The sequence below is a fragment of the Lactuca serriola genome, chromosome 8 (assembly GCF_051521515.1).
Source record: "Lactuca serriola cultivar US96UC23 chromosome 8, Lser_US96UC23_V15, whole genome shotgun sequence".
Lineage (NCBI taxonomy): Eukaryota > Viridiplantae > Streptophyta > Magnoliopsida > Asterales > Asteraceae > Lactuca > Lactuca serriola.
Genome location: NC_136415.1, coordinates 182,296,029 through 182,368,117, shown reverse-complemented (window position 1 = coordinate 182,368,117; position 72,089 = coordinate 182,296,029). Strand labels below are relative to the sequence as shown.

The 72,089-nt window shown below is 33.4% G+C and overlaps 1 protein-coding gene and 2 long non-coding RNA genes across 7 annotated transcripts; 2 read left to right on the top strand and 1 right to left on the bottom strand.

The window, feature by feature from the left end:
• The first annotated feature begins 22,919 nt into the window (after positions 1-22,919).
• Positions 22,920-25,536, top strand: LOC145070545 (uncharacterized). Of its 4 annotated transcripts, none has more exons than XR_013689985.1 (4): positions 22,920-23,458; positions 23,705-23,811; positions 23,886-25,149; positions 25,326-25,536. It is a non-coding gene; the product is annotated as an uncharacterized LOC145070545 (long non-coding RNA). The 4 variants fall into 4 exon arrangements; XR_013689984.1 differs by having other exon boundaries at positions 25,317-25,536; XR_013689986.1 differs by having other exon boundaries at positions 22,923-23,458; positions 23,719-23,811; positions 23,886-25,536.
• Positions 25,537-33,263: 7,727 nt separating this feature from the next.
• On the top strand, positions 33,264-68,084 carry LOC145070154 (glutamate receptor 3.6-like). Of its 2 annotated transcripts, XM_079017097.1 has the most exons (8): positions 33,264-33,447; positions 33,825-33,924; positions 34,013-34,241; positions 63,403-64,727; positions 64,816-65,093; positions 65,782-65,813; positions 66,344-66,750; positions 67,413-68,084. In XM_079017097.1, exons 2-8 carry the CDS (start codon positions 33,862-33,864, stop codon positions 67,872-67,874), a joined length of 2,796 nt encoding a protein of 931 aa, XP_078873223.1. In that variant the 5' UTR covers positions 33,264-33,447; positions 33,825-33,861; the 3' UTR covers positions 67,875-68,084. The 2 variants fall into 2 exon arrangements, with proteins under 2 accessions (XP_078873223.1, XP_078873222.1); XM_079017096.1 differs by having other exon boundaries at positions 33,264-33,924.
• Positions 55,746-57,573, bottom strand: LOC145069820 (uncharacterized). The gene is made up of 2 exons (XR_013689688.1): positions 56,968-57,573; positions 55,746-55,943 (listed from the first exon to the last, which is right to left on the bottom strand). It is a non-coding gene; the product is annotated as an uncharacterized LOC145069820 (long non-coding RNA).
• Positions 68,085-72,089: the final 4,005 nt, after the last annotated feature.

Sequence of the window (72,089 nt, the reverse complement as noted above, 5' to 3'; positions counted from 1 at the left end):
ATGTGGTATGATAGATTATAAAGAGACGGAATGAGAAGTATGAGGCTAGTGCAACTGAACATGGAACCCCACATCTCCAAGCAACTTGATGTGGTAGTTGTCCAAGAATAGGAGGTTGCAAAGATGTAGGAGAAAATGATACATTCTTTGGCACTTTAGAGAAAACCACATGATAAGAACCAAAAGAAGATATCACCAATTTAAAATGTATCAATAATGGCACATCTTGATGACACAAGTTTATTTCATTTGAGAACCAATAACAAAAGCATCAAAAGAACACATGTAATAGTTCTAATGGTCCACTCTTTGTAATAAAATCACAAGTTTTTTTTTATAAATTCGCATTACATCCAACCGGATAAGAATATTGACATTTCATTCAAATGTAAAAGGCGAGTTATGTGATTCTACAATCTTCTTATAATAATAATATAAAAGAAAAAAATTAAAATGATAAATTGTATAAATGATAGAACAAGTTATTTTTAATTATGAAACTAACTAGCAAACCTCCATTGCAGTAAAAGTAATCTAACTTTCATCGAAATCAGAAACAAGACCTCCATTTTCTATATGAGCATCTGAGTTGGCAGTTGTGATTCCTCACAATCAAGAATATATCATAAGAAGGAAAGACACAAGTTGAAAGAGGATTGGATAGTGGTCCTTGTGTAGAGTGACTACAACATAAAGCCCGAGTTTTGCACCAAAAGCATGTTGCCCTAGCTCACGGTATCTATTAAATCTTTTTCCTGGAACCATTTCGTGCATTTCCACTATTTGCCATAGTGTGTAGAGTGTAATCACCCAGGATAGGACTAGTACTGTGATTCCAAAGTCCCTGAATCAACCAAATTGTATATTATGAAAGTGGATGTTGTGTGGGGATTTTCATCGAACATGTTATGTGCATCGTTTAAACAAATTTTTTTTTTACAGAGAAGACTTGAATTGAAGGAAAAGTGATACCATCCAAGTTGAGATAGGGCATAAGGAAGACTGGGGACAACGACACCAACCATGGCGGTGACATTGTGAAAGGCTGAGTACCACCACTTTGCGTTTCTAGAGGACGTCACTGGAAAGAAAAAACCATTTGAGTCTTTTGCACTACCAGGCCCTAATTCCATGATTTTAGCAAACTAATTCTCAGGTTTGACTATCAGGAAATCATTTGAAGCTTAATGATGATCTCTTACCTGTTGTAGCAAAGGAGATGCAGGCAGAGTCTCGTTGACGGGCGGCTCATAGGTCTGCGATGGTGGCGGAGGAGAGATGGGTCCGAGGAGTAGGTGTTGAGCAAAAGATCGTAGAGGAGGGTGGAGGAGCATAGTTTGTTTCCTAAATGTAGAGAGAGAGAGAGAGAGCGTGTGAGAGATAAGTGGGAGATGATGGTGGAGTAGAGGTAACTGGCGAGGGATGGTTCAGATTCGGCGTCACGACGAGCTTCGGCTTTGATTTCGTTCCAGACCCAGTCGCATTCGTTTTCTCCGCCATTGACAGCAGTTTGTGGGGACGATGATGACATCGTGTACTGCGATGTGGTGTTCCGATCTTGAACTGACATCTTGAGATGGCGGAGGTGTTTGCTTAGGCACTTCGAACTCTTAAAGCTTATGAGGTTTCATGCTGGTGATGGCGGCTTAAGGCTTGCAAATAGAAGGGAGAGAGAGAGAGAGAGAGAGAGAGAGAGAGAGAGAGAGAGAGCGGAGGTAGTGGAAGACAAGCTGCTTAAAGGATTATTAGGCTTTTTTGGTAGAGGATTTTAGAATGAGAAGAAGGAGATGCATCAGGCGGGTTAATTTTTTGGGATTTCATTCCCCCAAGAGAACGCGCACACCTTCCTTAAAAAAATATAAAGCGACACATTTACACGACACACTTTTTTATGATAGGTTCCCTCCGTCTTTTTAATTTTTTTGTTGGACACTAATTTTAAGGCATGCACAAATGCGTATCTTCTATCCTTCAAATTTTGCAAAGCTGACATTATTTTTTAGGGCACGCACAAATGCTCGTCCTCTATCAGTGAGTGTCATTGTTTGCACGTCATTAAAGGGGTTTTTTTTTAGTAGTGCACTTAGTCTAAGGATTAACAACATCGGGGTGGAACCTGAGAGGTCGCAAAGAAAGAAAAACGCCAACCGCTCTCCGAGAGGAGGTCTCGGAAAGACGCTTTGACGGTCAAGTTAGTGAGAGGAATTGGGAGTATGAAGGTGTATGTTCATGGAAAATATGGCTTACCCCTTAAGGCAAGGTGCTGATCCCTTTATACTGGAGATCTTCCTCGGTTCTTACAAGGGACAGGGATTGCGGTTCCGATGGGATCCATCGCTGTTATTAAAGGGTCAGGCTCCATGTTCGTGTCTGGTGTAGCGATTGGTCCAGGCGATATGCTCTGACTGGGGTCATTGTCGCCTGGAGTCGTTATCCTTGGACTATAGTTGAAGGACGATGCTTGGTGAGCGCGAGAGTCCTACGCGATCGCCCCGTAGGGATCCGAGATCACCGAGATGACCGAGTCGCTAAGCCGGCTCTTTGCTAAGAGCGCCTTGTTGGGGGCTCGCTTTTCTCTAGCCTGGTCTGAGGGGCACATCATCAATTATTTTCTGGTCAAGAAAAGAATTATGTGGGGGTTACCTATACAAGAACCGATAACAATGACATAGAAGATTCAGAAATGTATGGTTGATTTGATAGCTTGGATGTTGGGTTAGCAGAATAGGTTAAGGGAAAAGATAAAAGAACCTTCAAAACCTGCAAAATAAGTCCAAGGGTAAAAATTTCATATCCATCTTTAATTCATAAGATAACCTGAGTACTACATCCCAACAATTTAAATATATGTTGCATCTTGAACTTGTCCAAATGTCATAGTTTTTACAACTTTAAACACAAATTTCCTACAAAAAAATATAATTTAGGTATTCTTACATTTAATTATCCACAATGATGTAAGTAAATCGCGAATTTCACTATTCAGAAACCTGCTAACAGAAAAAAGTAAGCTTTGGCATATCTGTAATGAAGATCAACCAAAGATACATGCATCCTATTATTATGAAAAAAGAGTTTTATACAGTAGGAATAAAACAACCTTTTTGATTTTCTTTGATTTTTGGTATCTTCAAACTTTGAATTTCTTTAGTATTTTTGATCTTTTGATCTTCAAACTTTGACTGCTCCAAAATTTTTACAAATTTCATGTAATTTTCTCTCTTTTTTTAACATGTAACTCACTTTTTTTTCACTCAGTACCTACACGCTTAAGCAAGGGCGCTCCACTTGAACTCTTATTGGTTAAGGCATTAGTCTTATGTGCAATGACTACATAAGCTTTCCTAGATACATTTCATGTTTAAGCTGCTAAACATATTGCATCCCTCAAACTAAGTGAGGTTGTGTTTTGTCCTATTATTTCACAAGAATAAAGGGGGCCACAAATGCATTATAACATATATCGGCTCAACTAAACATTTGGGTCCTCATAAAATCATCAAATACAATACTAGCATGGAATCCTAATTGCTTTACCAAAATTTTCTAAAGAGTAAATTACACGAATGGTCCCTAAGGTTTAGGTAATTTGCGCGTTTGGTCCCTAACTTATTTTTTTAACTCGGAAGGTCCCTACTGTTTGTTTTTGTCACGCGCTTGGTCCCTACTATTTGTTTTTATTATGCGTTTGGTCCCTGTCTTACCAAAAAAGACTATTATTTAAATAGGGAAAAATAATGGGGTAGGTAAGGTAAGGTGAGGGAGATGAGGTTGAGGGTGTGTTTATTTAAATAAATTAAAAAATCAATGGCAAAATAGTCTTTTTAGGTAATACAGGGACCAAACGCGTGACAAAAATAAATAGCAGTGACCTTCCGAGTTAAAAAAATAAGTTAGGGACCAAACGTGCAAATTACCCCAAACCATGGGGACCATTCGTGTAATTTACTCTTTTCTAAATTAATTCCTAGCAATTTCTTATGCAAATTTTTTTAAAATTAAGATTCTAATTTAACTAGTATAACCAACCCCCTACCCCACACTTAATTCATGTAATGTCCCCATTGCATGTTATGCATGAAAAAGAAAAACACAAAAAGTAAAGAGGGAATTGGATCAAACTCCCATGGGATAGTAGTCGCGAGGTTGATCTTCTTCATCAAAAGCTCCATCTTCAATTGACTTTAGACATGGGAACAACTCATCGATGTCTAGGGCGTCAAATCTCGTGTGGCTGACAACTCTAAAAATGTAGGAAAGACTCTCGGAAATGCTTGGAAAATTATCTTCAAAGTGCAGCCAATTATCGTGTATAATAGCATCAAATTATCACCTTGAGGTGCCAAATAAATAGCAACTCGTAGAGTAGGTAATCTGACTCGGCGAGTTGAGTTGCGAAAAGGTAGCAATCGTGAATTTATACTGCGACTTGTCGAGTCGATAGATGTACACGGTGAGTCAGTCGCTGGGTGAAAAAAAATTATTTTCTGCTCTAGGTCTGTTTGATGTAATCTAACCACTTCAAAATTATATTAATTCTAATATTCTTCTCCAGTAATTAGAATCTTTGAATACTCCTCACGACTGGACTCGATACTCAGACTTCATTTCCTCTCGCCTGGACTCAGATTGCTTACTAAATCACTCACGAGACCCTTTTCGCATGCTTCCCCTTTCATCCAAATTTCTGAAAAGACACTAAAGCAAACCATGATAAAATAAACTACTAAAATCCTAAATTACTAAAAGTTCCAACAAACAACCAAAACAAATAAAAACAAATTGTTCAACACAAATAAAAATAAAACTTCAATCTTCATCCTCGTCCTCATCATCTTCATCATCTCCTTGAGCTCTGTTTCCTCCCACTCCACTTCTCCCAACATTCATCCTCTCTTCCCAGGTCATAATGTAAGGATAAGGACCCTCGTCTATGTGGTTGATATGGAAGTGGTTAAAAAGGCGGATGTTGGACTCGTTGAAATTCACACCCCGGGCTATATCATCTTGGAATCTTCTTAACTCTAAATTTTACCAATCCATTGGCACATCTTCATCAACCGGAATCACTGGTGGTTCTTCTTGGGATCCTCTTTCATGTCTCCTTACCCGTCGACCCGGCTCCTCGGGTCCTACAACCACATCATCATGAGGGATAGCATAGGTCCCGTTTCCAAAATCTTCAATTATCCTAGCCCTCCTATAAAGCATAATGCTAAAAGGAAGAGTCGGGACCAATGTCATGAAATTCCATGCACCCCTTTCCATTAACCCGTAAGAATGAGCTAGGCGGGTTAAAAACATCCTGTCATTTATTTTTGAAGTCTTCCTATCTTTGACCGCCTCCTCGCTCAAATATGCAGTCATGCAAAATGGAATGTTGCAAAAGGTGTTGGGTTTAATGATCCTCCATAAATAAAAAAACATCAAGGTTAGGAACCTTATCATCATCTTTTCTCATGTTTATGGTGCTTAAAATAAGGCGATGAGTGGATGATCGGATGCTCCCCTCTTGAGCCGACTTGGGGATATAAACTTTGTTGGCAATGGTGTTCCACCAACTTGAGCCCGTAACACCTTCCGGGAATGTTTTATGACAATGCTCCAAGAAGGTACCAAATGTAGCTGTGTGGACCAATTGTTAGTCATAAATTCACAACCCCCAAGCTAATTCCACCATAGAACAATGGCGGACCTCTCCCCCAAGACAAAAAGTAATATTCCCAGGGTTATAGTAGTCATTCCCACCCCAGAAAGTAATTATGGAGAAAAATTCCCAACACAATTCTTGATAAACTGGCTCCTGCATTCTAAACACTCGACTCCATCCATCACATGAGATGGACACCCCATTATGCATAAAAGTCTTGATTAAATATGGGGCCAACTCTTCTTCATAGTGCATCTCCCCCAGCCATTCCCAATTTATTGCATTGGGCACATAAATATCTTTTTTTCTGATTTCCGCAAGCTTCTTCTTCCACTTCGTCATAGTGGATTTGGACTCGATTCGTGGAAAATTCAACCAAGGATGATCCCCTTGGCTTCCTTGTGAGCTTTGACCCTGGAAAAACATGTTCCTGCACACATAATACAACAACCAAACTAGAAAAACACAGAAACCATTAAGCAAGTAAAAATTCTGGGTTCCAGCAGGTGTGACTTGGCGAGTTCATGCAAAGACTCGCCGAGTCCGATGAAATGTGCGAGTCGCATAATGGGTCTGGTCGAATGGTTCGTAAAAATTGAAAATTTCTGCAAGATGTCTAATAATCAGTTTCTCATCAAAAACAGGTGAAAAACATGTTTCTCGCCGAGTCCCTAGAATTTCAAATCTTTTCAAAAACAGGTTTCTACCTAATTAACACCTCTAATTTTCTAAAAATTGAAGCTTTAACACAAATAGAGAATAAAAATCATACCTTGTTTGGAGACTTTTAAGAAAATTGAAGAAAATTGGTGAAATGTGATGAGAACTTGAGAGAAAGAGAAGGCACGTCGAGAATTTGCGGCTGGTTGAATGAGAGTTGTGTTTACCATTTAGGGTTAAAACCCTAATTTACAGAAGGGTAAAAATATATAATATTTTTCAGTAAAGTAAATGGACTCGTTGAGTCATGGTCCGACTCGGCGAGTCTGGTCGCGTTTTTTGAGAATCTCCGAATTTCTTGTAGACTCGTCGAGTAAGTCACCCAACTCCCCGAGTCACTCGTTATTTTTGAAAAATTTCATCATTTTTTCATTCCTTCTTAAAAATATATTCAACACACCCCACACTCATACCATGCTTGCCCTAAACCAATCATTTTGTACAATTAAGAGGACGAAGATAGATAAATCCTAAAAACAAAAAATAAAACTAAAGAGAAAGGTAAAAGAAAGCAAACTCTAGTGACGAGTTACCTCCCGTTAAGCGCTTCTTTTTGAGGAGTCGTTAGCTGGACTACTTCCCGCTCTACGTTTCTTTGTTGTCCTTCATCGGGAATTCATGCTTAGTCTTTTGTTGTTTATACTTTATTTTGTAAGCGTGTATCTTTCTCTTATATGCTCGTCACAATTCTTCTTTCCTTTTCGTTATGGCATCTTCTTCAATTTCACACTTGATCTTTTTCCGAACCTTCTTCTTCTTTACCCCATGCTTATGACCCATCGTTCCCATTCCTCTGGTTCCTTTTTCGCTTCCTTTATCAATCATTATTTCATCATCACTTGAGGTCACAGATTTTATCCCATCTTGATCACATACTAAAGAATCTGGTGGTTCAAAAGCGGACACTTCATTCATTTGATTGTAGTTGTCTTTGTCTCTTGATTAGCCATGTTTGACTCAATGGGTGAGTTATTCATGTCATTAATCCAAGCCTTTGCATTCTCCTTTTCTCCCAAGCTTGCCTTCTTGTCAACTTGAATTGCTTCATCTTTTTTCATTATCGTGTCAAGGTAAGCCAATTGTGCATTTTGGAAGTCACAAAAATTTTCAACAATTTCACTCTCTTCTATTGGACTTTCCAAAGGATCAAGACTAGTGTGCATGTCAAGGCCAAAAAGGGAACTTGTAAGTAGTAGGACAAGAATTTCATTAGAATTGAAATTTTCGATTGGACTCGTCGAGTCAGTCGATGTTACTCGGCGAGTCGATGAGTTTTCCATAATTTTTATTATTTATTTTGAATCAGCTTCCTCTAGCATTTTATCTATCTTCTATAAATCTCTTTCAGCATCAAAATTTTCTTTAGAAGACAATAGAAATTGATTTCGATTTTCTTCTTGTAAAAGCGCAAGCTCTCTTTCTAGCACTTCATCATCCAAATCTATTAAGAAAACTTTATCTTCTTTTGTCTCTTCATGCTTTTTCTCTTGTTTAGCTTTAAACACCACCGAATCATTCCCCACCCTTAGTGTTAATGTAGATTCGCACACATCGACTAATGCACAAGCAGTATTCAAAAATGGTCTCCCCAGAATGATTGGAACTTTAGGGTCTTCTTCCATGTCAAGCACTACAAAATCAACAGGGAACAAAAATTTATCGACTTTGATGAGAAGATCTTCACACATTCCTTTTGCATGTATTATTGTCTTATCGGCTAGATGGATTGTCATTTGAATTGGCTTTGGCTCTGTCAAGTTTAGCTTTTTGAAGAAGGAATATGGCATAAGATTTATGCTTGCTCCCGAATCGGTCAACACATGTGTGACAATTATGTTCCCAAATTGACAAGGAATCGAGATGCTTCCCGGATCACCCATCTTTTCTGGTAGCTCATTCAATACTAGTTCAACTACTTTTGCCATATATTTTCTAGATGCAAATAGACTCTCAACAAGCTTGCATATTGTTTGAAGTATCGTTTCAGTAAACGGTAGATTCACTTGAAGGGCCTTTATATGCTCCATAAACTTCCTATACTCTTCAACCTGATCATCAGGTTTGGCTGGACTCGGAAATCGCAATGGTGGCCGGTAAGGCTTTAAAGAACAAGTAATTTTGTCATAAGGACTTGGACTCATCGAGTCCTTACTGGGACTCGACGAGTCGAGTCGGGTTTTGCTGAGTTCGAGTCTTCTGTCTCTTTTGTTTGTATCTTTACGGAGGTCTTCTGTTCAGGGGTCATAGGAGTGAAAAATCTCTCAGAATAAGTTGTTATAGAATTCAAATGATCCATTCTTCGATTCTTTTCTGTATTACTTGGAAGTTCACCCGGTTGTCTTTGATTGATTTGTTGGGCCAGCTGCCCTAGCTGCTTTTCAATGTTATGAATGAATGCTTTCTGATTCCTTATTATTTTTCTTTGCTCTTGTATTGCAGCATCGGTATCATTATGTATCTTCTCGAATGCAAATACAAATTTAGTGAGCATTTCTTTCAAATTTGGTTTCCTTTCTTGCACCGGCTCCTCCTTTTGGTAAAAACCCTTTGCTTTTTTATTATACTTTTCTTCCTTGGCCTTTTTGTACTCATCATATGGTAGCCATTCTTTCTTCGGTTTTCTCCAATCATTATCAAATCTATCACCGCTTGAATAGTATACTTGAGCTTTCTAGTTCCCATTCTCATCAAAATCACAATCTTTAGTAAGATGGGGTCCGTTACAATTTTCACATCCCACCCGTATAGCATGGATTGTTTGATCCATCTTAGTCATTCTCCTATCCATGTTTTGCAACATCGCCATCATTGCCGACATATATTCTGAAACTGATGGGTTTTGGTCATAAGAACATCCTATGTGCTCACACAAACCCTAATGCTTGGATCTAGGTTTCTCTATTGTACATGCAAGTTATCCAAGACTATAAACCCTAATTTTTAGCATTCAAGTAATCATATTAACATGAGAATAGGTTTAAGATCATACCTTGATTGTTATGTAGCAATAACAATCCGAAATCACCTTGTATGACTTTAGAAAGCTTAGAGTCACAAATGTCACTCCTCTAATGGTTCACAAACACCATAAGCAAGAGGATGAAGAGGAGAGAGGATGGAGGCTGCCCAAAACGTGTTCTAACCCTAAAAGAAGTCTTCCCCATGTTTTTGGGTCATAAGGGGTCTTTATATAATGAGGCTATTAGGGTTATCTAACAAGGAAACCCTAATTTGGATGCTTAAGCCCTAACCAACCCATAGACTCCTTTAATTAAGGCCTTGGACGATTTCCTTATGGGCTTCCCCATAGAATTCGTCCACTTCTTAATTTAAGACAATCCATAGCCCAAATTGCAATTATCTTATAATTACAATTCCAGTCCCTTAAGTTTAATTAATCTCTTTTAGTCACAAAACTAATTACTAATTAATTCTTGACTAATATTAATTAAACAATATGATTTCTCCTTTAATATATTATTCTCATAATATATTAATAAATCATATTTAATCCTTTCTCTCCATAATTCATCCTATCAAGTTGCTTTGGTGAAGGCAACCCAAAAGGACCATGCACCATCGGGTCAAGTACATACCAAAATAGTTATGGACTTAGACACTAATCCAACAGTCTCCCACTTGGATAAGTCTAATAACTATTCTGCGTATAACTTCAGATCCTGATCTGCAATCGTAGCTTTCCAAAGCTGTTGTCAACTCTGATCCTATCAGATACAGGTGTCCTTTAGATAAGGGATCATATATTCCTCCATTCTAGATATCGTATGAGATATGATTTCAAATCATTCTCTTTGTACTATTTCTCGACTTTCGATTTATGACGACTGACTAATTGAACAAATCAAATTAGCCCTAGCCCAGCCGAGCATTTACGTTTGTCATCACAAAGTCATCGAGGGGCCCAAAGATATCGCTTTTATCCTTCTTTGGATAAAAGGAACGGATAAACTTTGATACAATGCTTGCTTGCACTTACTCACCGAATCACACACAACAATATGTTTTATAACACCAAGTTACTAGTGCGTTTACATATTATCAATGTGCAACCAATTAGCAAGATACAACTCACACATCTCGGTTTCAAGAATATAAGATGTTATCATCTGACCAATCACTCGTGATACAATTCATGGAGTGATCCAAGTGAGTGTGGGTTTAATCCAATGCTCAAATTCATATTTATAAGCACTCATGAACGTTGCAGCAAACATTTGCTTATGTCTAATACTCTTTTAGACAATCCACACACCAATTCACGATAGTCTTCATTCATACCTACTTCCAAGATATGAGCGACTGTGGCCCGTTCGAATAATTTGACTGTTCTTAACCAATTAAATTATTCAGGAAGTCAAAACATGCAAAGTGAAATACAAGAATAATACTAATCCCATATGGCCTCAAACCTTTGAGTATAAATAAAACTCCTTTTATTTATCACCATATCGATTACTCATTATTTGTCGTTTCGGGTAATCAACTTCTTACTTGAATTATTACACTTGTCCCATGCTCCTAGTATGCACACAATGTTTACCTATGGTTCTTACTTTGTGAAATAGATCAAATTGAACACATTTCCAATCATTCTCATTTCACAACTCCAAATCCTTTTTCATAAGTGAAAGAATATCAAATTCTTTCTACTTATATAATATGCTAGATTCTAACATTCTATGCAATGATTCTTTCGTAATGTCACTGCACCAAAGTCACAAAGACTATTGCCAATGATATTACAAAATCTTCTATCGGAGATTGTTACAAGACAATTCCTTAGATATGATGTCTCTCACTCAAAGTACATTCCTTTAAACATCCTTTTGCATAAAAGTTTCTAATCTAAACATAGATTTTCAATTCCCAATATGGACACGCTTCCATATTTTCCATATGACAACTCATTCTTAATAGAATCTTATCTTTTCGTAATGATGTCGATATGGTCCATCCAATATGGAAACATTTCCATAATTTCCATATAACAACTCATTCTTAATAGAATCTTTTCTATTCGTAATAATGTCGATATGGTCCATTCAATACCATGCTTCCAACTACTCATAAGCAACCAATCCTCGTCGAACTTTGGATTGTCCTTTGATAGTTGTTTAATTATTTTAGTCAAAACCGATTCTAGTCCCTTTTCCCTCTAAATGCACTAGACATTTTGAAAATTTTAGAATGGTCAAACATTAAAGCATTTGCAATCGATCCTATACCCGAAGCGTATGGGACACGATGCATAATGTTTTATTTGCTATGTTCTCAAAATTCGAATTGTGAAAAGGAATGCCATAATCATAATCGAAATTTTAAGAACACACTATGTTTCTTTGACTAAGTTATTTCCACAACCTAAGCCTTTAGATTTGAAATGAAGCATAATATTCTCTCCCTTAATTATAGCAAAACAACTATTCCATCCTTACGACTTTTGCAAAGAATGACTCTTGTTTTCTATAATGAATATTGCCAACTTGCAATACCTGCCTTAATAATCATACAATCATAACATTTATGCTCCCACTATCATGATGATTATTATAAACATAACACTTATGCTCCCACTATCTTTGACATGTATTCATAAACATCTTAACTTTCACAAAAACAATACCTATTGAATTTCTTAAGTCCATGTTTCTAATACTTAATGCTTTGATAATCTTTTATCAAGGCTTCTCGAACTTATACACCTTTGCCTTAGATAGTTCATATGTGTGTCTAAACACTTAAGACTAATTGCCAAACCTCACAATTCAAATTATGGAAAGGGATACCGTAACCATAATCGAATTCGAGAATGCAATTTTACAATCACTATCTTCTTAAAATCTTTCTTAGTGAAAGCATTTCCTCACAATCATTTTCATGAAGGAGGAAATCTTATGACACTTAGATTTAAACGGTGTATTTGTTCCTATCCATATGAATTTGTCAAAACCAAAGTTTACGACAAATTCAAACTCGTATGGATCGAACTTTCTTAATCTTGATTTCTTGCCTTATGGTAGCACAGCTGCCCACCACGTCTTCCAAGTAGTTAAGCAGCTCACCTTTTCCTATGAATGTACCTTTCATTGATCAAGGTGCCTTGCCCTTTATGCGTTCAAAATGAGAACTCGTAGAACTCACATGCATAATTAACTCAATTGGAAACATCACAGAAACAAAATAATGTCTACACAATAGGTTGTAAGCCTCAACTCGTGTGCTAGTGATGATCGATAAGGTTTATTTGATTTGTTCTTGAAACCTTTCAAGACCATTAAGACTCCCACGGACTCCTTGACATATAGGATTCTCTTGTCAATAAACATTTCTTGACAAACAAATATTCAAGATTTAGTGTAGTTTTTATCAAAACACTTCATAAATTGGTCCTAGTTGGTCTTTGTATTATCCAAGACATCACAAATTTCCATATTTAATGAATGTCATAAACCTTGTTAATACTTGTCACTTATTGCCACAATCTTAACTTTAAGACTTGTTATTGGAACGAAGTATGATTGACCTTTTGATTTAACCATTTCTTCAATTCTTGATTCCTCTTCTTAAACATACAATTGTACCAAGACTCACTTAGAGGGTTAATTGAGATATGGTTCTTAATCATTAAGACCTATCACAAAGCATAAACGGTACTCTCCCTTCTTCTTATAATGGAGAACCTTTTATCTTTCTGCCTACTTGATTCTTTTTATTCGTTCTGCCATTGATTTAAACCTTTTCAATCAATTCAGAGTTACACTTAATCTTATAAGTATAATCATATTTACTAAACTTTTAGTAAATCATGATGAATGTCATGTTACTATTATGGTGGACTTTGACCATCACACAACTTTGTGTACTCGATCTCCTAGTCCTTCACTTGACACTTTGTCAACGAATTAGTCTAATTTCCAAATATGGAATTTCTCATTCATCATGCAACCATGTTGCGTGATTCCAAATTTCTGTCCGATTGAAACTTGGGCGATGAGAAACTCTCCCTATTTGGTAAATTCTCGACTTTTTCCATAAACACCATAAATAAGAATCATATCCATTTTTTGTAGAAATATTCAAACATCAATTTTCATAACGATTTCATTGCAAGGAAGTAAACAAATAAATAAATAAGTCAAACCAAAATTTATTTTATTTATAAAAGCAGCGAAAAACATTTGTCCTTACAACGCAAAATCCATTGAAAACTATGTATTTCAAAAAGAAAATTTCTAACAACTCTATCATAACTATCTAAGCTCAAAATCTAATCTTCAAGTCCATGCGATCAAGATCCATTTCTTGTGATTAGATTCATCTTGCTCTTTCACCAAGCTTCCTTTCTTTTCACCGATCCTGCAAAAACATTCAAATGCAATCTTATCACATCATGTATTTTGAATCAATGAATAGGAACTTAACGAAGTTAGATAGTGGATTTTACCTGAAGCGCAGTCATACTCTTTGACTCTCCCATCTTTGGAATTCTCAGGCTCTTGGGGCAGACTTCTATCCAACGCCCTTTCTCTTGGCAGCAAACGCAGGTCACTTCTCTTAGAACGTCCACGGAAGCATGGTCGGTTGACTTTCCCAACAAATACGCTCCATTGCTTCGCCAAATCATTTCTGATTCAGCAGCAATGAGCATGTAAGTTAGGTCAATGAGGTTCTCGTCATGATCCATCATATAATACTTTCTTTTGAACTTATTATATGATTCAGGAAGTGACTGCAAAACCCAATTCACAGCCAACTCATCCGGGAATGACACACCCAACATTATCAACCTATCAATGTGTGATTTCATTCCTAGAACGTGGGCACACACGGGTTTACCATCTTCATGTTTCATTTCCAATAGGGCCTTAGTGATATTGAACCTTTCAATTCTTCGATCTTGTGGGTTAGGGAGAACAATTGGAGGAGGTGGAGGAAGTGAAGCATGATATCTTGGTCCTCGATCGAATCATGGAATACCATCTTCATGTGGAATGCTTGTTCCACGAGATTTAGGAAGACCATAGTTGTCGAACTTTGACATCTACAAAACGGGAGAAACAAATTCAAGTTAGTTGATTGATTGAGTCCTTGCTAAATCACCCAAATGAAATTCCAAGGCTAGGACCCAACACAATACGCTACAACCTAGAAAAGGGATGTTGTAATCTAGTTCCAGAATATTTGAAGGTAAGTGAATGACGATTCACTAATTTCCACCATCAAAAACGAAAAAGAAACTTAAGTTTTAAATCTATGAAAACTCCTAGATCCTTTGAGATTCATTTAACATTTCAATGGCATGTTTAAATCTCGATATGCCCCTCTAGTTTGTGACTGGGATGCCGAGGATCACAAAGCGGGTGTGAATAACCATGCAAACTTACATGGTGCCCTCACATGTTACAATCACCTATTCGACGTGCCGGTAAACCACACACGCTCCACCGAACTATGACAAACATTGAGTCACCCTTTGCTACCTTTGCTTAGAACCATTTAGTGTGCCGGTAAACCACAGATGCTCCACTAACGTCATCGCAAGGGCACAAAGTGTAATTTCATGGAATTGCATCAATTCACTTTTGCCTAAGTAACTAAGATTGGGAATTTGAAAAACATTTAGTTACTTTGTATTTCATTATACTTATAATGGAAGGTTTCGTCCTATCCTACCCGTTCGGCTAACGACCGTCCACTAGTCAAGAGTGTGGTGGGTAAGAGTGGATACCCATTCAATCGCCATTTTATAGGCAATTTCCTTAAACACCCCTTATAGACCAGCTTCGTGAATGAGGCCTACTAACGGTAAGACTAACTTTTACTCATACATATATATAATGTTAGACTTTTAATGTTATATATATAGTATAGGGTGCATTTTATACTTTTAAAATACTATGTGGTTAACTTTAACAATCACACTTTTAATTCAATTAAATGGTTAACCTAAACTTTTATGGATTTATTAAATCTCTTTTAATTATACTCATTAATTAATTAATAAAACCATAAGGGTGTATTTGAACTTTTCAAAAAACATTTCTAGGGTTTTAGAATTTAACATTCCTAATTAACTTTTAATCAACTTTTAAATTCCAAAACTTGAGGGCAAGTTTTGAAACATTTCAAAACATTAGGGTTAGAATTTAAATATACATCAAAATTAAACTTTTAATCAAAATTTAAATTCCAAAACTTGAGGGCAAGTTTTGAAACATTTCAAAACATTAGGGTTTCAACTATTTAAATTTCAAAACAACAAAACTTTTGGGTTCAAATTTAAACTATAAAACCTAAAGGGGAAAATCTGAAACTTTTCATAACAACAAGGATCAAATAACAAATAATCTAAATTAACATTTAATCACATCATTATCCATATTTGATTTATTTAATGATTTCTTGCAAAACAATTTACCAATTTAATCAAAATAATTAATCAATTATCACATAAGGAAACAACTATTTTATTAATTGATAATATCTTCAACTAGATCAAGAATATAGTCAAATATATCATAAAATCGGATTTATATTGATCTAATATGATAAAGGCAAGTATCTCAAAGATAAACAGCAAGAAATCCCGAAAATAGCTCCATCTGACGCTCGAACTCGCCGAGTACCCCCATGGACTCGCCGAGTAGGGGGCAACTCGCCGAGTCCACAGTGGGACTCGCCGAGTCCATCATGCAGAACCACAAAAATCGAATTTTTTTTAACACACAAGGCATCAATACAATAGAAACCAATCTAGGCTCTGATACCACTGATGGGTTTTGGCCATAAGAACATCCTATGTGCTCACACAAACCCTAATGCTTGGATCTAGGTTTCTCTATTGTACATGCAAGTTATCCAAGACTATAAACCCTAATTTTTAGCATTCAAGTAATCATATTAACATGAGAATAGGTTTAAGATCATACATTGATTGTTATGTAGCAATAACAATCTGAAATCTCCTTGTATGACTTTAGAAAACTTAGAGTCACAAATGTCACTCCTCTAATGGTTCACAAACACCATAAGCACGAGGATGAAGAGGAGAGAGGATGGAGGCTGCCCAAAACGTATTCTAACCCTAAAAGAAGTCTTCCCCACGTTTTTGGGTCATAAGGGGTCTTTATATAATGAGGCTATTAGGGTTATCTAACAAGGAAACCCTAATTTGGATGCTTAAGCCCTAACCAACCCATAGACTCCTTTAATTAAGGCCTTGGACGATTTCCTTATGGGCTTCCCCATAGAATTCGTCCACTTCTTAATTTAAGACAATCCATAGCCCAAATTGCAATTATCTTATAATTACAATTCCAGTCCCTTAAGTTTAATTAATCTCTTTTAGTCACAAAACTAATTACTAATTAATTCTTGACTAATATTAATTAAACAATATGATTTCTCCTTTAATATCTTATTCTCATAATATATTAATAAATCATATTTAATCCTTTCTCTCCATAATTCATCCTATCAAGTTGCTTTGGTGAAGGCAACCCAAAATGACCATGCACCATCGGGTCAAGTACATACCAAAATAGTTATGGACTTAGACACTAATCCAACAGAAATTGCATAAGATGATCCCCTCGTTACATCATTCCTTGGATTATAATATTCTCTAAAGTGCTTAGAGAATTTTTCAGTTAGTTGTTTTGTCACCGGGGGTGCCTTCTTTGTTAGTCGTCCTTGCGAATCAAGGAGTTGTTGAGTTGTCACATTCACTCCATCATAGAAAATGGAGACTTCTTGTTGTCTATTTAGATCATGATGTGGGCAATTTCTTAATAAACTTTTGTACCTCTCTCATGCCTTATAATGTGACTCTCAAGCTTGTTGCTCAAAGTTTGCTATGGCTTTCTTCAACTTCGATATCTTTGATGGTGGGCAAAATTGGTCAATAAACTCTTCTTTCATTTTGGCCTAAGTAATGATGGATCCCGGAGGGAGTGATTTTAGCCAATTTGTTGTAGCTCATTTGAACGTGACCGATAACATACGAAGCAAAACGGTATCGCGGGCCACATTAGGAAAATTGAAGTAGTCAGCTATTTCATTGACCTCTTCTAGGTGCTTGTATGCGTCTTCATGATCTTTTCTGTAGAATGGGATTTATTTCAGTTAGGTAAGTATGTGGCCTTTAAGTTCAAAGTTGGTATTTGAAGGAATCGTGGGTTGCACGAGCCCAGACCGGTATCTTCACACATCATCTTCTTCCATTCGCCCATGGGAACTTCATCGATGTTAGCCATATATGGTGTTGTCGAATTCGCCTTCTAGACCACTTCATTCTTCAAATTTGCTTTCTTCTCTTTTGGATTCGTACTCGATGTCCTCCTTAATTAGGTCGTCGCTTGCCAAAGAGATGCTTGATTCTTGCCCTTTTTCTTGCTAAAAACAGATTTGAGATTCTTTAATGGTGAGTTCTTCGGTTTTTCGGAATCTCCAATTGTTATGCCTTTATTCTTTCTAAGAGTTGCATCCGGGTCTTCAAATGGCGAGATCAGAGGTGTACCTCCTCCTCTGGTCATAAATGTACTGCAAACAAAATAGAAAACACACGTAAAAAGAACAAAAAGCAAATAAAAACGAAACTGGGAAACAACGATGGACTCGTCGAGTCTGATCGTATGGACTCAGCGAGTTCACTGCCAAAAACAAAAAAATTTCAAAAATAAATTTACTAAAAACTAAATACTACTAAATCAATTCTAATTCTAAATCTACTCTAAAAAATAACTTTGTGCAAGAAAATTCTCACAGAAAGGGTCGATAACACTAGAAATCAATTTAAAAATTTAGAATTGTTTCCCGACAACGGCACCAAAAACTTGATGTGTGTTAAACTAAGTAGTTTTATTCCTACTTTTTAAAATATAATTTGATCACACAAAAGACAGTGTACTTGTCTATTGGTGGTATAGTTTAGGTAAGCAGGGTATCGAACTCAGGGAACGGAGATTTATAAACTAATTCCTAGAACTATCTAAGTAAGAAAAAGTAGATAAAAATGGTTTTCTCTAGTTTTTCAAGACTAGAAAACTTAACTTAAAATTAAACTAAATAACTAACTAACAACTAGCAAGCATAGATAAACTAAATTCAATATCTAAAGAGACTTCTATTCAGGTTCGACTCATTTGATCCTATGGTTGATTTTATGGTAATAGTGCAATGGATTAACTTTTCATTGGCTACCGACTAAGGTGATTAGATTCATGTTCGCTATTACTAATCCATAGAAAATAAACCAATTCAAATAGAGATCAGTTGTCTAAATTAATTAATTCCCTAGGTTATTTATTCGGGTTAAGTAAGACTTGTAGTGGTTAATTAAATTGGTCCTTCAATTAACCTCTTGCTGATGGTTCGTCAAACAAGCTCACAAATTAATTTACTTATTCTCTAATTAATCCTAGTTTCACATTCGCTAATCCTAGGTATATAACAGTGTGTTCACATAAATCACATGAGATAAACAATTAAGAGATGTTCATGCAGCTTAATTGTTTTCCTATTAATAGAGAATAGTTATGGTTAATGCATAAGGGTCTTTAACAAGCTTAACAAAACAATCTTACCAATTAAAAATTAATCCTACCATTAAATAAAACCATAGTCTCAAATTTATCTTCCCCAAACAGAAGTTTAAAAGGTTTAGCTCATTATTACAGGAAAATCAAACTCAAAAACAAAATCCATAAGTTTCAACATGATTAAAACTAAAGATCTAAATAAAGAGTAATGAATTGTGCCTTAATTCTCTTAGAAATTGGATCTAGGTTGGATCTTCACTTTCCCAGGTGTCTCTTCATGTTCTGAATCGCAAGTCTCTTCCAAAGGGTTCCCAAAAAGTTCCTCAATCCAAATAGGAGTTATCTATTTATAATAATCTGGAAACATGGGCGACTCGTCGAGTCCATTACCGACTCGGCGATCCCTCATTAAACTCATGTGTAAGGCAAGAATTCCTTCAGGCTTCGCGAATGTTCCTCGATACGACTCGTCGAGTCAGTGCCAGACTTGCCGAGTCTTAGTGTAATTTTGGCTCTTTTCTTATTTTATTCATTCCAAAGCTTCCCGAGTGCTAATCCCGCTCCTTTTCGTTCCCGAGCATGTCTTATAGGTTGAAAACATAATTTAAGTGTAATTAAGCATCTTTTGTCCATTAGTTGTGATAATTCAACCAAAAAGTATTAAGATTAAGTGCTAAAAATGTAACTAAATATGCACACATCAACAGTCTATTGAGATTAACATTAGAAAATACAAAGCAATAGGTATTAAGAAACAAAGCTCAGTAACATGAAGAAATAAGTTGTGTTAGCACGATAACATAGTACATTATTGTACTAATCTATTATTCATTACCAAAAAAAGTAGTCATCTAAACCATCAACTAGTAATTTGAGAAAATAGGATACACTTCATAATGGCTAAGATAGTCTAACATGATAAGAAGAGAGAAAAATAATATCTCATATGTGGACAGTTGCTTCTGAAAAAATAAAGGGATATAGTTACAAAAAGCAACCGCATTTCATTCCTTGGATATCGACCTTGCATTTTACTCTATAAGAGTTGCACAAATTAGGGAATTTCGTACATTACCATATCCTAGAACTGAGGACAAATTTTAGTGAATGAGAAGCAAACATCAGCTTCTAAATTCAAGACTTTCAGTAAACTTCTACAGCTCTATGATAAAGGTAGAAGTAGTTGAAATTGAGTGAAAATGTCATTGTAAAACATATATGTAATGAGAATAAAAGAAAAGTCTAACATATGAACTTAACAACAGGGATATACAAATGTGAGTTTTGAAGAACGAATTACCCTAATTGATCTAACAAAAATCTCCCAATTAGTTACTACTCCTCAAATCAGACATACAAACATACCATTAGAATCCGTGTTATGTGATTTTGAAACTAGTTAAACTAAATACAAAGTTGAAACGCAATATGTACATTGATCAAACAAGTCGGAGCATAGCAGACAAGTCGGAGTAGGGATGCCAATGGAGATAAACATAACATAGGTTTGCGATAGGTGAAGATCAATCATGGATTGCCATTACTACTTAATAAGATACGCAAAGATCTGGGAGGATTGTCGTTATGATTCATCGGAAATCTATAGTAGATACTGGTGATTGTTTTCTCCCTTCGAAATTTGTTGACCTAATGGTGGGGTGGAAAGGGGAGAATCTTTAGTAGCATAAAAGCTAATTGTTAATTATAATAAAATATTTAGTGGCATATATTAATTATATATAATAGAAAGTTTATAATTTTAGTGGCACTTTAAATCTTAATGTCATTAATAAGTTTGAATATTATTGTCACAAAATATTATATGTCATTAAATCTATAATTTTTTTAGTGGCATTTAAAATATGTAACTAAAAGTATAATATAGTGGCACAAAAATGATATGGCATTAAAAACGTATGCCACTAAATGTCATTTTGTTTGTAGTGAACCCTTCCTAGGGTCTGAAAGGACAACTTAACACGTCCAAAACACATCATGCATAATATTGGGAGTTTTTGGGACAAGAAAGGTGTCATGAAGTTATTAAGGAAAGATCTACATCATTCAAGCATAAAGGTTGGAGCTTTTTACCTCCTGGAGCTTCTAGAGAACAAGATAACTTGAGATCTTCAAGCTGCCTTCCTTCTGCAACTCCTTCTTCTTCAACTACTCAAAACACCCTCTTTTAGCTCTCTCACACACACAAGAGAGAGGCTAGGGGTTGGGGAAATGGATCAAGGCTATAGAGGCTGAAATGATAGAGTGTTGTGAGCTCATAAGGACACTTATATACCACCCAAACCCTAAATATTAGGGTTTACATATGTCATGAATACACCCAACGTACACATGTGTATGCCCCGCGTACTAGGGCGTGCCTAGTACGCTCATCGTACCCTTATATGCATTCAGCGTATTCCTCTTGATCCTAAAGTTGCAACTTTAGCCCTTAGGCATCACATGGTTTCACCCTTCCATCTCCAAGGACTAAAAATGACAAAATAGCAATAAAAAGAGGGATTCGAAAACACCTGCAATATTCCGGGATGTTACAAATATATTAAAAATAAATAATAAAAAAAATTTATTTGGTTTTTTTAGATTATTTGGTTCTTACTTTATAAACCAAAACCAATCCGAAATCCAAAATAATAATTTGGTTTTAGTGAAATCCAATCCAAAAATCTGAATATCTGAACCAAATAGTTCAATCCAAATTGTCCAATTGGTCAAACAATGAACAACCCTACCCATGACAATATTTTGGAGCTCGTTATCGACTTAGATCACTTTAGCATCTTTGTTGTCACAAAATAGATCCCCGAGGCTCTTACATATTTGACTTGTGATAGCTTCCCTCTTGAATACCGTTTCAAGGAGAGATTCATATAAAGTACCATAGAGCCATGAGTTAAGAATGAAGTTGGTTCGATTCCATTCTAGATCTTCGGGATTTTCTTGTGTGGAAATATGATGATTGGATACCCCAAATCTAATGCAATGAGTTCGAAGGAATTCTCTTAGAGCGTCATAATTCAAACAATCAAGATCAAGAGTCAAAGGAACTGCCGACTTGATATTGGTGATTCCATATGGCTTCTCAATTAAAGCAGCTATCAAAAGAGAAAGAAATTGTAAAGAGGAGATATGAGACAAAAGAGTGAAGGTTGGAAGTTGTGTAGAAGAACCAAATGATAAAATGATGTCTATGTACAACTAGGGTTAGAGCTTTGGGTATGATACCATATTGCAAAGATATTTTCCCATAACCCATGCACATTATATGTTTGAATAAATGCAAAGTATTAAAGCCATGGGTCGATACAGATAATATACATACATAGGCTGACTTATGTATAATACATTATTAGGTGTGAGACATGTATACTATACAAGTTTATTCAAAAAAAATAAAATAATATTCAATCATTTAGAAAGATTGAATTTATAAGGAAATTGAAAAAAAAATTGAATTATTGAAATTAAAATGTTCATTTCTCTTTTAATTTTAAATAAATAATTTAATTAAATATATAAATAAAATAATTGGACTTCAATTTAGGGATTTTAAAATTAGAAGGAAAGTTGTATTAATAAAATTGATATGTATTTATTGTTATATTTACTACAATTGTTATATTTAAATACTAGATGAAATTTAATTAAAAAAAACCCATGACATTTTGAATAAATTTAATTTAAAATCACTATAAAATTATATTTTACAAAATTAATGAAAATGTGACAGACAAAAACAATTCTTATTTATTAGAAAAGAATATATCTGCTAATATATACCATGTTTTGGTTAAAACATATAAGGCTCCATTTAACAAGTTCTTTTTTTAAGAATTTGTAAATTGATCAAACTTATTTTCGGTCTTTACTTTACTCTTTATCTTTACTATTATATAAATCATATTGTCCATTTCTTGAAATTTAAGAGGTACAATCACTTAAGAACGATGTACAATTTTAAAATGCTTTAAGAAAATTTTATATGGTAACACACTTTGCCGTCAATATCAATCCGCTCTTCCCTAAATTGTCTCCCGTAACCCATGACTCCATCTTCTCTGCCTTCTCTGATGTATATCAATCCAATCTTTACACTTTCTTTTCATTCCTTCGGGGAAGACAACAATCGCCTACCACAACGAAGACACCACGCCCACGGTCTGTGAAATGATGAATCCCACCCACTAATATTGATAGGAAACCCTAAATCCCTTCTCACAACCATCAAATTGTTGACCACTCTTTCACACTAACACTAGCCGTCACTCACCAACACCAGGACAACCATTTTTCAGCAACACTATCCATCATCGTTTGCCTCCCTACCACCGCCATGGCATCACAAGACCAGCCCCGCCGATATCTATAGAAAGGAACTCCTACTGCATCTTTTCCACCACCATACACACCATTCCCCACATATAGACACATGAAACCCTAGCCACGACACGTCTTCAAGATCCGTTAACTATGGTAGAAGATCCAAACCAGTCGAGACTTTGGGTTTAGGGTAATTGATAGTTTTTTAGTTTTTTTATTTTTTATTTTGTTGAAGTTTTGTCTCAAAGTTTTGTTCTTTCGATTTTACAAGAAATGGTGACGGTCTAAAGCCTTTCAATACAGATTATGTGAATGGGTTTCACATTCCCTCCAAAAGGAACCCTAATCTAACTCAACTCATCTTCGATCTTTTATGTTTCTCTTTATTTGTCATTTTAAAAGTAAAATTCAGACCCTAAATGATTTATTTTTGTAGATTTGTAATGTTAGGAACATAATCCACATTTATGTGTGCATTGAATATCAAGGAAAAGCTACGTATCATCCAATGTTGGATAACTGATTAGAAGGAATTTCTTGCAGGTTATACCATTTATTTATGTTTTACTTTATGCACCATTTTTTCTGGACTTATGTTTTAAATGAAATTCTTGCAGGCTATGCAGGCACTTGGATTGATATTTGATAGGGTTATGTATTCATGGTTAGCCAAGTGAATCTAATTTGGTGTTTGGCATTCTTTCCCGGTACAAGTATATGATGGTATATGTTTATATTTATGTTCTTGAAAGTGTGTTTTAGGGAATCTGGTTTGCTTTTATATTTATTACTCGAGGCTCAGCAATCACATGTTTGGGGAGCATGTTAAGAGTCTCAAAGGATGTTCCACTAGAAGGTACTTAAGAAGCTAGAATTACTATATGTTGTCTAGCTATAATATAATAATATATGTATGTGTTTTGTTTATGGTATTATGTGTGTGTGTGTGAATGAACACATGTACATCCAATATGGGCCTAATGAAAAGATGTACTAAAGCTTCTGAAAACCAAGTCATCTTCTTATATAGTGTTTATTGCTTTGGTAACCATATATATAGTCTAAGCATCCTGTTTTTTTTTAACTTAATCAAGACAAACATAAACTAAGCTGCATAATAGTAGCAGTGAAGTTAATGTTAGTTGGTTGAGACTTTCAAAACATTAAAATGCTGAAAAATCATTTTGTTTTAAACAACTTGATTGTCTAGATTATTTTGGTTTTGGTTTTAAAAACTAAAAATAAAATCCCAATAGCCTCAAATGCAACAACCACCGTTTCAAATGGCTACTGTTCCAATACATTAAAATTGTCATTTTTAAGTTAAATACAGAAGAGTTAATTTACATTTTTCGTCCGTGAGTACAACTAATTTTTCAATTTTGGTCTAAAAGGATCATTTACAAATTTGGTCTGAACTTTATTCATTTTGGTATCTATGCAGTTTAAATTAAGATTTTAGACTTTAAAATTTGATAATGCTCATTTTGCACTTGGAAAAAACTAAAAAGGAATAGTATACCACACCATATGAAAACAATTCATTTATTTCTATTATACTTAATTAATGTTTATAGCATTTCTTTTTTAATTATTTTCATACCAATCATAGGATAAGAGGAAATTAGAAAGTTGGTTCCTGCGTTATGCTTTTATTTGAACTTTTCAAGGGTAAAATGGTAATTTTTAAGGCAAAAATGATCTTGATATTGCTTTTTTAATGGAAGTTCTTTTCTGTTTCAACTTTCACTAATTTGGTGGCCAGACTTTCATTTCTTCATGTAGGAGCAGTGTATTTTGAAAAATCTACTCTATCATAGCAATGTCACTCCAACGGAAAGAAATTTTCATTGGTACGAGAGATCCTTTTAAAAGTAGAAGGTAAGAGATAACTTGTAAATACAATGTTATAGTTGGGTAGACCATAATTTACATTGTTGTAATGTAAATAAATACTATATCCGCTAACAGAATTGCAGGAAAAAAAAATATTTTTTTTATTTACTTTATTGAAGATAATATACAAAAAGTTAATGATTCTTTTGTAGATATTGCAGGGTATCGTTTTCCAAACTTTTGCCTATTCAACAGTTCTTCAAAATTTTAGTAGTTAATAGGAAATCCTTTGTAGTCCATTATTTAAGGATGATGTTATTAACAAGGAGGTTGAATTGATGTACATGGAATACGGGTATTATTTATTTGGTTAATTGGGTTTATATTTAGTTGGGTGTAATCTTAAGTTTTAAACATATATGTTTATTCATGAATTGTTGAAAGAATAATTTGTATAAAGCAAGATTATACACAATGCATACAAAAGTCCTACTTAAATTCAATTGCCTTTTTTTTAATAAATTTTGAGACAAGTGAACTTTCATTTACAAAAGTCCTCAACTTACCACCCTCGCCTTTTCTAAAAAATCTAAAAAATAAAAATGATAGATAAATAGACATATAAACACATTTTCTAATTTTTTATAATAGAAAATAAAAAATGAACAGGTTTTAACTAAACGCGTTTACTAAATTCTCTACTATAAATGAAAAAATAATAACGTAAGAGAACCCTTCAAACGAGAACTAGAACTAAAACTTTCATTTGTATTAGTTAACCTCATTGCCTGTTAGATACAAAAAATATAACTAGAAATGACAACGGATCAACAAAAACTTCTAAGTTGCTATATACTGTAGATACGACGACTTCAAAAACCTAAGCAAGAACTCTTGCTTCTAAAGGAAATTGTTTGAAATTACTTTGTAAACTCTATTTCAATACAAAATGTCTTAGGAAACCAATCTCTGATGTACATACTATTCGCTATCCTCGAAAAAATTATTGCCTAAGCGAAACTATTAACGGAAAGGAAACTACTCTTGATAAACAATTGTGTTAAGATTATAATATAAATTTGGTTTCAGTACCAGAAAATAAACTCAACATAGAGTGGAATTAAAAAAACCGAGTTAAATATTACAAACCCACAATCCATCAAACCGGTCAAAGTTTCGAAACAAGTTAAGATGCTATAGTTATTTGAAGTTAAAATTTTGATTGCTTAATTGCAATTTGCAAGGAAGTGACACAAAAATGAATTACTAGTTTTTTGATATTGTAAGAACTAAAGAATTATCAATATTTTGTAACTTGGTTGATACATTATAGTTTTTATGGTTTAACTTGGTTGATATGTAATGATTTTTATGGTTTAACTTTGTATAAACAAATAAACTATTCACTGAAATGAATTAATCACTGTTTGGAAACACTTTCCTCCCGCCGCTTTGCGCGGGTACACAACTAGTATCTATAGAAACATGAAAACAACAAATTAAAGAAAAAGACTTGCATTATGTACGTACAAGAATGATTCACACCCGACCACAATGTTTTATCAAGGAGAAATCTTTATTCATAAAAGCAATGACACCAAGCACTAAGAGATGATATAGAAGCAAACGCAAACAACTAAGATTTATGGACGAAATATACCCCACGCGGTCAAACGAGTAAATAAAGAAGGAAAACCACAAATGATAAAAAAGAAAAAATGAGAGTGTGCACATAAAATGCTTTATTAAAGAGAAGGCACCAATATTGCATTTTCACTCTAGCGATGAAAACCACATATCTTTTTATTCTGCTTTACATTTTTTAGATGAAAACTACATATCTTTTTTCATATAAAGAGAAATAAAATTTTGAAGGGGGATATGCCTACTTAATGTGGGCTGTGGGACTGAACGTCCTCAATTCTATACATACTCTAAAATATTTATAAATAGATATACGTTATAAAGAATAATTAAGTCATTATTATAAACTATAAAATAATATTTTTATATTTGATAATAAATTAAAAAAAATAATGTTAAATATTTTCAACGCGTTTGTTATTAATTTTTAGTCAATTGGTTGAGTGGCTTGTATGATCCTTTTTTGATGATTTTGCACATTTCCATCAATATCATTTCATCACTGCAAAGGTTCTTTCTTGAATAGGCTACTTTGAACATTCTAATGCAGTAGGTCTCATTTTTTGTTTCTATGAATAAACCTTTTATTTCATAAAAAAATGTGGTTCTTTATAAAAACATCATGCTTGTTTTGTTGATTCACATTTGATCATATATATGTACATACACAATCAAATCAAAATGGTAAAAACATCATAGAGATTGATTCAGCCTTAATAATATGTGCACATACATAATCAAATCAATATGTAATTGATTGATTCACCCGTGATAAGTTTCAAAAGACATTACAATATCTAAACTTATATTAAATATTCAACATAATCGGGAACTTGTATCTAGTGTAAACTAGTTGTGTCTACATAATTTTCAAACAATTTCACGTAGGTCTTAATTGGGCTGAACCCATTATCAGTCATTTAGACTCGTTCTTCTATTGTTTGAGTTGTCATATGTGATTCTTAGATGATGTTCGTTGTGTTTACAAATTGTCGTATATCTATAGACATCGTAATGAACAATATTTGTATATTATACAATGCTCATTTTTTTTCGTTCCTCGACTATAGAAGGCAGTAATGGGATTTTCAGTATTATCATTCATTGTTTTGCACGTTGATTATCAGAAATCATTTCTAAAGCAATCATATCAATAAGACGTTGCTCGTCTTTAAGAAGTACTATATCCTAATTTGTTGGCAACTCATCCTCATTGATTGAGTCACTAGATGTTGGTGAATGAAAATAAAATATATTAACATATACATTACAAACCAACTTGCATAAAACGTATCCAAGAATAAAACCAATTTGTTGAAACATATCCATAATACAAAAAATTGTTTGCAACTAGTCTATAATAACATGTTTGTCTAAACTTGTTTTGGTCCCATCTTCGGAGTTCTATCTGCTTTCAATTTAAGTTTTTAACACTCTTTATATTTTTTTTCTTAATTTTATAGGTGTTTTTGCTGATTTATTTTTTATTTTATTTTCTAACTCAAAATCTTGGTTTTTTATCTACAAAAAGAAAATTCCAACAATATTTTAAACCATTACCATAAAAATAAAATAATAATTTGATTTTACCTTTATCAGACGTAATTTTGAAAACTCCTGTAAATGGAATATAACTTATTGTTCCGTAAAACCCACCTTTTTTTAGCAATATCCACACAAATTTGTCTTTGGACTAGTAGGGTTATTAAACAACATCAACACAAAAAAATGATAATAAATACTTATTCAAGATTGTCATTCCATAACATCATTCCGAAATAGATTATCATGTTCCAAACTATATTCTTCATATTCCGGACTTACAATACCATTCCAGATTCTCTAGAAAACCTACTTCCGGACAAAAAACCCGATCCTAACACACCATAAGATACTTACATTTGTCTTATATATGTAAAATGAAATATATATATATATATATATATATATATATATATATATATATATATATAATGGATATTTTTGACTCGTTCAACATATTCTAGAGTGTTCTAAGCATTCCAAAATACGTATATTTGTTTGTAAACTCAAATGCAAGTAACTTACAAAGTAGAAATCACTTGGTTTGAGAAATCCATGCTGAAAACTAAATCCGAAATTTGGGTAGATCGAACTTCGGAAAAGAATTCGAAAATCCGTAACGCGAATTCCGAATTTTTAAGTGCGGGGCCCATATATATATATATATATATATATATATATATATATATATATATATATATATATATATATATAGAGAGAGAGAGAGAGAGAGAGAGAAAGAGAAAAGTGAATATACCCTTAAGTGTATATAAGCTTAGGTACCCAAACTCACCATACTAGGTCGTTTTGTATCACACATATATATATATATATATATATATATATATATATATATATATATTGTAATTGTCCAATATTCTTATAATTCAACTTCTAACTTGATTTACTTCCAAGATTTTTATAAATTTCACATTTATCTTCCTCTTATATAATTTTCATTTTCAATTATATATATATATATATATATATATATATATATATATATATATATATATAGCCTAATAGGTGTTCGACAAAAAGATGTGATGTAAGAAGAAAATAATTGTGAAATTTTGAAAATCTTGAAAGTAAATCAAGTTAATGATTGAAGTTTAAGAATATTATAATAAATATATCAAACAAAATGATGTATTATGATTAGTTTTGGTACCTAAACTTATATATCCTTAAAGTATATTCACTTTTCCCATCTATATATATATATATATATATATATATATATATATATATATATATATATATATATGTAGTGGTTCAAATGAGAACCATAAAAGATTAAGAACCTAAGAACCCCATTAGTTAATAAATATTTACATGATATTCTTGTTAAACATGTGAAAATCTTTTTTTTTTTCTCTCTTTTCGATACAAAAAGAGCACAATTGTAATTTTTACAGTATAATATTTTCATTCTTATATGCTCTCATATTTGAACACAAAACTTATATAAATTACAAGTTTATACAGTACATTCGTAATTTAATTCACAAAATTCACAATTTCATACAAACCATTTTATACTAATTCACAAACTTAAAGAAATCAAAATTTCAAACCCTACTACTACCACCACCACACGCTGCCACCAACCACCTATACCAGCATCGCAACCATAATTTTCTTCTAAATTAGATCTGTAAACAAAGTCATGCATTAATAACATAAATACTGCATGCACAGTCTAATAAAACCATTTATTTCACTCATTTTGAATTTAATGCAAAATTATTATTAAACCTAATGTATTCTTGTATACTTATACAACACAAGAAATAAATATATTCAGAAAAAAAATTAACAAAAAAATTTATACATAAATCATTCATATTTTAAATTGTGAATTTACTATATTAAGTCGTGAATAAAATTTACATTATTTCAAAAGCAAACAAAAAAATTATAAAATAATCACAGCTTAATATCAATTCATTCACAGCTTTATATAATCAACTCATAATTCAATACACAAAATTTACAGCTTAATATACTCAATTCATAGTCTATGAAAAAAATATACAGTTTAATGCAGTAAATTCGCAGTTTAAAACACAAAAGTCATAGTTTAATACACAAAATTCAAAGTTTAATACACAAAAAGTATGCATCCATAACAATATTTTCAGCTTAACAATCTTTATATAGTCAATACAAGGTTTATACACAAAATTCATAGCTTAATACAAGTAACTTCATAGTTTCATACACATAATTCACAACTTAATCTAGTCAATTTACAGTTCAAACAGAAAATTCATAGCTTAATACAGTCAATTCGTAGTTTAAAAAGAAAATTCAAAGCTTAATGTAACCAATTCACAGTTTAAAACACAAAAATGACAGCTTAGTAGACTAAATTTACATTTTAATACACAAAAAGTAGTATTCACATCCATATTATCAACTTAAAACACTTAGTACAATTAATACACAATTTAATATATAAAATTCACAAACTAGTATAATAAATTTAAAGTTTAATTCAAAAAAATTATACATTCACAAGTTAATAGCAGTTAAAACTAAGATTAACAAAATTATATGACAAATGAGATATTCAAATATCAAATTCACACATTAACAGAAAAAAAAAACCAAAATATAATAGAGATCTACAACAAATGCATGTAGAAAAACATAATATCAACTTAAAACTTTTAATTCATAGTTAAATATAGAAAATTTACTGTTTAATACCCAAAAAAAATATGCATTCAAAAGCATATTTTCAACTAAAAAATTTAATACAATCAATTCACAGTTTAATACAATTAATTCATAGTTAAATATACAAAACTTACAACTTAATATAGTCAATTTACAGTTTAAACAACAAACTCACAGGTTAATGCATTCAATTCGCAATTTTAAACACAAATATCACAGCTAAATACACAAACTTCATACTTCAATATACAAAAAATATGCATTCACAACTTAATAACTTACCAAATTTCATTGAGACATTTCATCAAACACCTTATGCGCATCTTTTTTTTCAGAATTTCCTTTCGTAAACACCATCAATGTAAACACCATACACACACCAGATCTAACCTGAAAATGGACAAAACATTAGATTAGATGTCGATTTGGTGGTGTTTTGACTAAAAATAAGAGAGACAAAGACGAAAATGAGTTATACAATGGAAAGAGGTGACACATAACAGATCTGGTACAAATTTGACACACATTTTCGCCGGTGATGGAACATTTTAGAGAAAAAAATAAGTTTAAGAGTTCTGGAACAAAACATTTTTATAATAACACCAAATTCTCAGATCTATATCAGATCTGAATTTATCTAGAGGTGGTCGGACATCTGGAGGCGGCGCTCGGTGGTGATGGCAGATCTAAAGTCGGAGGTTGCAGATATGAAGGCGAATGCACCAGATCTGAAGGCGGCGACTCCGAATATAAAGATTGTTGTATTCCGGCGACAACGACGGTGTCGACAGTGGTGTCGGCGTTGGTGGTGGTGGTCGGCAGCAGTAGAATGTAAGAGAGAGAGAGAGAGAGAGAGAGAGAGAGCGAGAGAGAGACCAAATCCAAGTCTAGATCTAATTTTGAATATAACAAGTATTATGTAAAAAGTGGGTTAAATTTAATTAGTTGGTTCTTAGGTTCTTGATCTTTTTTGGTTCTTATTTGAACCTTTACCTCTCTCTCTCTCTCTCTCTCTCTCTCTCTATATATATATATATATATATATATATATATATATATATATATATATATATATATATATATCATGGGGCTACAATGGGCATGAGCCATTTTTTTATGTCCGAAATATGTCATTGCAGACCGAGTTGTTGATTTTCAAAAAACAAAAAAAAAAAGTAAAATTGTGGTTTGATTACTCGATTTCCCTTAATAATATGTGCCCATCCACATTCAAATCAAAAGAGTAATTTCTTTTAGAGTAAACTAATGAAATGGTCCTTGTAGTTTAGTTAGAATTACATGTCTAATCCAAACATTCGAAAGTTATAGATCATATATATATCCTTCTTAATAAATAAAAGTTCTTTTTTGGTAAATGTTAATCTTTCATAAGTTTTGATACTTATCATTGTTTGATATTTTTAAAATAAATATTATGCACTTGTCAAATTTTGATTTGTTTCAATTTTTTAAATTAAAGTCACATAGTTATATATGTAAAGTATTAAATATCATATATATGATATTAAATTACAATAAACACATTTGTTTCTTTTTTATTTTAAAAGTTATACATTAAAACAAAAATTCTATTTACACTTTAATTTAATGTTTAATTTTTTTTTTTAAATCAACCACACGAGTCTCACACATAATGATTTCAATATATTACAATGTGCCTACATTTTAAAAAATTAAAATGTCTATCTTAGGTCTAATATAAAAAGATTATTTTATCTATCTAATATCTTTTTTTCTTTCTTTTTCTCATTTACAATTTTAAATAATATAAAAAGAAAATTATTTTACCTTTATAATTTTTAGCTTTAACCATATTATTTGAAAAAAGAAACTTTATTATAATTGATATAAAAGATACATATACGGGGTGCTCAAGTAGATACAATTCCCTTTTTATTTTTCTATACATATAATGATATAAATAACAATTTTTATTAACAATGAATATTTCATTTATTCGTGAACATCATCAAAAGCCATCAAACTAAATAACTTAGTTTTCCGTTTAAAAATAAATAAATAATAACCTATCATTTTTCTAATTATCAATATAAAATGAATGCTATACAACTTAATAAAAACCCAATTGATAGTATATAACCGCTAATTAAAAGAATGAAATATATAGAGCAATTTTATTAACAAATACTGATATAATATGTACAAGATTTTCCGGACATAGTTTGGCAAATTTTTACTTTATGGTGAGTACATAGAAGATGGATGGTTGCGCCTACAATTCATGGTAGATATTCATACTAGCCATATATCTACTAATTTCATGCAACATTTGCTCTCACGCACTCTGTTTTTTAATTGCTTCTTCCTTTTTTGCAGGAGAGTTTCTCCTTTCTTGTACATTAGATACCTGCAACATTTCTCTCTCAAATTTCTTTGTGGAAAGCTGTGAACTTTTTAACGTTTATAGGGTTCTTCATGCTTGCTTTTCTCGTACATAATCTCCTTTTCTTCTTTTGGAATTTAAATCCCCATTTCTATGTTATTTGAGCATGACTTAGTTCTTGGGAGTTATATACTTTGATGTTGTATTATCTCATAAAACTGATCACCGAGTGTTTGATGTTTTTAGTGAACCAACTTTTTCAAAATCATATTTTATTGGCTCTAGTTGATTACTGCTGCTACTACTAGTACAACCTATTTTAGTCGAAACCTAAATTTTATTCGAGTCCAGCAGCTTCCACCCTCCTTTCATATCAGCAAATTTTGATTCTGTAGGTTCTGATATGTATATAACTCCAAGAACTATCTTTCTTATCATTATGTTATCTACATATCTTTCTGATCATTATGTTATTTCCAATTAGAGGGTGTATGGAAAAAGGACATTGAAGACAGATTGCTATGAATCCAGTTTGGGGTATGTTGGTGGTGTTGATTTTCATCACTGGCTTTGCCGAAGCTTGGGTACATACCCGAAACTTGTAATTGTGACAAAAAATGATTTCTTTTTGTTCTTGACGTGGAAACCCAGTTTTTTATTGTTTAATGTCAGATTCCTCCATCAAATAAGCTTAAGGATACTACTAATACTCCCCGAAGACCAGAAGATGTAAAAATTGGGTCCGTCTTGGCCTTCGACTCCAACATAGCCAAAGTGTCAAAAATTGCTCTAGAGGTTGCAGTAGAAGATGTGAATTCTGATCCAACAGTTCTTAATGGAACGAAGTTGAAACTAACCGTTCATGACTCTAATTCGAATGGCTTTCTGAGTATTATGGAGGGTATGTCTTCTAAACATTCCCTTGTGTTTTTTCACTATTCTTACAGTTTCAATGAAGATTCATAAATACACGCTTTTTCATAGAAGAGGGAATTACTAGTTTAGCCATTTTTCTTAATTACCTTTCCAAAAATAATCAAAAAAATAAACTAGCCAAAAATAACCCACGAAAAAGTAATCCACTTTAATTATCTACGGTTTCGTGGACTATTTTTGGATAATTGCTAATTTTTGGCTAAAATGTTAAATAATTACTTAATTAGGCTAGATTAGAACATCTCCAACCCACTCTCATTTCCATTATTTTCTTCATTTTTTCTTTCATTCTTCTCCAACCCACTCCCATTTTGGTGATATAAATAGTATTACACCAAATATGGTGTTATACTAGTCATTTCTCTCAAAATAGGGATGAACTTTGTGTTGTCGGTTTTAATTTTTCTGTTTATATATTTATACATTTCTAATTTATTTTTACATACTAATTATAATTTAAATGTAATATTTAATACTTATAATATTTTGTTATATATTAAATTATATTAACTAATTATAAATATGAAGTTTGTGTTTTGTTCATCAAACTCTTGTAAAAAGTTAAATACATATTGAAATTTTAAACAACGATAATGTATTTTACAAAATTTTATAAATGTGCTATAAATATAATCATCTTTATTTAACACAAAAGTACCATCTATATTGATTATAAGGATATTTTAGTCAATTAAGATAAATTTAAAAAAAGAAAAGTCAAGATTTAGGGGATAGTTAATGCTCTTGATTTAAAAAATCCAATTTTTTTTAATTAATTCAATTTGAAACGTAATTCGTAAACATAAACAAATTTTACTCTATCAGAATGTTATTTTGTTAGAATTATGTTCCTGTGATTCGGTTAGAATGATATTCTATTAGAATATTAATAAAGAATCATTTTTTTGAACATCCAGTTGAATAATAACTTCATTCTTATATCTATTCATAAGCAGTCAAACTTAAATACAAATTAATACATATTATTACAAAATAACAGCCTTATACATTTTAATATAATGATAGAATGCCATAAAAAATGAATAAATTTTTTACAAAATTACATTCTTAAATATACAATTATTGAATGAATGCACTTAATCTTCTTCAATGGTCCAAATAATCGACTTGATTCCAACTATTTTACAAAAATGTGATGTATTATTGTAAGAATGTAATTCTTCTCAAATATACTTGTTTTTGAACTTATTTCAAGTCTTTCTCTTGTATGATCACTATTTGATTCCTTCTTAAAGGTATTATGGAAGAATAACACGAATTACTTGTTATTATTATCAGGTTAGGAAATATACTTGTTAACAAACATTCATAAAGACATCATGAAAGAATGGATTTATATAAATAAATTCTAATAGAATACACAAAATTCCATTCACACATCATACCCAACTTTCACATCATAATACACTAATTTCTTCTAAAAAACAAGTGCAGTTAGGTTTTTTTATACATTGCAAGAGAGGCAAAGTAAAAAAAAAACAAACACTAATGGTATCCTACTGAAAATTACAAGTTTAATAATGCATAGAATCTTCAAAGTCTTGATATATATTCTGGTAGAATATATGGGTGTATTAGCAATATTTTCTTAGAAATTTCATCCTTACCACAGACACAACTAATAAAATCAGTCACAAGCATGTTGATTGTAAAAATTACTAGAAAGTATGTTTTAAATATGGAATTAGTCAATTACCGAGAATTTGGATTGAAACATCTCTTATGCATTTTATCGAACACCTTCTGTGCATTTTCCAATTGTCCTAGATTTACCTTGAAATATAATGTCAAACACCTTCAACAAGTTGTATTAAACACCAAACACCCTCACAACACCAGAAAATGCACTGAAAGCATGAGAAAGATTCATGAGATGATGGGAAAAGGAGAAGAAAAACAAAATTTAAGTTAAAAAAAAGTAGGAAAAAACCTACCTGATACTACTGTTGTTGTGATTGACGAAGCGGAAGGAGTAAATGGTGATGTTCGGTGACTGAACAAGGAGTAGGATGTTGAAGGAGTGAAGGAGGCGTTGAACATGGGATTAGAGGAAGGCAACAATTGGTGGTTGTTATCGCCGATGGTGAGGTTGGCTCATCGATTGGAAGATAACAAAGAGAAAAGAAAACAATGGGAAGGGGGAAATCATTGCAGATGTGATCGGTTTATGGAGTAGGGTTTTTGAGATGTAGAACAACGTGATTTAATGAGAATTGGTCCAATATCTTAGGAATTTCCAAATAAGCAAGTGCATAGATTACTATTATACACTTTTACGATTTATTAATGATTTTATTTTTTCTTAAGTCTGATTGGTTCTTAGATGTACACAATAGTTGTTAGAAACATTTGAACAAACACACACACACACATATATATATATACATATATGTATATATACATATATATATATATATATATATATATATATATATATATAGAGAGAGAGAGAGAGAGGTAGGTTCAAATGTTTCCCATATCTATTGTGTGCTAGAATGCACCAATAAGAATTGAGTAAACATTAAATTTATATTAAATGATATCAATATTTATAATCTTTTTTTATAGAAACTAATTTAATTCGTCATTAATGTCAATAATAATATTCTTTTAGAATGAATTCAAATATAAAATAATAAGAGTGTATTCTAGGAGAACGAGAGTATATTCTATTAGAATACACCCTCATTCTTCATATTTCATACAACTTTATTGTATTTTAAGTGAGTGAGTCTTCAAATAATGTTATTGCTGACATAAATCCTAGATATGAATTCATTCTGAAAGAATGTTATTGCTGACATTAATGATGAATTTAATTAATTTCCATTAACAAAAAATTATAATTATGGATATCATTTAATATACATACAATTATGGAAAACATTTAATATCTATCATTATTTAATTAAATAATAATATAATTTTACTAAATTCCTATTGGTGCATTCTAGTACACAATAAATGTAAAAAACATTTTAACCTAGCCACACACACACACACACACACACACACACACACACACACACACATATATATATATATATATATATATATATATATATATATATATATATATATATATATATATATATATAGGAGCTTTCAACATTTAAGAACAAATTTGGACCATACTATTTTTTTAATTAAAATTATAAAATAATATTCATATGAATTAAAAAATAGTTATAAATAATTAAAAAACTCACTAACCAACACCACTCACCACCCAACCAACACCACCCACCACCATTACCTACAAACCATCAACCACCACCACCCACTAACCACCAATCATCACTTCCAGCCACCCATCACGACAACCTCACTACCACCACCCACCTCCACCGCCCGCTACCCCCACCACCACACACCACCCACCACTCCTACCAACCACCCAACACCATAACTTATAACTTATTCCCACCACCCACAACAACCACCCATCATCAACACCCACGATCTGCCACTGCCACCCCCACCGCTATCCTACCCACCATCATCACTACCCACCTCCACCACCTACCACAAACCACCACCACTCATCACCACCACCCATCACCACTACCACCTATCTCCACCACCCGCTACCATCCATCACCACAACTAACACTCGCCACCACCACCACCTCATGCTACTACCACCACCACTATCCCCCATCACCACCAACTACCACACGCCACCACCACCCCTACCATCCAACAACATCATCACCACCACCACCTACCACTACCACCTACGACCACCACCCCACCACTACCCACCTATCACCACAACTAGTCACCATCACCCGCCTCCACCACCCATCAACACCACAACCCTTCCCATCGCCACTACCCTTACTACCAACCACCAACACCCACTAATACCACCCGTCACCACCATACATCACCATCACCTACCTCCTCCACCCGCCACCACCCACCCATCACCACCACAACCCATTATTACTATTACCCCCACCACCACCACCTATACACCATTTCCATCCCCACCATACCTACCAACATTATAACCACCTACCACCATCATCACCAAGCACTTACCACCACCACCAACACTATCACATGAAACCACCACCCTACATCACCCACCAATAAACACCACCACCACCAACCCAACCACCTCCTATCACCCCCACCACCCTCCACCACTACAACTACCCACCACCCATAAGCACCATAAACCAACTATTACTCATAACCACTATCACCCACCATCCAAAACCACAACAACCACCCCTACCAACACCACCCTCCCCCACCTTCACTACCATCCACTACCACCCATCTCCACCATACTATCTGACCCAAATGTGATTAAGTGCATATAACCATATAAACCATGTTTGATTATATGTGTTAATTAAAATAAATTACATGTGATTAAATACGTATAATCATATATGATTATATGTATCTAATCACGTAAGGCTCAATTTCAAGTTTTCCTTTCAATAATTTTTCTTATGTATTTAATAAAATTTGATTATATAATATTTAATCATATTTGATTAATATAGATAAGATTTTTTTCCATATAAATCATATGTGATTAGATGTATTTAATCACATATTATTAAAGTTGACCAAGAACAATTATTGAATCAAGAACATGAAAATGAAACTTGTCCACATAATCATATGTTATTGGATGTATATAATCACATGTGATTATATGTATCTAATTACATATGACATATATGGACATAATTTGTTTTTGCTATCTCGATTCAATTATTGTCCTCATGTATTTAATCAAATGTGATTATATGTATTTAATCATACATGATTTATGTGGAAAAGATTTGTTTTTACATTCTTGATTCACTAGTTTTTCTCATGTATATATATATATATATATATATATATATATATATATATGTATGTATATATATACATATATATATATATATATATATATATATATATATATATATATATACACATATAATCACGTGTGATTATATGTATCTAATCACATATGATTATATATATATATATATATGATAACATTTATTGAATCGAGAAACTAAAAATGTCACACCCCGAAACCAAGGATGGCGGAAACGTCCGAGGGTGGCGGACTTCATGTATAGTATCACAACAACGAGTATAATAGTGCTCAAAGTAAATACAACCAATCATATATATATATATATATATATATATATATATATATATATATACACACACAATTGAAAGAGTTACATCATTGTATGAATTACATGTTTCTAAATCAATTACAATATGTAGACAAAAATGTGAAATGTTTGACGCCTTAGCGTCCCATCCTCAAAAGCACTTGGTTACCTGTTTAGTGATTTCCTGAGAAAACAAGTTGTTTGAAAAAAAGTGTTAACACAAAGGTTGGTGAGTTCATAAGAGTTTTTGTTTGAGAAATAGACGTTTTCCTTGTAAAAGCGATAGAGTATGTTTCCAGAAAATCCAATATTTTCTTTATTATGTAATTATAGTCTTAAGACCCAAAGACCGTAGTGTACAAGTAATTCATCATACTTACAGTGAATCATGCAAGTTTAAATCAACATAAACTCGTTAATTTAGAAGTAAAACCCCCTATGTAAATTAGAATTTTTCCATGTAAACTTGAAAGATTATTAACTATTTATGTGAGGCGCTATAACCATACTATGACTAGAGGTAACCTGTTGTCACAACCCAAAACCGGAACGGCGGAAACGTTCTGGGGTGGATGACGTCATGTCAAGTATCACAACATATGCAGTATAGTAATCAAAGTACAACAACCATTACATTAATAATAATAGTTTTACCTAGTTTAAATTGTATAGAATCATTAAAGTAATACAGAAACTAGTATAGATACAGCTTGGCACAAAACCGTCTTCAACAGAAGCTCCTAGAATGTACATGTCTAATACTGACCTGAGAATACAAGTTATTTGAAAAGCGAGTATCAACATTTTTACAAATGCTGGTGAGTTCATAAGTATTTAGTGTCATTTTATACAAATAACTTTATATAAGTAGTAGTTTTCAAGTATACAGTGAAATAGAGTCATTTCCAGAAAATCCTATATTTTCTGATTAAAAAGCAGTCTTCTACCAAGACTAGTCAGAGTTATGTGGTAAAAAGTAGTTTTCCCTTAAACACTTTCATTATCAAAATACGAGATTTGATTTTTAAGAAAGTCGTAGAATATCAGGGAAAATAACATATGCCTCAGCAGTGAGGATTGCTGACTAAGGCAAAAGAATCATAGACTCCAGGAGGGTATCGAATGAACGGTATGCCTGGCTCAGTCTAACAAAAGGAGACACAGACCCCAGATAGTATCAAATAAAAGATACAACTAGTAAGGTCTAAAACAGAGAATACAGACCCCAGACAGTATCAAATGAAAGATACAGCTAGCAAGGTCTAAAACAAAGAATACAGACCCCAGACAATATCAAATGAAAGATACAACTAGCAAGGTCTAAAATAGAGAATACAAACCCCTGACAATATCAAATGAAAGATACAGCTAGCAAGGTCTAAAATAGAGAATACATACCCGAGAGTATCAAATGAAAGATACAGCTAGCAAGGTCTAAAATAGAGACAGACCCTAGACAGTATCAAATGAAAGATACAGCTAGTAAGGTCCAATACAGTGAACATAGTGTATACAGTGAAATACTGTGTATAAAACCCGTTACCTTAAAGCCATGAATTATAAGGTAACCCTGAGATACTCGTAACCATACTGATCGACACTAGAGAATCTTGACGCCCTGCAACTGTCGGTATAAAATATGACATTTGTCACCCCTCGACTTGGTAGGCCGTGGACTGTAGCTAGCAGTCAGGGTGCAGGGGTGTCAGTCTCGTATAGATCTATACACACAATGTTCGATCTCCCTACAAGAGACTCTGGTTACCAACTCGACAACGGAGAAGGCCGTGTACTGAGGATGTATCTCGTATAGTGAGATTTAATGTAAAATACTGGACAAGCAATAGAGACTCACAACTGGGCTGACTAGTGTAAACCTATATGTCTATGCATGTATACATAATATATAACTAATGATCAAACGACCTTCGGACGGACATCCGATCCCACCAGACCACATCTCAACGAAGAAAAGGAAATAGGGCGAACAAGCCTTCCTAAGTCCTTCAAACATTATTTATATGCATCCATACAAGCATAGGCATACATCTAACTCTGTGGAAGTGTTATCAGGTATAAGCGTATCACGAAGTGGAAGCGTTCTCAAGTATAAGTGGATCACGAAGTGGAAGCGTTCTCAAGTATAAATGGATCACGAAGTGGAGGCGTTCTCAAGTATAAGTGTATCACGAAGGGGAGGTGTTCTCAAGTATAAGTGGATCACGAAGTGGAGGCGTTCTCAAGTATAAGTGTATCACGAAGTAGAGTGTCTTACAAGGTATAAGCGTATCATGAAGTAGAGTGTCTTACAAGGTATAAGCGTATCATGAAGTAGAGTGTCTTACAAGGTATAAGCGTATCACGAAGTGGAGGCGTTATCAGGTATAAGCGTATCACAAAGTAGAGGCATTACCTAAAATGAAATGAAGCAGTGGTATCTTCACCAAGTAGGAGTATAAAAACATAGACGAAAACTTTGGAAAACCTTTATACATTAAGAAAATCACGACTTGGTATTCCTTTGTAAAATAAGTTTAAAAATATTTAAAAATACTTTGAAAACCTTTCATAAACAAGTTTAAAATGAAACTTTGATTTAACATTATAAGTAAAAGTTGAACAAGTAACGACGTTTTAGAAACCATTTACAGTGTCATTCTTGGTAAAACAGTTAACAGTGTGGTAAATCCTTGTGCATGCGGGTTATCAATCACATGTGATTGATATGATAATTGGCATGTTTAACTTGTATCCCCCCTATAAAATATGTAAAAACATTTAAAAGGTTCATTCAGGGGTATGAACTCACCTGACGTAAGTGGATCCGACGAAGGTGCCGGTTGGGTGCTTGGTGTCAAGTAAAGACTTGAACACACTTAGTGACCTATTAACATATGATAACATATGTTTACATACAATTAGTACATATAATACCAATTAAGCAAGTATACGCATCCTAAAGTGCGGAAAACACTTTGATAAAGTGTTAGGGATGTCCCGGGTAACATTTAAGGGCTTGAATGGCTTAGGAATGGAGTTTACTCTCCAAAAGTAAACTCTATAAATAGAGTTCATGGCCTTGGGACAACTCCCCATGAGTTTACGGCCGTAAACTCATGGTGAGGGTGTTCTAGGATGCTTAAAGGCCTTATATCAATTGTAGATTTATGCTAGGTCCAAATACAAAGTGTATGAGTGGGTTTAAGGCACCTAAATGGACCAAATGGGAGTTTACGGCCCTAAACAAGGGAGTTTACGATCGTAAGCTCCCTGGGACATATTCCTTGGGTGTTTTAAGGGCTTAAATGATAGGGGGTAAATTCCTAAGCATTTTTCCAAGTCAAATGGGGAGTTTAGGGCACCATTTAACCCCTTTATAGGAGTTTACGGCCCAGACACCCTTTCATGAGGGGTTTACGGCCGTGAACTCCTTATGGAGTTGTTTTAATCGAGTTTAAGGCCCCTAACTTGTTGGTGGTTGATTCTAGAATTCAATCTAAGGCTATTGGTGTGTTTAAGTGGCTTTTAAACACTCAAACATGAGTTTACTCCCCATGAAGAGGAGTTTACGGCCCAAGCATATTCTTGGGCAATAAACTCATGTTTACTCCCCAAAATGCTAGTTCAAGGTGTTCTAAGTCCGATTCCATAAGCCTACAAGCCATATCTAAGCCTTAGGAACAATTTGGATGGGTTTTGGGGTTTAAAAACCCCATTAAATGGTGTTCACGGTCCAAGAGTGTTCTTGGGCCGTAAACACATGATTTGGTCCCTATTTTATGTTTTAAACAAGAATTTTCATGCTAGATAGGCTATACAATGAGTTAGGATAGTTTACCTACTCGTTTGGGGCTCGAAACGGACGATTTTTGGCTTGAAATTAAGTTGTAGAGAGAGAGTGGGGAGAGTGTAAAAAGTCTCTAATGGACTCAAATCACCCTTATATAGGGGTTGGAGTTGGGGCTCAGTGGGAATCTACCCGATACTACTGTTAAACGGGGCTTTTTGGTCGCACCCGATTAAACGGTCAAATTTTGACTTGGTTGAAACTAAACATTTTTAAGGGCATCTAGTGGGTGCTTCTAATTTGTTTCAACCCTTACCAAGTCATTATAATAGTCCCAATATAATTAACCTCACTACTAGAAAAAAGGCCTTTTACGACGCTCATTGCGTGTCGTAAAACGCTCAGACGACGCGCAAATGCGTGTCAAGGAAGGCCCTGTCATAAAGAGAGACGGCGCGCATTTACGACGCGTATTTATGACGCACATTTACGACGCACGGTTACGACACGCAATGCGTATCAAGGAAGGCCCTGTCATAAAGGAAGACGATACGCATTCGCGTGTCGTAACCTTACGACGCGCGTGTTAATGACACGCAATGCGTATCAAGAAAGCCTCTGTCAAGAAAGGCCATGTCATAAATGAAGATGACACGCATGTTTGCGTATCATAATTTTAAATGTTAAAAAAAATTATTTTTTATAGATTTACTAATTTTCAAATTAAATTTGCATTTAATGCCTCACAATATAAAATAAAATATCATATACAAAAAATATAATCCATTTCATAGAATTTAATGTCTTACAATTCTATTTCTTACAATATATAAATTTACATGTAAAAACATCTCTACAGTCTACATGTTTCATGTTTGATTTCCATCTTTTATCGTTTTTAAAAACAAAAGTTCTAACAAGAAACCTTCTTTTAGTAATGCAAGTGATGCTCTTGATAAGCTGATATTCTTAAGTGTAACGGATCCCTCATTACTTGGAGATGCTGGTGAGCTTGAAATCCAAATTAAACCTGATCCAGAAAAAGGGACAATCACAATATCATAAGATTACTTACTTTTCTTCATTCTTGAATCTTTCCTCATGAAATACAACTCTACAAGAGATTTATAAACCTTTTTTTACCCTTATATTAAAAGTGCAGTAGTAGGCATCAAATGAAATGTACGGTAAATGAGGGAGAGAAGCCACCTCTCAAAAGTAGTCAATTATTGAAATGTACTATTTCCTTTAAGGTTTTCAAGGATAAAATTGACATTTCTCAAGGTTTAGGTATCACTTACCAAATAAAAGCATTTCCGCAGACTAGAGCAATGCATGCATTCCATCGTACACAACAACATTTAACAGTTTATAAGATAGAAGGTAACCAATTAAGGTTGTAATGTTATTTTTCTTTATTTTTGAAATATGAAAGGAAATGGGAATAGATCTTACGTTCAGAAGGTATGACCGATCTGTTAAATTGTCGGCTTAAGCCCACAACAAATTTGCACATAACAATGAATTCCTGCTATGAAAAAACTTTATTTAATAAGATACAACTTAATAAGATGCGATGATAACTAAAAGTGATTAAGTACATACTTGAACTTCCCCTATTCATTTTGGAAGAATTTTTTCCATTTCAAGTGATAGAAGCCTACCAAGGTACTGAAGCTTGGTTCTTTGTGGATCATCAATCTGTCTAACAATCTCGCCTCGCTTTGGTGCAGGAAGCTGAGAGAAAAAAAATAATTACACATGAGAACTATAAAACAACAGATCAAGGAAAATACTAATTAAGTTATTGATATTTAAACCATATCATTTCCATATGCATTGCAAAACTAGAAAAATACTAATTAAGCTGCCAATTGGTTGGCATTTGTCGTTACAAGGAGTAGCACGAGAAGTGATAAAACTATGAAAACACAAGGATGCAAATCTTGGTGATTTTTGGATTGTATTGATGCTTTAATTATAACAATCATCCAAACAGCTCCTTAATACTTTAATTATAACACAAAAGTCGTAAAACGCTCATCCAAACACCACCTTATACTACTCGACTTCCTCTTTAATACTTTAATTATAACAATCAAAATAAAGTAGTCCCCACAAGTATAAATTCCCTATTCTCATCAAAGTTTGAAATTCAAAGACAATCAAGATAAATGGCAACTTCTCTAAATATTTTCACCATACCTTAAACTACAGATGATGCATTCTCTTTTTCTCAATTTGCCAACTTCCTGAAATTTTTTTTATAATTACAACATAAACAAATAGATTCAGATGGTGATTTTCTTATTCTACTTCAGATTCAAAACCTATATGACATCCCATCTAAGATTAGTTATTATTTGCAGTTTTTACATCAATCATTATTCCCATTTCCCAACAACTAGCAAACATACAATAAGTTCACATTAAACTGACCTCTTATGTTCCATCAGGCTTGGGTTCATGCTTGCATATCTAGCTGTCCCTGTCAAATTCTTGTTCTCTCTGCAATTTATAAGATATAAAATTTAGATTGATTAGGGTTCACTTTTTTATGAATAAAAGATTGCTGATGAAAGTTTAAAAAAAAATTCACTCACCTATATGGAATGTGCCGATGAGTTGAAGAGTCTCTATATTTCTTGGCTAGCCCGAAATCAATAGCATAGACCTGTAACATGTAGGTTTATATATGTTTTATGTATAAAACTATAAAAAAACAAAATGTACAATGAAATATGGAACAAATTATGGAATGAAACCTGATTAGCACGCCTCCCTAAACTCATAAGGAAGTTGTCTGGCTTTATATCCCTATGTAGAAATGATTTACAGTGAATAAATTCAACTCGGTTGATCTGCAACATATATAATCACATAAAAAACTTTTCCACTTACCAAGAGAAGGTGGCTTCAGTTCCCCTGCAACGTATTTTCCGATAACACCCCCACACCTACATATGTTAATTAAGTAAGAAAAGGTAATGGTCATGAAAACACACAAAAAGAACTTTCCTTTCATGATGTCTAGATGGTGAAAAAGAAGAAGAAGAAGATTGAACATCTGTAGGGATCTTTTCATTTCCCTCCCCCTGTTTCAAAAATAAATAAATAAAATGTACCAGGACCTTCTATTTTCTTTATGGCTCATAATTATGTGAAATTATAAAGTGTAAAATTTCACTATATTGACACACCTGCAATAGAAGCTTGAGGACTTCATAAACATTTTTAACATTATATTTTGTAAGATTTTGAAAAAAATCAATAACTTAATAGTTTCAATCCATACTGCAATGTTTACTTTAACACTTTTTTTGCTAATTTCTTCAAGGCTTTATATAAATTTACTTATTATTAAATTACATAAGAATTATTTATGACTGTTGTTCAAAATAACCCCTTGTAGAAGAACCCACTTCAGATTGCATCCTCAACTTGATATCCCAATTCCTTATTAAACTATTAAGATTCATATCTGTAACATTTTTTATATAAAGATTTAACAGTTTAAAGTTCAAAAAAATGTGATTAGCTTAAATAATTAGCAACTCTACAGTAACAGATCACAGATGTGACCGTATTGCTGGAATAGTTAGCAACTCTGTGGGGATGTCATTTCTTTACTAAGTTGAGTGAGAAGAAAAAAATCAGAGATATCCAAGAATTTAAGATCAGACATGTTGTCTATGTCGCTCTTTAGTAACAAAATGTCAAGTAATGTGCTTAAAAATGTGAGCTTGCTGCATCAGGTATGGCCGGCGTCATCAGGTTTCAAATGGGTTTTTACTTTCTTTTTCTTTTTTTCCATGTGGGGTACCAGTTAATGGACTTGACTTTTCCAAAACGTAATCAAACATGTGTTGTACCATTGATGTGGAAACCTGTTTATAGCTTAGTAATTCAGATTTGACCCAAGATGGATGTACATGATTCCTGAAATAAAGTTAAGCTCCATGATTCCTGAGATGAAACCTAATCATTTTAAAATTCCAAACCAACTGTAGACTTTGTTGTAGCTATAATACTAATGTTACCTTATTACATCATTATAAAGTTTTATTACAACTTTCAAATTTTTCTACATTAAATGAAGAATTCAATCTGTTGTTTTAATGTTGACACTTGAGAGTATGTCTAAGCTCCCTATTTTGAGGACATCAATACAGAGAGTCTAATGGAATAATTAATGAAAAGATGTATTGCAACAACCTTTATACTCTCAGAGTTGTACTCCATCTCTAACATCATACTCTCATTATTGCCCTAATTAGAACAAGAGAAGGGGAAAAATTATCCCATGGAGAATCAGAGCAACCCATAGGAGTATTGCCACCATAACAAGGAGAAGGTAACCGTACATCAGATGAAGCACAAAGTAACATTGGTGATGGTGAAGGAATGGAAATAAAACAGAAAAAAAACAGAAACCCTAACCAACCTTGGTCGTTGAGATGATGGTGGAGCTTTTCCCTTGACGCAAAACCCTCCATGGTATCAAGCTCAATCTCTGTAGCCCTACGATCTGCCATGTCCAAATCTCTCTCGTCCTCCAGAGAATCGTCCAACCCAACCGACCTTCATAGCCATTTCTATTGATTTCCAACTCGATATCATAAATTATGTTTCGACATGAGAGTGTGGGGAGGTTTCAAGAAGAACAGAGCAGAAGCAACAACGCAAAAGATAACATTAGGTATCGAGGGCTAATTGAGTTTGATTAAAAAGGTTATAAAACTCGTAATAAAGGAAGACAAACCTCTGGAACAAATAAAGAAGTAGAATGTTGATGGTGATTGACCATGGAGTTTCGAGACCTTGACTTTAATGGAGCTACTGTTCTACTTGATATGGAAATCACTCTAAATTTGTAGTTGTGATACAGCTCTTCTATTGATTGAGAGGTTGAGAAAGTACTTGAGGAACTGAAGATCGAGGGAAGTAGATGAAGGGTTTTTGAACTGAAACCCTAGTTCCAACAATAGTCATGGTTCCAAAAATTGTACCCCTTTGATCAATTTCATGGCCTGGTGACCAAAAAACCTTCGATTTCACTAAGAACCGGAACTCTAGTTCCAACAATAGTCGATTTTTGGTATTTGATTGAGAGAGAGAGAGAGAGAGAGAGAGAGAGAGAGAGAGAGAAGAACGATTGAAAGAAGGTAGAGGAGAGCATGGCGGGGTTTTTAATTTTTTCAGAATTTCATTTCCCCCTTTCCCCCACTATTAAAGGATGGAACGCGCGTTCCATTAAAAAATATAAAGCGACATCCTTAGACGACGCGCATTTTATTATAGGTGCCCTCCGTGTTTTTTTTAGACACTAATTTAAGGGCGCGCAATAATGCGTGTCTTCTATCCTTAAATTTTTTGAAGAGATAACATTTTTCTAATGTCACTCTCCTTTGCGTAACATAGATCAATGAGCGTCGTATTTTGCGCGTCGTAAAAGGCCTTTTTTCTAGTAGTGCCTCTTCCAAAAGGTTAACAGACAGTTAAATAAAACGAAGCTTTTTAACGGAAAAGATTAAAACTGACAGAATAGATTTTGGGTTGTCACACCTGCACAACGTCTTTCAGACGCCCTCATCCTATAACTCTTGTCCCCCGCAGACTTGCCGGTCCGGCTATAGCTAGCAGCGAGGTGTGGGATGTCAACCCCAATATAGATCTATACACAATTATCACGCTCTCCCTACAAGAGACTCTAGTTATAACTTACAGGAATTTGAATCCCTTACTCGAACGTATGGGTAGAGATTGTCTCACAACCTAAGTTAACTAGTTTACAAATGATTTGTTATTGAACCCTTTTCCCATAGAGGGAGTAAAATAACCTTTTATGAATAAATTAGTGATATGAAATCCTTGAACTATTACTTTTATAGTTTATTAGGCCGTGTATGAAAACCCATTTGTTTCGAGAGTAAAGCCTTTGTCATGCGGTAAAAATCCCATAAACTATGCTTATTGTAGTTTATTATATGTATTCGAAATAAATGATGAAACCTTATCATGAGTAACAAATTTTCAGTTTACAATGATAAACTAACAAGGAAATGCATTCAATATTTAGAACTTATCTTTATACACTTTGCTCCGCATAATACAAAGTGTTATAAAAGTTATAGGCTGTTATTTAGTTTTAGCCTTTCAGCACTGATTTAGAAAAGTCATAGAAAAATCATATGAAGTCAAAAACTAAATCCGTAATTTATGTGAGTTCACAAAATGTGTCTTGTTTGTTCATAAATTTTATTACGAATTTTGGGCGCTTCTAACTTGTGTAAACATGCTCATATTCACAGACTGGTCCGGATTCGTAGCTACAGTGATAGGCAGTTTTGTAAAAATCACCATAAATTGTAGAAAAATCGTAAGGAGATGTGCAAGTAGTTATTTTAAAGCTAAGAACTGGAACTACTTGCACCTAAAACAGTTTTGAAAAATAAAATGTTTAAGTTGACCAAAACAGTCCGTGAATGGAGTCCAACTTTTCTGATGAAAGCTGTTAGAAATGTTTAGTTATGTTCTTGGTGTTTTAACTTGTATTCTCCCCCTTAAAACTTAAGAAAACATGACAATAGAGGGGTATGAACTCACCTTGAGTGGTTTCAGTAGATGAGTGTTGGAGATGAGAAGTGTTCAACTCAAGAACACTTGAGGATGCCTAGAAGTTTTTCAAGAATCTAACACCAAAGTGATGGAATTTGTGTAAACAATCTATGATATGAGTAAAGGGAAGTGTAATAATCATAAGGAGGGTGATGATACGTACCAAAATGAAGGAGAAAAGCTGGAAATGCTTTGGAAATCTCGAATTTGTGTGAGAGGATTTGAGAGAACAGTGGTGTTTGATTTGTGGTGGAAATGAGTGAAGTGAGTGAAATGAAGAAAGAGGGAGAGAGTCTTTCAGCTCTTTGGATGTGGGAGAGGCTGTAAATTGAGTGGGAAGGTACAAGGAAGTGACAAGGTATGGTGGGGAGGTATGTGGGTTAGTCATGGAGTGGGTGTGGTGGTTGCTTGTGTCATAAATCAATTATAAGTCAACACTCCACCACAAGGTCTCATTTAATAAATTTTATTCTTAAATATGAATTTCCCTAAAAATATGTTGAATTTATGAATTTATGGAGTCTTATATGTTAAAATATGATTTTTGGAGAAAATCCCGCGTTAAAATAATTAAAAACGGGCTTAAAATGCTAAAAGTATTGAAACCCGGGTAGGAAGTGCTGAAATCCGAAGTTCGGGGTCGTAGGTGCTAAGGTTCGGTCATTAGCAGCCTTGGAATCCGGAGGGAGGTCTTGGTCGCGGAGGTGGATCCGAAGGAAAAAGGGGCTCCGGTCCGAGGTGATGCTCGCTGCAGGGCTTGCTGGCTACGACTCGCTTGCTGCGGGGCTTACGGGCTGCGGCTCGCTTGCTGCAGCTAGCCGACTGCGGCGTGCTTGCTGTGTCTAGGCAAGAGGACCTCGGACTCGGTCCTTGGGGCTTTGGCTCAAGAAGGGTTGGGTCCTTATAGAGGGACTTCGGTCCAAGAGGCTAATTTTCCAAGGAACCTTTTCGTTTCGAGTTGTTTTTCACCCAGTCAAGTGTCGGGATGCCCCAAATGATTAAAATAAATTCAAAAGAGGTTTTGAGAGAGATTTCACATCCTTGGAGAGATTTGGGAGAGATTTCACATATAGAGAGAGATTTGGGAGAGATTCCACATTCTTGGAGAGATTTGGGAGAGATTTGACATACTTGGAGAGATTTGGGAGAGATTTCACATACTCAGAGAGATTTGGGAGAGATTCTAAATAGAGAGATATAGTGAAAACGATTGAGAGAGGTTTCGTGTGTGACATTTGTGAGTGTCTGGTTTCGCAACGCAAGGTCCGTAAACCCCGTTAAGCCATGTTTAAGGATCTTACACGCTCCCAATGAGTATGCTACATTGTTTTATCGATTTGGTTCATTACTTAACGTCGTTTTAGGTTAATGAAATGTAGATATACGAACATTTCATTTGATGATTTCTCATTAGCTTAGCGATTTGTATAGTAATTATCTAACGTAAGCCCTAGTACCCAAGGGTTAATGGAGTCGATCGGTTTGACTTGTTGACTTTAGTTGACTTTGACTTGACCGAAAATTGACGGTTATCACAAAAAATGAATTTTTCCCACATAAATCATAGGCAATTAGATAAATATGATTGAATGTGATTATATAGATAGGAACAACTATTGAATCTAGAAAACAAAAATGAATTTTTTTCCCACATAAATCATATATGATTAGATACACATATTCACATGTGATTATATGTATTTAATCAGATATGCTTTATCTAGATAATATTATTTTCACGTTTTTTATTCAATAACCGACCGCATGTATTTAATCACATGTGATTATATGTATTAACAAACATATGATTATTGTGGACAAATATTTGTTTTCGTATTTTAATGCAATAGCTATCTTGGTGTAGGTAATCAAATGTGATTATATGTATTTAATCGCATATGATTTATGTGGAAAGTATTCATTTTTGTGTTTCAATTTAATAGTTGGTCTTGTGTATTGCATCACATGTGATTATATGTATTTAATCACATATGAATTATGTGGACATATATTCATTTTCATGTTTTCAATTCAATAGTTGGTCTCGTGTATTTTAATCACATGTGATTCTATATATTTAATCACATATAATTTATGTGGAAAAGATTTGTTTTTGCGTTCTTGATTATATAGTTGTGCTCATGTCTATAATCACATGTGATTATCTATATCTAATAACATGTGATTCCATAATTTTTTTCCGTGTATTTAATTATATATTACTATATGTATTTAAATACATATGATTAATTTTTCTCGTATATTTAATTACATGTAACTATATTATTTCGATTTCATAGTTGGTATCATGTATTTAACTACATGTGATTAAAATCGGATATCATGTTGATAACCTGGAAAACCATAAAACACAATATGTAAAACATTTACATGCATTTAATCAAACATATGGAATTCAAACAATAATACAAAATAAAATCTAAATATTAGAGGTATTGGGAGAAAATCAAAATAAAATTTTGTAGAAAATCTACAAAAGCATTTAATCGAACATATAAAGAAAAACAAAAATTATATATATATATATATATATATATATATATATATATATATATATATATATATATATATATATATATATATATATATAAAATTTACAAATAATAATATATCTTGTTGTCGTATGTAATATTTAATTGATTAAATAACCACTTTTAATAAGAACCTAATCAAATTTGACACTGTTCTAAACTATTTATTTCAATTCCAAATGTATAATTAATGTATAATTTTATGTAAACAACTACATGTTTCAATGGCATTGTTTTTCTTGGATACGTATGGTCATCTTCACGTGCTTTAATAGTTAATTTACACAAAAATCAACAATCAAAAGCCAATTATTATATTTAAATATTCAATATGAAAGAGTTAAAGAAGAATTGATGGATTGAAGCTCTGACCTCCATTTCATATCACTCACATTATGTCTAAAAAAATAAATCGATACACATTCAACCATCTTAGATCATTTCCAACCCATCTCTATTTTTTCCTTATAAATAGAGTAAAAAATGGGGTAAATAGTGTTTCATCTCCAACCTACTCCGTTTTCTACCCCATTTTTTATCTTAAAAGTATATTTCTAGAATATTCCATTTTTATAACTTATATAGTAGGTGTTAGACATGTGTATTACATAGGTTGATTAAAAAAAATAAACATTAAAATCTAAACATAAAATATTTTTTAATGTATAATTTTAAGATAAGAAAGAAAGAAACATATTTATTACAGTTTAAGTAGTATCATATATATGATATTTAATACTTTACATATATAAGTATATGACTTTAATTTTAAAAAGTGAAACAAACCAAAAATTGACAAGTAGATAATATTTATTTCAAAAATACCACAAAATGACAAGTATCAAAACTCATTAGAGCTTGACATGTGGTAAAAAAAACCTTTATTTATTAAGGAGGATTGTCAGATACACCCTTGTACTAATTAAATTTTAACAAATATATATTATATTTTTTCATTACAAAAATATTTCAAATTATATTATAATAAATAAAATGTTTATATATAATAAATTTAAATTAATTATTACTTTATTATAAATAATTATTAAATAAATAAGATTAAATTTATAATAAATATATCAAGATTACGATCATATATGTTTACTATATTTTATAAATTATGTTACTGTGTTTGAAGTTTTTAACATATATTTAATTTTTTATATGAATTCAATAAATAAATGTTAAACTCTATATTTATGATTAATTAATATAAATTAGTATATAATATGATATTATAAATATTAAATATTGCATTTAAATTATAATTAGTATATAAAATAAACTAGAAATGTAAAAAATAAAAATGAGAGGGACTAAAATTGACAAACCAAACTTCACCTCCATTTTTAGAGATATGAATAATAATCCCCCATATATGGGGGAATACTATTCATATCTCCAAAAAATAGAGGCGGAAATGGGGTAGGGTTGGAGAAGAATGGGGGGAGAAATGGAGGAAAAAATGGAGTTTGAGGGTGGGTTGGAGATGCCTTTAATCCTCTTTGGTCTTTGTTGTCTACGGTCACCATTGTTGATTCACCCTAATTGTGTACTTCAACTAGCTATAAGTAAAACATGAGAATAAATCTTTCCTAATCCTAACTTGAGTTTGTATTTAGGATGCTTAGCAACTTCGTGAAACTTTTGCTTTTCACAGAACACCACCACCATCTTTAAAGCTAGATCTAAGCTTTTCTATGTCCATATAAGTATAAAAACAACTCAGATCCAATCTCTTCGAAGATTAGAGACACTGCATCAAATGAGTCTGATACCAGATCTAGGTCTTAAGGTAGCCGAAACTTGACCTTGGAGAGTGCACAATGGTGGTGAGACGGACTTAAAGGAAAGGTTAGGATTCGATGCATCTTGCATTTTTTCTCAATTGCATGAGAATGTGGTCTTTACTTGGACTTTACTGGTTCGCTCTCCCTTTTTTCTACTCTTCTCTCAAACGGAGGGAGGCGGAAGGAGATTGTGGTAAGTGTAGAGGCAGAGGATATGGTTTTCAATGGTGGAAGGCGGAGGTCCGGTGGTTCTGGCTAAGGTATGGTTGTTCCGGCGGTTCCGACGGTGTTAGGGTGGTTCCAGAGGAGGTCCGATGCTCATCATGTATCATGGTGGTGCAGATCTAACTTAAGATGAGATAGACAAGAATAGAAAGAAAAAGTGTGTGAGAGAGAAGTTAGTGGTTCAAATTTGTTTTCGATTGTTCTCAAATTAAGAATTGTTCTCGTTTGAACATAAGTGTGTGAGTGAGTGTGTGTGTGTGTGTATATATATATATATATATATATATATATATATATATATATATATATATATATATATATATATATTGTGTTCAATAGAAAATACATAAAACAAAAAACCTACAAACCCTAAAAAACTAGTAAAAGTACATAAAAAATACTTTGAGATAACTATTTGTTTTTTTGTTTTTTTGTTTTTTTTTACTTTATATACATTAAAATCGCATATATAGATTCCTTGTGGCTTGGGGTAATCTATGGTTTGGGGTAATCTACATGTCTGGAAACTATATATATATATATATATATATATATATATATATATATATATATATATATATATATATATATATAAACTCAAACCATCCCTATAGTTTGTTTTTGCTTTGCCATTTTGTTTCCGACTTAAAATTACCAATTTACTCTTATAGAGTTTTTAAAACTATTTTTAATGATTTATTTATTATTTTATAGTTGATGTGTTTTCTCACCCTTAACAAGCCACCATTTCATACTATAAGACCATAATACCTTCCAAAGATGGAGATTTGCTATAAGTTTCACATATAAAGCAATGAAACAAATTAAACACCTTCAATGCCTTCCCCGCCTTTTGTATAATCGTATTAGCAGCGATAAAGAAACAGTGAAACACAAAGGATTATACTAAAAGCTTGAAAATCAGCAACAATTTACATAAATTGCAGGAATTGAACTCGAAACGAAGATAAGATGGGGTAGAACTCGGAGTTCTAGATTCAGATATATATTCTACAATTTAATTTAGGTTTGAATTTTAACCTCTCCAAAATTTAAAGTTTTGCCAAAATGTCGTTAGATATTTAAAAAATATGCAATTTTTTTTGGAAAATATGAATTTAAAAAATTGAAAAAAATAATTCTATTAGAAAGCTGCAATTCTTTTTATAACTGTAAATTTTTAAAAATCAGTAAATTTAAAAAAAAAACCTGAAATATTAAAAAAAACTAAAATTTTTTTAAACATAAAAATTAACATTTTAGGTGCATATATGCATATTTTTTTCAAGTGCATATAAGCATATTTTTTATGATATAATGCTCGTAAGTAAATCATAAGAAAAACCCATTTTTATTACTAATTTATAAACACAATACTACATGTATTTTATTCGATACAAAATAAAATATAAAAAATAAAAAATGCTACAAAGATTCAATGTGTTATAATTTCTTTTGTCAAGATTTATATATTTTCTTCAATTTATCACTTTTCACCTCTTTAATATTTTTCCACAAATTCTTCCAAATCTACAAGTAAATAAAAAAAATGATTAATGCAAGAACACTGACAAAAATACATATGTATATATCATATAAAATTAACATGTGATTATATCATGTAAGATTCACATCTGCTAATATATATATATATATATATATATATATATATATATATATATATATATATATATATATATATATATATATATATATGTGATATTCACATTTGATAGTATCTATTAAGATTCAAATGTGAAACTCACAAAAAAAAATATTTAAATAATTAATGGAGAACACTAACACATAATACATGTGTGTATGTAATGTTATGAATCCTAGATCTATAGATGTTGTTTTTTAAAAGAATTAGTTTTGCCATCTAAAAAGGGGTTATGACACTGCTTGTTGCTTATTTACCCGCTACGTCTATGTAAATCTTTCTTATGGAACTTAAATCTTCAAATGTCTTGATTTAATTAAAAAAATGTGTGCATATAGACGTAATATATATGTGATTCACTTGTGATTTACATGTGTATCACATGTAATTTATATATGATTAACTTGTGATTTATATATGTGAATCACATATAATTAATATGTGAATTACATATGATTCATATGTGAATTAAATGTGATTTTTATCGATCGAACATCGTAATGTCACCAACCCTCTAGGTTTCTATGGAGGAATTAGATATGATTCAAGAACAATAACTCATTAAAATAGACTGTGAATCTCAAATGTCATCCAAGCCTTTGGTTAAATGGAGGACAACTTTTTCAAATAATCCATCTTAGTGTACCAAGAAATTCAAACTAGTTTTTGGATTATGGTAGGACCTTGGACTTTATAATTATATATAATATGCGGCACCAAATAGATTTTAATCAACTTATCACGAATTCATGATTTATCTACGCCTTTTGCAGTTCATACATGATTACCATATTATAATTAATGATGAACAAATAGATTATAAATAATAATATGGAAGATCGAATTAATAGAACCAAAAAAATAAGTAAATTAATGAGTCCTAAAAATTACCAGGTTTGAAATTATCATAAACTTTGAGGAGAGAAATTGATTGAAGATATCGGTGGTAGATATCAGCATGGGAACGATTGTAGAAACCGATTGCATTGACAATGAGAAAACGATTGTATAAGTCGTTTTCTTGGATGCATGAATCCCGATGGTAGGAGCAAAGCGATGTTGATCCTGGAGATGTGATCATCATGAAGTTGATGGAAAAAGGCGGCAACATAAGGTTACTTTCATTGAGGAGAGTCTTCTTGCAGATCTATCACCGACGGTCAAGGTAATGGTTACCGATCGTTTTATTGATTCTCTAGATTTGGCGATTACTTTCTAGATGTAGATGAACATATGAGAAATCGAGAGAATAACACTAAGAGACGTGAATCGGTCGTCGAAGATGACGTTGCGATCGATCATGGATGTGAGATCCGGCTAAGGAATCGTCATCTCAAATGTTGAGTGTTGGTGAAGAAATGTGTGTGTGTATAGGTGTGTGAGAGATAGAAGTAGAACGTGGGAGCCGATGAACAATGATAAAAAGGGTTTCTCAAATTAGTCAAATTAGTTATCAATAATGATATTGTTATTGTCTAATATGCCCTGTTATTATTTTTAAATAGTCTAAAATATCTTTGAAATTGTTGATATTTACAAACAAGCCATGTTTGATCTATGCCATTAAAATATTTGATCTAACCCTTCACTTTTAGTTCTCGAGTTGTTGGAAAACTATAACTTATCAAATGATTCTTCCTCTCGCTCTCACTATATATATATATATATATATATATATATATATATATGTGTGTGTGTGTGTGTGTGTGTGTGTGTGCAATTTTGATGTTTCTAAAGTAAAAAAAAAAGATTAGATATATCAAAGTTTTTTTCTATGTATTTTTATTGATTTTCTAGGGTTTCTAAGGTTCATGCATTTTCTGTTGAACCTTATATATATATATATATATATATATATATATATATATATATATATATATATATATATATATATATATATATATATATATATATATATATAATGGTTCCTTTGAGATTTAAAAAATCAAAGATTTTGAGATTTTTTATTCATATATGATTACTCGATAATCATATATGAATAATGCGTATATGATTTATTCTCATCAGAACCTACATCTATATATGAATAAATTAATCATATGTAATTATTCAACTATGGATATTCCTTTTTGATTATTCATATATGATTATTGAGTAATTATATACGAATAAAAAAAATCTCAAGAACTCTATTTTTTAAAAAATCTAGAATGAACCTACATCTCTTTCTTTTAGGATGCATAATAATTAAGATCCGAACCTTCTCTCATAAAAAGAACAAGCCACCACTTGTTTGATGACATGATTCGAACTTTAACCGATGTTGTTCAATATATTCCTATGATGAAGAGACGATTTATCTCCTCGAGTCTTATTGACGACATGTGTTACAATTTTTCGGTTGGACATCATGTTATAAATATTTAATTGTTCAACGATTTAACCGAAAGGTATTTTCAAGAATTTAATAACGAAGAGTCTTTTTACGACTTTCATAACTTTGGATATTTTTAAAAATTTATTACCGTAAGGTATTTTCAAGACTTAAAAATTGAATAGTATGTTCAAGATTTTAATTTCGAATTGTACTTTCAAGACTTTAATACCAAAGGGTACTTTAATGAATTTTATATTATAATGTATTTCTAAGACTTAAATACCAAAAAGTATTTTTAAGATTTTAACATGGAAGGGTATTTTCAAGACATTAATACCGAATGGTATTTTCAAGAATTAAATAACATAATGTATATTTCGCTACATTAATATTGAATGTTATTTTCAAGATTTTAACACCAAATGGTATTTTCAAGACTTTAATACTGAAGAGTATTTTCAAGAATTTAATATCGTACGGTATTTTTGAGACTATAATACCATAGTATATTTTAGACTTTCATACCGAAGGTATTATAATGGATTTAATATCGCAAAGTATTTTCAAGACTTTAATACGAAAACGTATTTTCAAGAATTTAATATTGTAATGTATTTTTAAGAATGTTATAAGTTGAATCAATCAAATTCAATTTTTCTCGCTCTATCTCAGAGTATCCATTCACGTGAAACTGGTATGCTTCTATTTCTACTTTCCGTAAGCGAGCCCGGGCTTTTTCCAGCTGTTCGATGGCCCCCTCGCACAATTCTTCTGAATTTCTAATAGTATTCATGATTCTCTGTTTTTGATTATCTAATAAATCGCTTAATGAAAGTAGATTATCTTTCCATTCATTTCAAAAATTCCATGATCCCTTCCCGAACGAAACTTGAATCTTTCGATTCATTTGGCTCTCACGCTCAATGTAAATTCTCATATCTTTATTGTTAATGTAATGAGCCTATCCTCTATTCTCTTGTCATATTCCAAAATGAAATCAAAATATCAAAAGGAATCACTAATCCGAGACCAAAATATTCGGAGGACTCTTCTGACCACACAAAAAATATGTAATTGTCAGCAAAGTTGTGTTGTTTACGTTTTTTTTGATCCAATACTGAAGGGTATGTTCAAGAATTTAATATCGTAAGGTATTTTCAAGACTTTAATATCCGAGTGTATATTTAAAACTTTAATACGAAAGGGTATTTTCAAGAATTTAATACCGAAGGATATTTTTAAGAATTTAATATCGTAAGGTACTTTTCAAGACTTTAATATCAAAGGGTGTTTTTTTGAACATTATGATACCGAAAGGCAATCAGGTTTGATGTTTTTACATCTTTAATATCTCGTATCTAATTTTTTATTTAGCATTATTTTAGCAAGGTGGCAGTTTTAGTTTTAGTTTTTGAGGGCATTGAGAGGCATGTTATATGTATTATGAAAACTAATTTGGCTTGAGTGGTTTGGCATCGTTGCAATTGTTTTTGATGAATTTACAATACTTAAAAGGTATTTATGAGGTATATGCATTGAGTTTGAAGGATCGTATCTAATGGAGTTTTGGTGATTTGATCAATCGCCGTTTTTCCCGTTTGTGCAATTCGAGAGAGTTAAGTCCTCGGGGACTTTTCAACGCTATATATTTTTTTCGTGATGACCGAAGGCTACTTTGTTGAAGAATGATTTTGTCCTAAGGTGGAGTTTGTTAAATATGCTCATGCATGGATTTTCTTTGCTAGATGGTCCATCCTTCTTGACGAAAGGAAATTATTAATGGCGCCAACTTCCTTCCTTTCATGGTGAACACAAGAAATAAAGTTACGTACCTAGAGACATTTAAATACTTATAAGAGTCACACTTCCACACTTCGGTTTCACGGTAGTTCTCTACACGACATTATCTAGTTACGTACCTAGAGACATTGCATCGTGCACCAACTACATCCAAATGAGAAAAACGTAAACTAGTCATGATTGTTAAACTATCACTAATTAGTACAAAAATGTTAAGTTGGTTTCCCTAAAAAGTCAAACCCACAACCACCAAGGAGAGGACCATAAATAAACAATCAATGCTATTCCTTATATTGTCCATCTTCATTACCAACATGGATGTTAACTTTGGGAGCCTGAAGTTTAGCCTTCTAGTAGTAGCTACTAAAAATGTCAAAACTATTTTTTGGGTGCGTTCGGCACGAATCATTTGGGAGAGTTTGAGAGCTTCTAGCTTTTAGCGTTTGACAAAACACTCCGTTTTGAACTAAAAGCCTTGTTTGGCACTAGAAGCTTCTATCGTTTAATTTAAACAAAACGCTCTAAATCCAAATGTTAATTCATGTAACGTTTAACAAAACGCTACCCGCTATAAGCTACCCACTACCAGCTAGTTTTGTCAAACACACCCTTCATATATCTTGTTTAAATCGATTAATAGATCCCCTTTTACTATTGGATGGGTGTTTGCATTCACTGATATATATGTTACATTTGAATGACATCGAATAACTTCTAAGTATATTTATCAAAATGAAGGTACATATAACATAAGTTTTCTAACATATTCCCTATATATCTACCATATTTGTCCTAAAGATCTATGCCATAAAACTTATTGGTTGATAGCAATTCATGTGCAAGATTCATCTGTACCACACTTCCCCTAAACTTCTATCAAACCAAGAAGTAGATATCTATTCATGGATCTTTTGAACAAATTATACAAAATTAAAGTGAATTTACAAAAAGTGAATGACTAATCTAAAAATTGTAGATAATATAGAGTTTCGAGATTGCTCATTAGAGTTTTGAAATTGTTCTATAGTTTGATAAAATGTAGACTCTATTTTAGTGTACATGAAGAATACAAGACCACAATATACCATGTTTAGGCACTTTGTAAGAACTTTATAACATTTAGACACAAAGCTAACTAAAAAGCTTAAAAACCAGCAACATTACAGATTCCTTAACAAGGAGTAGGAGAGTCTTTACCTTTCGTTCATGAGTTGGTGACAATTTTTTAGGGAAATGAGGTCAACCCAACATGGTGCATCAAGGGACTAGCTACCAAATTGGGAGGAAAGGACAATGACTGATTTCATCAAAATGGTTTCTAAGGAAGTTGGTGAAACCCTATCAGGGAAAAGGGGAGGTGTGATCCGAGATGCCATGATCACCAAACAAACAGGGGTAATTGAAAAGAAAAACCGAAGTGGGTGAGTAAGGAAGCCATGCAGTCATATGCATGAAAAAATATATATAGCCATGGCTTTTGCCCTAGCTTCACGAGACATAAGCCTCAAGGCTAAACGAGGCGTAAGCCTCACGGGACTATTAATATATAATTATATAAAATTGTATATCTCATAATTTTATATCAAAATGAGAAATAAGAAAAGTTAGTAGCTCAAATGTGTAACACAAAATCCTTAAATGTCAGATGTTAAGCCTTCCGATTTAGATAGAGAATTTAAGAAGGTGCGAAGGTGAGAGAGAAAGCGATGGGGGAGGTTTATTAGGTCACAAAGGGTTTATGAATTAAGTCTTTTAAGTATACATATAGCTAATGAGAAATCAAATATCCTCCTACTTTTTTCTATTACCATCTTCCTACACACTTTAGATTGTGATATTTTTCATATCTAATAAAATTAATAAAGATTTATTACACTTGTCATCACCTAAAAGTGGTAGAAGGATGGGTAGGAAGAGCAAGTGGGAGGATATATAACTTATCTATGATAAATAAGTAATTATCAAAGAGGTAATAATTGAGTCAAAGTAAAAAAGTAAAAAAACAAAGTCAAAATGTCAATGAAAATAATCAAAATAGTGTGTTTGATGCATCTTAAGCCTCAACGCCTCGCCTCATAGCCTCACGCTGCCTCACATCGCCTCACTCCGGTGAGGCTTAAGCCTCATTCTAGCCATATGAGGCTTAGGATTTGAGGCTTTTTTTCCCTCGCCTCAGCCGAGGCCAGCCTCGAGGCGTAAGCCTCAAAAAGCCTTTTTAAACTATTGCCATGAGTAGGCATGACAAGAACTAACCCACCACCCGCAGAAAGGAAGCTTTTTTCATTTAAGGGAGATATAAAAGTGAATGAAACAGAGTTTGGGGGAGAGCTTCTAAAGACACAGACCACTCCAAACAAAGATAGCTCCGAGTGTTTTTTAAAATAGAGAAAATTGTTTGATATACAGAAAATTCTTATAAAGCTCCTTGTCTTCTTTTCTAATTTGTATTAACTCTTGGATAACTTGTTGAACATCCGTTCAAGGGTGCCCTGTTCTAAACCTTGAACAAATCAGCAAAAGAAAAACTATACTAACATAACTGAAGACAAACTCAGAAACTCTGTTGTTAATAAAGACCACATTTCAATTGAAGCAGTAAAATTTATAGGCAAAATCCAAGATCAATTTATCCATACACATAAAGAACCCTAAATTAGTTGAAGAACGCTTACTTGAAGGGATTGACATATTCAGTGGTGTTGAAGATGATGTCATACTTTGATTATTTTCACTTCCTGTAATGATGCCTCATTGGTAGTCTGATAGGTCGATTTTTACACATATGATCATGGTGTTTATATGGAAAATATGTATGAGGGAAAGAGTCAAATAGATAATTAGATGTCCCCTCATTTTATGTTTCTCCCATATGGCCATATGTGTTAATTTTTCACCATTGCATCTTACCAATAAGTTATAGAACAACACACATTAATTCCCTCAAGTTATAGACAAAATGTTATATCCATCCATGTAATAAATATTACAAAATTTATGGTACAAATTAAACGTAATTGTACAAAGCATGTAATAAATATTACAAGATATATAGTCCATAGGCGACATTGACCAGTTATTTTCCAACATAAGCGTTTTTATGCATGTCCTGTTAGGAATATTCAGCAATTCATTTAATTTTCCTTATCATATTATGATCTTTTGGCCTCTACATAAATTTATTGCAACAGCTAAGCAGTTAATGGAGAGTGAAAGTGTGGCACTAATAGGTCCAGAATCATCAGCTTTCACTCATATGATCTCCTACATCGCGAAAGAACTCCAAGTTCCTCTACTATCTTTCACAGCCACAGACCCTACATTGTCCTCGCTTCAATGTCCATTCTTTTTGCGAACAACTCACAGTGATCTATTCCAAATGGCTGCCATAGCAGACATAATCGACTACTATGAATGGAGACAAGTGGTAGCCATTTACATTGATGATGATCGTGGGAGGAATGGCATAACTTCATTAGCAGATCAATTAGCTGCCAAAAGGTCGAAGATCTCACATAAAGCGCCTATCAATCCCGATGCAACACATGAAGACATACGAAATGTTTTGCTTCAGGTTTCGTTCATGGAATCAAGAGTTATTGTTGTTCACACATGCACCAACTGGGGATTAGATATACTTAATGTTGCTCAAGATCTTGGTATGATGGATAGTGGGTACGTTTGGATCACAACCGACTGGCTTTCTACCATCATAGACATAAGCTCGCCACTCCCAAGAAAGTCCATTGCTTCTATGCAAGGAGTTATTACACTGAGATCATACGTCAAAGATTCAGACCTTAGAAGAAAGTTTGTTACCAAATGGGAAAACATGACCACATTTGGCGTGAGTACGTATTCTCTATATGCATACGACACTATTTGGCTGCTTGCTCGTGCTCTTGATGACTTTTTTGATCAGGGTGGGAACCTTTCGTTCTTGAAAGTTCCTCAAATGAAGGACTCACAAAGCAGATTCTTGAATCTTGATTCTTTCAGAGTTTTTAGTGGAGGGAAAATCTTGGTTGAAAAAATCTTAGGAGTCAAAATGAACGGAACAACAGGACCCATCGAGTTCACTTCCGATAAAAGCTTGGATTTTCCAGCATTTGAAGTTATTAACGTAATCGGCACTGGGTTTAGGAGAGTTGGGTATTGGTCAAACTCATCACGTCTGTCCACTTCTCCTCCAGAAACACCCAAAACAAACGAATCTAGTTCGTCGTCTGAGCTGTTGCATAGTGTAGTTTGGCCAGGTGAAACCGTTAAAAAGCCTCGTGGATGGGTTCTTCCACAGAATGGAAAACATCTGAAAATTGGGGTTCCAATTCGAGTCAGTTTTCAGGACTTCGTGAAAGAAGTCAACGAGACTGATAGGTATGTAGGATACAGCATCGATGTGTTTGTTGCTGCAGTGAATCTGCTTCCATATGCTGTGCCATATAAGTTCTATTCGTATGGAGATGGTCATAAGAACCCGAGTTACACTGATCTCATGAGCTTGGTCAGCACTGGTGTGAGTGTTTCTTTCTACCTCTTCAATCTTTCCTATTTAAAGGTACTGCATGATTTCTTTCGATCTTTATGAGCTAATGAATGTACAGGTCTATGATGCTGCGGTGGGTGATATTGCCATTATCACTAACCGAACAAGGATGGTGGATTTTACTCAGCCGTATATTGAGTCTGGGCTAGTTGTGGTGACACCGGTGAAGAAGCTAAGCTCTGGAACATGGGCTTTTTTCAGGCCGTTCTCTGCTGAATTGTGGTGTGTTATTGGGATTTTTTTTGTAGTAGTGGGAGCAGTTGTTTGGATTCTAGAACATCGCAAAAACGTTGAATTTCGTGGTACTCCTAAACAACAGGTTGTCACAACCCTATGGTAAGTGTAAATGTGTGTGTGTGTGTGTGTGTTTTCTAATTTAGCCCTAATACTTCTAGTTTTGGGCATTCTAGAGTAGTAGCTGGTGTTGGAATTTCTTTGCTCCACCAATTCTTGTGACTTCAAAAGAGTCTTCATTTTTATACTGCAAGAATGAATATTGTTACCTTTGGAAATTGGGATAAAGGGTTAAGACGAAGGATTTGCAGTATTGCTCGCCATTGTTTGCACTCCTATATGTTCTCTGTTTCACTTGGGAAACACTTTTTTCTATTCTCTGTGTTTCAGTACTCCAGGACTCACCTGGTATGAGAAAGAGAGACTTTGCTCATGTCCACTTTCCTCAAGTTCTACAATACCCCAAACTCAGTGTTTGATAACACAAAGTGAAAAAGGGAGTTATATAAAAACTCAAGCAGAAAGAAAGAGTCCTTATTTATTCAACCGCTGTAACATAAAATTAAGGAAAACCAAACAATTTACAATGCAAATTTTGAAAAGCTACCAAAGCTGAAAACATCACAAGGCATGTCCCTTGATCTACCACACTACCCAAAAAACAAGTTTATCACTAATAAGACCCATTAATGCTTATAAAGTTTTAGATCGTTATTCAGTATAGTTAGTATTCGTTAGGATGTATACTTCGTTATTTTCTTACTAATGGTCTGTGTTTTGTTCTTTGCAGGTTTAGCTTTTCTACCCTATTTTTCTCCCACAGTAAGTTACTACATATGAAACCAACTAAGGTCTTTTATCTTTTTGACATGGTGAATTTAACGTATATGTATGTGGTTCTTTTTTACTCGAGTGTTAAGTTCACGGATAGCAACCTGCTTTTAAATTATGTTTATTATAGCATCCTACTCCGACGTCTTATTATATAGAATTGTACAATTGTATAATATTGTAACGTAACAAATGATAGGATGATGTTTTAAATCAAATTAATGAAAGTACATTGTCATTAACCCTTGACTTGAATCTTAATGCGGAAACAATGATTTACTGGAGAAAGCAAGGGAAAGGAGGATTTTCCTTTGAGTCTTGATATTTTACATGTTTGCCATCATTTTCTCAAATTTTGTAGACATCATTTATCCATAACAACACTTAATGGGGAAACTAAGAGACATAACATTAATAATCATTCCTCCTCCCAAGGGTGGTGTTTACCTTTTTTGAAAAACATATTGCTTCATTTGACGATTTCTTTCTATATGCTAAAACCTTAAACACGGTTAATGCAGAACAAAACATGAGGAGCACTCTTGGTCGTTTCGTATTAATTCTATGGTTGTTCGTAGTTCTGATAATCAGCTCGAGTTATACAGCAAGTCTCACCTCAATATTGACCGTTCAAAAGCTTTATTCACCGATTGAAGGAATTAATAGTTTGCAATCAAGAAAAGATCGTATTGGGTACCAAGAAAGTTCTTTTGTTCGAAACTATTTGGTCAAAGAAATTGGCATTTCTGAATCTAGACTTGTTCCTCTTAACTTGCAAGAAGACTATGATAAAGCCTTAAACGATGGACCGAACAATGGCGGTGTCATTGCAATTGTTGATGAACGTCCATATATCGAACTTTTCCTTTCAACTCGTTGCCAGTTCAGCATCGTTGGTCCAGATTTCACAAAAAATGGATGGGGATTTGTAAGTAGTTACACCAGACCATTCTTACACTTAAAATTTGATATGAAGAAGTTGATTTTCCACTGAAGTATTGCTACAACCTTAAACTTTATAACAAATAATATCTTTTTTTTATAAATCTTTAATTCAAATCATAAATGTTTTGTGCTTAATTAATTTCCATAGTTAAATCGACTTGAGTTGACTTAATTTTCATTTATCTGTGTATTATGGCGTCCCACTTTCATTTCTTTCTCCTACATTACTACCTTCATTTTGTTCCGGACAAAGGTGAACTATGAAATTTCTGCATTATACTACCAACTTTTTTTCTTATTAGGACATGATACATTGGAATTTCTATACAATTATAATACTGAAAATTGGTTTCTATATAGTGGTGTAATTATGTAGATTCTTTAAAACAACAGTGATGCAATACGAAAAATTATTATAATACACAAATTAATGAAAGTACATTGCTAATCCTTGCATTTATACATTCTCTTTACCCTATGTCCAACTTCTATAGTCGACCCAAATCCTTTCAAAGATTATATGTTGATATGAATTTGTTGATTTTCCATAAATGTCTTGCTACACATAAAGCTTTTTACAAATAACTTTTTTTTACCAATATCATATTCAAATCATAATTATTTTGTGTTTCTGATTCTTTATAGGCCTTTCCACACGAGTCTCCCCTTGCAATAGATATTTCAGATGCCATTCTCAAACTATCAGAAACCGGAGAGTTACAAAGGATCCACAATAAATGGCTAATGCGGAGTGCTTGCAGTTCACAAGGAGCAGAGCTTGCAGTTGATAGGCTCGAGCTAAAGAGGTTTAAAGGTCTATTTCTTATAATTGGATTAGCTTGTTTTCTTTCTCTGGTTGTATACTTAGTGCCCATAATATACCACTATACTATAAAGAAATCAAACTCGTCCGAGTCACCTCGACCAAGACCCATTCAAACGTTCATTTCATCTGTTGATGGAAAAGGAGCGGTTAGTGCATATTCTAAGAAAAGGCTTAGAGGAACAAGTTCACTTAGGAGCGACGACAACGATGCATTTCACCATAAGTTTACCATAAACGAGTCATCATCAAACATATTACATTGGTCACAACAAGGACATTGATTTTAAGTATAAAATATGTGTTTTTCCACCTTGGAGGAGTATAAACCATGTTAACGCCCATGCACCACAAGTAAGGAAAGTTGTTTAGTTAGGAGGTATTGGTAGTTTTTATATAATTTCTTTATCTCTTGTCTCCTTATTATTGACTTTATACCCATGTAACTCCTTCATTGTCGGTTTTATATATACAAGTTGTTGTGCCTTGTTGTTTTGCCCATAAAGGTTTCCACCAATATACTTGTGTTCTTGCTTTTTTATTTCTCATGTTATGCCAAAACCGATTTTTCCCCTTTAACGTTTTTTAGTCTAAATTATTTCTTCTCTCATAAAAATGTTCCAATAATCTATTCTCCCCGACACAAGTTTAGGGTATATCCACTTTTGTTAAATGTGACTTGAGAATTGAAGACTCGAAATTCACAGTGGAGCATTCTTATCCGAGATGGAGCATTTTGTTGTTTGGTTATAGGGCATTCTAAACACATGATCATAACAACAAAAGACTTAAAAAAATCCTATGTGTTCATGCATCCTACGACGATCTGAGCTTCATACTATTATTTACAACTACTTGAGTAATAAGAGAAAAACACATACCTCTTTTACAGCTAGATATCTTCTTGCTTGCGATCTTGTTCTTTCCACCTTGCTTTTGATGAAATGTAACACCGATAAATTTCAACAATTTTTCATTTAATTTTTAATAAAAACATTTCATTCCAAATCATCCCAAAATCATGTATCCAATATTTTCACAAAAACACAATACATAATCCATACCCCAAGATCTCAAAAGCACATCATCTGCAAGTGTGTACTGATCATGCCGACGCCTTCCCACGATTATCACTGTTAGCTGAAACACATAACACACAAACGGTAAGCATAAATACTTAGTGAGTTCCCCAAAATACCACATACAACACATACGCCTTTCCAAGCCATAACTCTATAGGATATTCCGATCCAAGTGTCTCAGGGGATTTCCATCCCATAACTCTGATGACCTTCCGGTCCATACTCTGTTGACCTTCCGGTCTATACTGTATTGACCTTTCGGTCCATATCATCATAACATATCACATATATAACATGCATCACATAATCATCATACAACTAAGACCTTCCGGTCGCATATAAATTCCCCATCGGGTATGGCATAGTGAGAAGACTCACCTCGCTGATGTCAGATAATCACTCGAGCTTGATTCCCTGACCTATCGTCCTCCTATATCATGAATACATCTCTAATTAATACTTTCCTGACTTAGTTTGACTAACACTATTGAGTCAACACTAGTCAACCTTGGTCAACGGTCAACCTTGACCCAACTCGTCGAGTCTCGCATAGACTCGTCGAGTCCATACATGAACTCGAGACCTTTGCATCCTTTCTGAATCACTGAATCATTCTCCCAACTCGGCGAATCATCCACTGATATGAGTCACGGGACAACCCGCTCCGACTCGTCGAGTCTGTTCATGGATTCGGCGAGTTCATTTAATGCACAACCTCAAACAAACTTCTAAGGTCAGATCTATTCCTCTAATCCTTAGATCTAACCTTCCCAAGCTCAATAATCACGTAAAGTATCTATCTTGATGCACATGCATCATCTAAATGACCATATATGATGATTTAGCCCCAAATACCATAACCCAAGGTCATAACCTCCATTGCTCTTCATAAAGCTTGATGAGTAAGGCTCTCTGGACCTCTATAGATCCAGATCCAAAGCCTCATCACCAGAAAGGGACTATTTGGACATCAAATCATCCTATCAAAGGGCCTAAGAAACCCTAAATCCATATATTCATCATAAAACAGAAGAAGAGCCAAATTACTACCTCAAATGCGATGATCTTGGCTTCAATCCACAAAATAGCAACCTCCTTTGCTTCCTCTTGGCTATGACCTCCTTCTTCTTGCTAATCAACACCACAAAGGTCAATAATGGCTTCCTTTCTCTCTCAAAACGTCCAAGCACTCTAGGGTTTCTCTCTATGGACTGGTAGCCGCAAATGAAGGCCATAAGGGCCTTTAAATAGGTCCCAAACCCAAGAAATTAGGGTTTCTTTCGTCAGCTCTGACTCGGCGAGTCACTCCCCTGACTCGTCGAGTCCCCTCATTAACCACGTCATCCAGTCGCGACCAGACTCGACGAGTCTAAGCACCAACTCGTCGAGTCACCACTCATAAATAAAGAAATATAACATAAATTAATATACTTGGGATACTGGGTGTTAAATGAAAATACCCAAACTAGAATCCTTTTAATGGTTGACACCCAAAACTCCAAAAGAGCAAAAATGACAAAACCCTAGGAGACGGGAGGTTAAGATCAAAAATATCACAAACCCTAGAAAGGTTACAAATTTTTGTCCAAGGAGAGGAAGGGGAAGGGAGGCCTAACTTTTCAGCAGATTAGGAACCCCTAAGGTTTGATCCTTACTCCTTATTTATAGGTTCTAATTGCATAAACTTAAACCAAGTCGAATACTTTGGATATTCCCTATTCATTTTCATCCATCATATCACTTAGGGTCCTTGATATTCCAATTAAGTCACTGTAATTTAAATAACATTCAACGTATCTATTAAATTAATTTCTAATTAATTCTAAAATAGTTTCTAATTAATTTATCAAATAATGAAAAATTATTAAACTAATTTCTCCTAAATAATTTCTATATTTTAGTTCCTCAAATAGGTCATGACGGAGACCCAAAAGGACAGTACTATTATGATAAATATTACCAATAGTTAATGTATAACATCCAGTTTCCAGGTATTCATTTCTAAGTTTTAGCTACTTATTTTTATTATTTAGCCTGACCATGGTGTGGCATTAGGGATGCCATGATTTTTCACTCGTTAATGTAGAACACGCATCCGCGATAGGCCACAACGTGGCATTATGTTTGCAAAGGTGTGTCATCCGTTTTGGGATGAAAACCCTAATTTCGATATTGGTGCCCTATTTAAGGGCACTAACTCATGGGGTTGCCTCATTTGGCAACCTCCACCCTCTGAGAATGAACCTCATCCAAACCCTAACCTCTATTTGTTTGTTTTCAATGCTTGAGCTCCATTTTTGTGAAGGTTGAAGGAAAAAGGAGCCCTTGGTTTTGCTTGTGAGTGTGGTTTCTGCTTAGATCCATCATCTTCATCTCATTTCTGACTTACTGGAGTTAAAAAGTCTCTACCTTTCTAATTATTTCTCTAGATCTAATTCTAGGTCATTTACAAAGTCGTCGATCCCAAATCTTCTTGTTCTTGGAGTTTGAGTGAACTCCATAACCCTTGAGTGCATTGTTAGCTTCTTAACCTTGGGATTGGTTGGAAAGATGTCTTGCATAGCTCATAGAGTGAGTCCATGCCTTGGTGTTGTCCTTAAGAACTTGGAAATTGAGATCTTATTTTAATGGGATGTACTAATGGATAAAGTTGAAAATTTATCCATCTAGACCTTAAGGAAAACATGGCTACCAGTTGTTGGACCTTGAGCTTTTGGGTTTGAGGAATAATAGCTCAATCCATTAAGTTGTTGGTGCCTAGTGTTTACAACATGGCTACTAGTTTCTACGACATGGTGACTAATGTTTCTACAATCATCCCATGGGTGGCCATGATGTGGGAATCGTCTTGCCTGTCGTCTTGGGGAGCCCACGACGTGGCCTATGGGTGGCCACGACATGGAGATCTATCAAATTTGACTTTGATCTTTGACTTTTTGAGCATGGTTCACTTTTAGTGAATTTGGTGGTTATAGAGTGTAGATTGAGTGGGTACTTCCTTATTGCTGAGTACGTATTTCATAATACTAATATTAATCGGGTGAGAGTTGTGTTTTAGCTGCTATCTACGGTGTGAGTTCTCACATTATATTATAGGACACTAGGTGTCATTTGTGCATGCATCTATGTGAATATTGTTGGTATGATTATATGTTGTGTGCGTGGAGTCAATATGGGCTCGGAGTCAATACAGACTTAGGGTTGATACAGACCCGATGGAGCCGATCTAGCTTGGAGTCAATATTGACTCGGGGTTGATACGAACCTGGGGTTGCTACAGACCCGATACCACTGTGTGTTGTTATATATCTTCTATGTGGTATTTTGGGGGAACTCACTAAACTTCGTGCTTATACTTATGATATATTGTGTTTCAGGTACTTCATATTTGTTTGTATAACTAAACGAACTGGAATT

Coding starts and splice junctions, on each gene's coding strand:
- LOC145070154 (XM_079017097.1), top strand. CDS start 33,862: ATGAATCCAGTTTGGGGTATGTTGGTGGTGTTGATTTTCATCACTGGC. Junction 33,925..34,012: donor CTGGCTTTGCCGAAGCTTGG/GTACATACCCGA, acceptor GTTTAATGTCAG/ATTCCTCCATCAAATAAGCT. Junction 66,751..67,412: donor CAAAAAATGGATGGGGATTT/GTAAGTAGTTAC, acceptor GATTCTTTATAG/GCCTTTCCACACGAGTCTCC.